This window comes from Anguilla anguilla, chromosome 11 (genome assembly GCF_013347855.1).
Source record: "Anguilla anguilla isolate fAngAng1 chromosome 11, fAngAng1.pri, whole genome shotgun sequence".
Taxonomy (NCBI): domain Eukaryota; kingdom Metazoa; phylum Chordata; class Actinopteri; order Anguilliformes; family Anguillidae; genus Anguilla; species Anguilla anguilla.
Genome location: NC_049211.1, coordinates 29,845,291 through 29,904,592, shown reverse-complemented (window position 1 = coordinate 29,904,592; position 59,302 = coordinate 29,845,291). Strand labels below are relative to the sequence as shown.

The following is a 59,302-nucleotide window of genomic DNA, read 5'->3' as shown; positions in this document are numbered from 1 at the left end:
CTTTATTAATCCCCAAAGGGATTGTGTATGTGCACTAGAAGATCCATTAACCTGTGGAATCGCCTTAGCCAAAAGGCATTAAATTCACAAAATTCATAAGTATTAATTATAAAAAGCAGTTTTAGTTTTGTGTTTAAGGGCGACAGTAACTATTGGCAAGGTACAAGTAGAAAACCATTTAGCATGTGTCAAACTTTCAAGGCCATCAGCTATCCGAGGGAGTAGATGTGCATTCTACCTCATTACATCATTCAATTATGTAGTTAATGCAAAAGAAAAAAAAAAATTGGAGATGAGTTCATAAGACACTGACAACAAAAGTGCAAATAAAAGCGTTAAGTGGGTGGTAACTACACCACCACCATTTTTTATTGCAAAGAAATTGAACAATTAAAATGTTTTTATTCATTTAACTTTAGCTAGTGAAGGCATGCATCAGCAAAATGAGACAACAAAATCTGTGTTGCGATTCGGTTCGGTAGGTTCTGGTCGTCTGGGAACCGGTGGCATAGTGACGCTGGGTTTTGGTACCCAACCCTACCCAAGACACACAATAACATGAGTACATGCTAATAGGCCTTGAGCAGCCAGATCAGGATAGGCTTTTGTGACCAGCCACCTCAAAGCATTGCCAAACTCAGGCTGTCTCCTTAGATGATGAAGCTGGCTCTAATCAAATCTTTACTTTCACTTGGCTCAAAATATGTCCCTTCAGTCTCCTTTAACTTAGGAGAGCTGTCTCTCTCACTGAGACTGTGCCCACCTTAAATGTCACAAGCTGTGCCGGAAAACATAAACTGTAACTTGAGGTTGTCATTCCAATTATTGACCTCAGCAGCCATTTAAAATTGTTCAGACGAGTCAGACCAATCTCACCCTGTGGCAGTAAAAGCCTAAGGCATAAAACAGGCCGTTGGAGTTGTTCATGGGAGCTTTGGGGTTGTTCATGGCCAGGGGTGGATCATCGGATTTGGTTGTGCAGAACCGGCGAACTCCATCATTTTAACTTTAAATATCCCTCTGCTGCCACCAGTCGAATAAGCCAAATCTTACTGGTAGGGGAATATTTATTGGGTGTACAAAGTAATGTGAGGCTGCCATCACCTTTAGCAAAAAGAAACAGAGTTTCCAGCTGTGCAGTCATACACGCACACCCACAAGAACCACTGTTTGGTAAGAAAACAATTTGGTCTTCATTCAATATATAGGTACAAATTTTTCTAGTACTCAAGATGGAGGAGGACAAACACTTGGACAAACGACATTGATTCATATATGTCAAAAGAATACAACTGTCCCACGTCTGGTGGCCGACAAGACCCTCTCATGTCGTTCCACTGAGTTGCTCACAATTCAGGCAAAACATGTGTGTCCCTTGCTGACACTTTTCCCGTCTGGGCAAATATCAACCATTCTAGCACATAATATTGCCCCTACAGTATCCCCTGCTTTACGTTTCATGCTGGTCTCTCACCACATGCTGTAGGGGGCCTCCAACTGTTGCCCCTTAACCTCACGTTACTATTATGGCGATGGGGAAGCTGGAAGAAAGGAAAATGGTGGAACCTTTGTTTACATAAAATTGTGACATCAGTGAAAACAACCCATTGGAAGATGTAGCTCAGCCTCTAGCCATTTGATTGAAGTTCATGGATACATGGGAGATTTTTTTTGTAACAGAATGCATTTTAATTTAACTGTGCCCATCCCTCAATAATTTAAAGTATTGCAAATCATTATTTGACCCAAGTCTGATTGACACCTGCTCAGGGCTGCCCAGCTCTGTTCCTGGAGATCTGCCATCCTGTAGGTTTTAATTTCAATCCTAATGTGACACACCTTATTCTACTAATTAGCTGCTCAATGAGATCTCTAGCTGTTGAATGAGATGTGGTTTGTTTGGGTTGGAGTGAAAACATGGATGCTAGACCTCCAGGGACACTAGTTAATTCGCTGTGATCAGCCGTTCGTACGTGTGCATCAGGGTATGTGTCATCTGCCTTGCAGAGATTTGAGCTTAGGCAGCAGGGCAGAGAGAGCGCGACTTTAATTTGGGAGCAGCTGTCTGGCCGGTGTCTCCAGGTGGTCATCTCCAGCTGTTTGCAGACAGCCTGGCCCGCCGGCGAGTGGGAAGGTGTTTGCTCAGGTGGCGAGGAATGTGTGTGTGTGTGTGGTTATGTGTGTGTGAGTGTGTGTGTGTGTGTGAGGCACAGAGTCCCCGCAAGCAAATTAAAAACTTTAGCCTCTTCTCGTTCCCTTCGGGCTCAATACCGGAACAGTTGGTGGCATGGTCTCCACGGCGACCGACACCCCGAGGGCCACGGCGGTGGCCCAGGAGCTGGTGAGTCTGTGGCATGCTGATCATGAATCAATGGGGTTTTTATTACAGCAAAGATCCTGCTGAACGATCGAGCGTGGAGGGGGTCGCGGACGGAGACGTTCAACAAAATGGATTTTGTTTCAAACTGAAAATACAAAGGGACTCCCAAATAAATACATCCACGAGCATAAATGAACCTGGTGGAGATGGTGGGCGGCTTTGCAGGGGGCACAGGGGTGCAAGTAATTCAGCGCACGCAAGCGCAGGCAGTTTCCAGGTGCAAGTGTCAAAAAAGGTAATCATGCAGTTTAAAAATAACCTGCACACTGTGGCAGCTCCCGATTCTTAAAAAAAATATATATTTATTCCGTAATACATTGTACATTTCGAGCCTACGCAGTCTCTTCCTTTTGTACATCTGACTAAGAGCACACGAGGACTCGAAACGTTTATGGATTAAATATATAAGAAAATAATGGGGAGCTACCACAGTGTGAAAATTATTTTGAAACGGCACGGAGGTATAAACCCTATGAAAAAGAGGTGAGCGACCTCTATTACGTATGACATACGCACGTGCAAATACATATTTCAACGAGGGGTTTGAATTACTGCTGAACCCTGCACAGATCCGCTGCCAGATAACTCTGGCCCGCACGTTCCACCTCGACGGGGGGGCGTTGGTTTCATTCAGCCCAGCACCGCCCTCCTCTCATTCAGGAATTGAAACACAAAACCTCTTGAACCGCGTCCCTCGGGGGACCCGGGCATTTGTTGGTACAATTCCGCTCGTGTTGAAGCAGTCGCGGCCGATGTGGATAAAACCCGCGGATACCGCTGAGCAGCTGACTGACTCCAGAGTCAATTATGCAGCGGATCACGTTACGCCAGGGACCGCAATGCCAGGCCGCATTCGCAAGACAGGGGCCGCCCCGAGACGCCGTGGCAATGACTTACAAGTGATGCTGGAAATGGTGACAAGTGCACTAAGCAGGGAGAGGTTGGCACCTATGAGAACCACTCCAAGAGAAGGGAGTCGTTATATCAATGCAAAGTAGCATTTTAAAAAATGAAACTATTCAAGGAAATATACAGCAGCAATTTTTGACACTTGCTCCTCGAGAGACATATTACCATAGAAAAGGTTTGTGCCTTTATCTTGTAGAAAATGATGGGTGCTTAGGCCAAAATTCTAATTGCAAAGGGAGACGTTTGTTACATAGCTTTGAAAATGAAGATTGAAGGGTGTCTAAAAAGCCATTAATCAAATATTTTTTTAAAACAAGCTTTCTACAGCACAGTGAATTGCCAGTTATCTTTCTTCTTAGCCACTTGAACTCTTAAATTTAACTAATATAACTAATGAGTCTCAATGAGTAGCAGGAAGCAAAATCAGCTAAGCTTCTGCCAGTTTATTTTTATTTTTTTAGTCAGTTGGGAATGAAGTCATGCCTGGCAACCTTTCTCTGTCCAGGAGGTTGCCGTCATACTCTATAGCCCTTCGATTCGACCGATCACTGACATCTTTCCCAGTTGACTGAGAATTTAAATTGAGTCAGATGACTGCTCGATGACTTCAGATCGCCTCTTCTAAAGGGAGGGGTGAAAATACCGATGCAGCCCAGCCACCGTGTTGACTCCACTCGACTGCAGGTCAGGTGCGGTTTCGCTGTGACGGGGGACAGCTCTTTGGGGGGCTCGGTTGCGGCTCCTGAGGCAGCGGCCCTCCCCCCTGACGGGTGATATCGACTCGCTCTGTGAAAGCTGTCGGGCCGAATGAGGCGGAGAATGGCTGAAGGTCACCCAGGCGTGGGAGTCCTCACACACAAGTGGAAAAACAACGGCTTCCTTCGCGGCTCGAGGAATGCGCCTCCTCTCATTCTGATTTCACCTGTAACTGGTGCGGAATGATAAACAATACACTCGTGTTGTTACGGTTACCACCCTGTTTTTTTGTTTTTTTGTGTGCAACTTTCAAACAATAGAGTTGGGTAAACAGACTTGAAGTAGCTCGATATGTCTGTTCTCAACGGGACACCAGTCCATTTCAGGGCCATTGTCCACAATCCATCTCTTTAATGCTATGTGCCAAGAAAAAAGGTCATATATCAATAGCAGTGAATGAGTCACAAAGAGGGAGAGAACTCACCCCTATCATCTAAAAAACTGCGTACTTTGTGCATGGCACATAAACAATTATTTTTTACATTTGAAAAACACAATTGATTATAAGTTTAAGCATATCCCATGTCTCTTTGCCTGGCTTGTATGTAATTAATGACCATGTGTACAAATAATGCAATATTACACACTCAGATCCCAAAAAAAAGGTTTTTAGGGAAGTAGTCAAAATGATTTCTCTTTTCTGTTTTTGTGTCCCTTATTGACTAACCTAGGTACAGCATAATAATCACCAAAGTCTAGAATGACTCAGCCAAGACATTCCAAGGCCACATTTGAGCAAAAAACAAATACAAATGAATACAAATATCTAAAACGGGAAATCTGTCTTTTGACAGGCCCTTTTATCTGTGCATTCTGCAAAACAGAGATTATTGGTGTGACATTAATCATGAGTCACAAGGCCTGGACTTGGAAGCTGTATCGATCAATAAAAATGTCATTTTTAATGTGTGCAGAACCTTTTCCGAAAGAATTTCATAAAAATAGCAGAAATATTTTTCAAGTGGACTAACAAACATGGTCAGTGGTATTTAGTTTAATCTTTGGCAAATCATTTCCTATGGTATTCCTGTCATATTCGTTCTCATCAACAGAAATGAAGAAAGAAGCCTGCCAATAACTCAGCCATAATGTACATTTGCACATGAAACATGTAGATTACAAAATGGAAATTGCAGGATTTTATCTATATAATTAGGCTATGCAGAATTTTATTTTTTTTAAGAGTTGCCTGTCCACCCTGCGTATGTATTTGTTTTTTAGCTTATTCAGACAGGATAACACCAGAACGGGTTTGAGTAAATGACACATCCGAGCCCCGATATTTAAAACGTGCAGCACACAACATAACACTGATTTAACTGAAAACCATGCGATTCATATTGAGATACAAGCAAAAAATTGTTCTGACAGAGCAATATGAAAGACGTATTTTGTCTGATCGTGTTATATGTTTGTATGAAAGGTTAAACACAGGAGACATCATAATGACCTCATTTCCTGTTTGCCCCCAGTCATATTACGAATGTTGAAAGCAGTGTAGGATTGCCCTCCTTCTGCTGCCAAAAACTCTCGCTGCTGTTGCTCACCAAAGGCCATGGAAGTAATTGCATCCACGCTCGATCTATACGGACAGGCATTCTGAATGCTGTGTTCTTCTTAATTATTGGTTTCAGCCTTCATTACGGCTCTATTTTGAGGAACCTAAACTCCATCGGCCATCTAATAACACAGCTGTGTGCTCACGCTTTGATGAGAGCCACAATGGAGGGCTTCACTCGCAGACAGCAGCCTGGCCGGCTCTTAATAAACATGCTACGCATTGCGTGAGGCATAGCTCCTGGTGTTTTGTCATTATCGGGCAGATGGAGTGGAAATGACCGATCTGGCAGCGAGGCACGATTGTGTTGGTGTCATTTCCGTCTCCATGCGGTGAGTTGGTCTGTCGCTGGAAACAGAGGAATGGGTTTTTTGTTTTGTTTTTAGGGATGGTTAGTTGTGCATTCTGGGGCTGTACAATGGCAGCGAAAGGAAACTCAGAGGATACAAGCACACCGCGTAGCATGAGAATTCCAAATACGACTTACCAAATGTAAAGGAGCAAATAACCTTACCGTTGACAAAAGTCCTAAAGCAATGTATGACCTAAAGATGTGAAACATTTCAAACCCTATGACCAGTCAGGTATTCTGAAAAAAACTTGCATGTTCTGCATATTGTAAAGAATACACAGAATTTCAGCAAAGGTGCAGAAGAGGGGGTAAGCAAATCTTGTTATAACAGGATTGAGAGAGCTAAATCACTGGATCTGTGGCCACTGGTGGGGAGGGGGGGGTGGGGTGGTGGTTTAAACACATTTAAATACAAAGAAACCTGAAAAAGGGAAAGAGGAGAGAAGAAACCGGGGAGAAGGTTGGGCTGGGAAGGGAACACTCGGGCACCGCAGCCTAGATTAGCTGGAAGGGGTCGTTCTGTTTTGATGTGAATGAGAAGCCAGCCAAGAGAGACACAGACACAAAGGTGCGGATGGGGAGAAAAACCTGGCTGGGACAGACGGAGAGCTGCCAGCGAGAGGCAGCCAGATTCTTCAGGCATTTGAAGGAGAAGAATCCTCAGGCGTGGATCCAGGTTCCCTGCATTCTAGTAGAAGGGTGGACATTTTGTGTAGGGTTTCTTGGTAGAAATTCCAGCTGGAACTTGAGTGATGGAATAAAGCATGAACCAGCTTCTGCATCAGCTCGATACCACCTGGAATTTGGTGATGGTCTTAATTGTCTGTACCAAACTTGCCCATCAGCTTACCGGCATGGTTGCTATCTCAACCATCTTGTTGCCAGCTTGACCCATTTCCAAACCAGCTGGACCAGTTTAAAACCAGGCTGGAACTAAGATAGAATTTCCACCAGGATTGTACAATGCTCTATTTCTGAGAAATCCTTTTTTTGGTACCATGGCCTCTCCCTACCTTCTCTCAGCAAACTAGTTTTGTCACCGTGATTTCTTTCCAGCTCACACAACCACGATTCTTGACGGCAGGATATAAACGTCTTAAATTTATTTCCAAAGGCTTTGTGCAAGGGCAATGGCTGAAAGACAGAGAAAGGGGAAATTAGAGAAATCAATCAACTGGTTGTTTATTTCAAAAGCCAGCAAGCATCTTGTCTGTGTAACCGTACAACTGAATCACATAAAACGGTTTCCCAGCAATTCAACCTGTGTCCATCTGCGGTTGGGTTCAGACGATGCAATAATTGAAGTACAGGAAAGGGCCACCCAACTGGTGCATTTGTTAGAAGACTGCAAGCAAAATATTTGCAATTTCCCTTGAATCTGAAAATGAAATGCAGCAGCGCCACTGCAAGTATTTTACTGTACCGTTGCGCAATATTGCCATAAGCATCCCATTCATCACATCCAAAGAGAAGCTCCCTGGACTGTTATGCCGCTTGCTGCTGGCTCCCTGGCTCAGAGGGAGGGCTTATATAAAGGCTCGTGCTCCGCGCGGCCTTTCCAACGTGCGGCTTCTCAACCAGGTGAGTCACGGCTTCCCTCTCAGCCATCCTCGCCTCGTTTAACCCAGCCTCGACTGAGCTGGGTATGCATCTCCACACACTTTTACACAGGCCTTCCACACACTTTTACACAGACCTTCCACACACTTTTACACAGGCCTTCCACACACTTTTACACAGGCCTTCCACACACTTTTACACAGGCGGTCCAAACGCTTTACACAGGCCTTCCACACACTTTTACACAGGCTTTCCACACACTTTACACAGGCCTTCCACACACTTTTACACAGGCTTTCCACACACTTTACACAGGCCTTCCACACACTTTTACACAGGCCTTCCACACACTTTTACACAGGTGGTCCAAACGCTTTACACACACTTTTACACAGGCTGTCCACATGCTTTACACAGGCTTTACACACACTTTTACTCAGGCTTTACACACACTTTTACACAGGCTGCCCACACGCTTTACACAGGCTTTACACACACTTTTACACAGGCTGTCCACACGCTTTACACAGGCTTTACACACACTTTTACTCAGGCTTTACACACACTTTTACTCAGGCTGCCCACACGCTTTACACAGACTTTACACACACTTTTACACAGGCTGTCCACACGCTTTACACAGGCTTTACACACACTTTTACTCAGGCTTTACACACACTTTTACTCAGGCTTTACACACACTTTTACACAGGCTGCCCACACGGTTTCCTGGCCTTTTGCTTCATCTTGGCAATGAAGCCAAATTAAGTGTGTCTTGTGCCTCTTTCAGATTCATCCGAGCATTTCATGGCCACATGCTCATTTGAAGGCAGCCACGTAACGTTGACCCTGAGCCCTCTGCTGGCTATGTTGTGAGTTGGTTTCATTGTGCGCTGGCGCCCTCCGGCCACCTGGCTCTCTCCAAGCTGTGTATTCGTGCGTCGATTTCGTGACAGGATAATAAAGTTTGGTGATGGCAGTGAAAGATTCTGTGGAAGTCTGTGGAGTTTCCTGCAGGGCGCAAAACAGTTGTTTCATATTCCATGTGCATAAAAGACAGCACTTGATAAATGCCACTGAAAAAATAACCCTAAACAGTTCCACTCCAGGGACAGGAAAAACACAAACATAAAAAATGCATTTTCTTAAGTTTTTTTTTCCCATTTAAAATGTTTTATTTATTGTTTTGGTGACAATGCCATTGCAAGCTATGCCTTGTGCTTGTACCTCAAATTGTAGGAATTTGCTAGGAATTTGCAAGTCTGAAATGATATTACGCATTAAGTAATTTAATTGAAAATGTGCCAATTATGTGTATAATTATTTAAGAAAAGAAATGAATTTTTATAGTTTTCATATTTCCTACTGGTTTTCTCATTGCCATATATGTCGGTATTTATAATGGATTTACTTATTTTTGAATATGAGCTTTCATTAGCGTTATAGTTTGGGGGCCATAACTCACAAAAGATAGAAATAGATACAAAACAACCCCATCATAAACCTATGGATATTCACTGTGAGTCACAGCAAGATCAGGATAGTACAGAAGGATAACTGAATATCAGAAACAGTCATTTATTTATGATCCAGTGGCAGGGGTTTTATTTTAAATAACACGTTCTGTCAGGCTTGGGTGCAGATCAGAACAAAAAAAGCACAATTGCTACTTGAGAGGCGTTATCATAGTTTCTTAATACTCTATTCATTGTGCTGGGGACTCAAGAGATTCTGGGCTATTCTTGACCTTCACAATACCGAGCATTTGATTAAAAAGAGCAGAAATCACTCAATACTCCATTTACCAGAAGTGGCTTCTTGAGTGTCCATTCCTTAAATTAGCCTCTTAAAAAATGAAGTAAAAAATCTCAAGCAACATTATCTTTTAGCATGACTACCTCTAAGACATTTACAGTTGCTCTGGTCCAGAGTGTCCAACCACCTCCTCAACAAAGTTGAATAAAGAAAGAAAGCATTCACGTATATTACCGTAGAATACGGAAGTGACAAACCTCCGTTTCATGGTATATATGTTGAACCATTGCCAATGATGGGAACAGAGACCATAATATATATCAGGCTTTCTTATATGGATATAAATAGATGTACAAGCACAACAAATGTATATACATTCTAAATCATATGCAGTGCATTTAAAATTTTAATGATTAAAAATCACTAGTATAGATGAGTAGCTGAGTAAGTGATTATATGTTTGATGTTGCTGAATCATCCACCTCCATATTTCACTATAGGTATGACACCCTTTTCAACATTAGCATTCTTCATCCAGTTCCAAACCAACCACTCGCGTGCATGTCCAAGAAGCTCAAATTTTGCCCCATCTGACCATAACACCCGGTTCCAACTCATGTTTACTGATAAAAATGTTTTAGACAATACATAAATATGTATTGCAAAATATATTGCAATTATTGTCCCTTGTATGTATCAGAATATGGGATATATATGATTATGACGAACGTTTTATAAAGCAAATATGATGTATGATGGTATGTATTGAAAATTTATGTAAAATGTCTGCATATATTCAAAATTATTTTTCAATTACGATATGTTTTTCAATATATGGCAATATAATTTGGTCTGTGTAAGGGGCAAGCTTTTAGTCTCCTATTTACCACCAGATGACATGGAGGCACCATGCTGAGCCAGGTGCATTTGTGGCCTTATACTTGAAATGAAGGCACAGAGGGGACCAGAAAGACAACTGCGTGAAAGAGGGAGGAGCCTCTGCCCAGTGATGTGTGCCCAGCTTTAACAGTGTTATACGGGGCAGCCTCGTAGCAAGATGCCCACGCTGGGTGGTTGGCAGAAAGGTTCTGTGTCTACTGGTGCCCGTTTCCAGATGGAGTAAAGAGCCAAGCGGTCAGACACAACACATCACCAAAATGTTCAACAGTGTCACAGGACAATATGGTTTGGTGGTGGAACTGGTGAAAAATTATGAATTTATGATTCTACAGTGCACTAACTCTACAGCACCTTTCTAGGAGCACGTTCTGTTTCATATCTATCAAACACAGTGAATAAGCTGTGTGCTTTCTCTAGAGATTTGTGTGGTGTCCGTTTGAAGGAGGAGCCCCACAACAGTGATAAATTAGCTCTAGCTGCAATACGCTGAGGCAACTTTCAACTTGCCGTCTGAGCGCAAGTGTGCTTAAGTGAGAGGACCTTCAATCACTCGCACTTCAATTCATGACAGACACATCAAAGCGGGCCTTAACTATAACAAAGCGGCTTGTTTCTTCCATTTTGTTTGCATGAAAACCATACATCTCATTCAAACTAATTTATCCGACAGTCCAACATTAAATTACCAGGAGAATAAAATCTTGGCACCGACTCATTTTGTCAGATATCTCTGGCCTTTGTATTGGGTACAGGCAATTAATGTGGTTCAGTTGGCAATAAATGTGTACATTAGAATGTGTAGGAGTCATATATTGTTTTTGGCAAAACTGTTGATTCAGATTTTTCCCCCTAAAAGGCATCTAAAATTACTGTCTAGACATGGGCTAGGCTCATGCTCATTAAGATGACAACACAAGGCAGTGTTGTCATCTTAAAAAAATAAAAATAAAATAAAATAACTTCTAAAGCGTTCAGGCTTGACTTCCCCCTACAAAACAAAATATCACCACAGTGTTATCTGCGGCCAAGAGCATATTTTCATGATTCGGTTGTCTCGGATAAGAATGTATTAGCCCGTATGCACTGAAGCATGAAGCAGGCACTTAAGGACAATTTCAAACCAATTTATACGCATATTTCTTCATCATTTTTACTTGTGTTATTTGTCAGTTCTGCAATATGCAGCCATCTTATCGGTTCCCTCCACAGTCTACTAGCTGCATGAGCTAGGCATTATGTGGGAGAAATACCCTTCTTGTGCACCTGGCACAAGTAGATGCCCAATTTCTGTGAGCAGTTGCAGGTTCGAAGTGAGAAGAGGACAACCCCCAAAGGCTCAGACCCTCCCTGTCCCAGCTCTGCAGCCAATTAGATTCTGCCCTAAGGTACAGCAAGTCACAATAAGCCTGGCATGGTCAGGATTCAATGCCATATCATTGGATACGTCAGTGCACATAAAATCCAGTGTCTTAGCAGGATGAGTCACCCAGCACCTCTTGTAGATAACCTAAGTTCTGTACCTATATTCCTGTTGCTCTTGTCACACCTGTGCTGCATCTGCCACTTAGAATATTCATATAATTACCTTTATTCAGTTAAGACAGTGGTTCTCAAACTCAGTCCTGGAGGCCCCTGGTTTTCGTTCCAACTACAATTGCAATCCCAGAATTTTAACAAGCTGTTAATTTTTCTTGATTAGGTGCTTTCATGTTTTAGAGCAGGGGTCGCTAATCTTATGCAGAAAGGGCCAGCGTGAGTGTCGGCTTTTGCTTCAACCATGCAGGAACACACCTGATTCTACTAATCAACCACTAGAGTCGTTGCTAAGCACCTTGATTAGTAGAAATTAATTTAATACAGGCCATGCCAAATTTCATGGACCCAAATGTTGTTCATTTAAAAAAAATGTTAATTTCAATCAGGGCACAATGATCAAGTGTGGTCCCAAGCATCGGCACCCAAAGCCTGAGAATGACTGACGAAACAGAGAATTAGAGTACGTTGCATATTACATGGAAATGCTGAAAAATGATTGGCTTGTGGCAGCCATGTTGTTTTACTTTAAGTTTTTTTACAAATATGTCATCCATTCCATAGATTGTGTCACCAAGTTTTAGCGCAAAGCAGGCACCTGGTATAGTAACAGGAGCAGGTAATTAAAGTAATTTACACATTTTTCAAATGTAACCATTGGGTCTCAGGGAGTGATGTTTAGTTCCCTCTACGAACATATTTTTTGTGAGTTTTTGAGAAACTGTATAGTTACTGGTTATTTTTCAACAATTTTATAAACATTGTAAAAGTCTGAATAATACCCAAGAGTTTTAGCACCCTTGCATCTAGGCAGCCAAACAAGGAGGCATAGTCAGTCCATCAGAATTCATTAGCCTATCTATATGTACTGGAATAGCATATGATTTGCACTATTTGGTCAGTGCTGGTAAACATCCTATCTGAAAATGGCAACGGGTCAAGAACATCCAAAATTAAAATTTCTTCTCTCAAGAACTGTTTCATTAACTTTGTCCAAATTCACATTTCAATATACTGTATTATCGACACGACACAAGTACTATCGCCGCTGAAAACATATTAACGGTGTTTGTGAATGCTTGCAGAACAACTACCTGTGTGAGAGGGAAACTGTGGGTTCCAAAACATCCCGAAGACAGCTGCAATTACACGGAGCCCAAGGTTTTGGTTGCGATGTTTGCGATTAGGTGCTCTGCAGTGAAAATGGTCAAGAGTTATGCTCTTCAAGGAAGTACCTTCCTGGGTTGATTTTCCCTACTCCCCGCTCTGTGATTTAGTTCCTTCATCCTTCTCACCAAGGTTATATGAGGAGTTTATTTATATTCCTGTCTACACTCTACTTTAACTGATATCAATTATTTACACAGACGGTGCTGAATTGTTAAAGGTTCGTCGGCCTACTCAGTGGATGTCAGCAATTCCATGCTCTCTGTGGATGTCTGATAACCCTGCCGTTCATCACCTATATTATAATTAACGAGTAACATTCTGTATTACAATCAATCTGCGTGTAGTTGGACCTGAAAACGATGATTAATTTTCATTAGTTTTCTAGAATTGGGGCTAAATTATTTCTGTTTTTGGAGGCTGCTCGTGATACATTTGTAATGTGGGTATTAGCTGTGAGACTCAGTGCGAATTTTGTATTTTGCCGTGGGTGGTGACAACACACAAAATTAAGATGAAGCACACAACATATTGTATTTTTCACAATATGTTAAGTGCTTGGACTATTAAAACATATCAGCACAAAAATATTAATAGACCTAGTTAAACACATGAAATACAGATGATACCACATGTTTGAACTTTGTGAATTTGTGAATGCATTTTTAAGCGTCATTAGAAAAGTGCGTATTACATGCATGTTATTCATACTTTTAAAAAACTGAATTCAATAAATGACAGCTGCTACCTTCAAGTGCAGCAGCAGCATTGGTTTTGCAGCATTAACTTCAGAATTCAGCAAAATGGGAAATATTACCTTACTTACATTATATTACTATTACTTACTTAATTTGTTTAGAACTACATACATATACTGCTTTATTGTGTTCTACTGTAGATCTAGAGAATTTCATTTTTCATGGATGTTTCGCTGGTGAAATCTAGTTTTATTTCTGTAGCACTGAGCATATTTGAATAAACTGGGATACTCCTAATTATGAGTGTAATTAGAGTTTAATATTTAGGAAGACTTACATTGTAATTATTCATGGACACCATGTCAGCGAAGTCTCAGTGATAACTGATTTGCATTCCGTTGCAAGTCAGTGTTAAGGGCAAATGTTGATTAAAGTCAGGCCTTTGTCATACCTCCAATTGTTCTTTTATTTCAACAAATGAGGACCTTTTATTTCCCAGCATTCCTCAAGGTGACACAGCGTACGGCAGAATTTTAAAGAGGGGAAATCCAATAGGACACTCTGTAATGAGGAGAAAAGGTCAGGAAAAAATAAATGTGGCTGGGTGGCCATCAATGAGCCTCCTTCTACATCAATGACAGGGAAAAACTCTGAAGAGGCTCATCAGTGCCGACAATCTGCCTGGTGTGAGGCTTTCGCTCTGAAGCAAGCCACACACTCTGCTGAGGAAGACTCTTTCAGCTCAGCCACAAAAATGACTGCAGATCCCAGAGCAAATCAAAAAAGCTCACATTAAATATTCTTTATAACTGGCAGGAATCCTACTGAGATGCAGCTTAAGTCAAATCTAAGAATAGCCAATGAGGGTGCAATATATGCACGCATGGGAGGATAACTGACACACATGCGCACATTCACGAATATTATACTCAAATAAAGATACGGGCATAATTATTTCCTTAGCAGGGACTCAAGCAGGAATAATATTTGTTTTCCGAAGGCCTTGGAAGGAAGCGGATGGTAATGGGGCCTGGGTAGGATCCAAACGTTAATGAGATGGTACGGAATTCTGACCACCCACCCAAAAGGCACGGAGGCACTGCCTGGACCGATTCACTGTGTAAACTCAACAGGCAGATTCAGATATGAGCAGCTCCCCTGTCCTTTTAATTAAAAAATTTTAAATAAATAAATCAGTAGGAGGCTAATCTCAAGACTTCTCGTGCCAACCACTGCTACTGTAACTGAAGCTCAGAGCCTTTTCTATGGCTGTTACTACAGTATTGCAATACACTGGCAACATTGCTTTGCTGGTTGGGAGGTGTTTTTTTTAATGAAATGGTATGCCAAAATTCTCTGTGGTTTTACAAATGATTGTATAGGTTGTGTTATAGGTTTAGTAGAGGCAATCTATTCGGACAAGCTACCCAACTGTAAATTCAGGTGCGTCATTACAAAAATGCATTTACGAAAAAAGCTTATTATTGCAAATACTGAAATCTTAAAAAACTGAATTGGACAAAGAATATAAGTTCTAGCTAGTACCATGATAGTGCTAGTCACTGGCTACCTGCTTATTTTTCTGCCCATGCTTAGCTAGTTGCATCCTAACTGCATGGTTCAAATGAATTACAAGCTACAGGTAAATGTAAATATAAAGGAAACGTGAGTAAGTGAGAGATGCAAAGTACATTTAAAGCACGTGCTTCCACACAGGTGTGGTCAGGGACACTGTAAGGGGGAAGGGGAAGTTAGGATGATTCCTAGGGCCATGACGGATAGGGGCTCTCAACAAATTTTAGAACATAGATTTTCTGGGGAGGCAGGAGGATCCAATGTGAAATCTTTTCAGGGGGCCCAAAATTCCTGATGGTGCACCTTGGGCATGGTTCCTGAATTAATTAAGCAATTAACATTCCATCATGCTTCTGGTTCTTTATAAAAATTCTAGGCAGGCCCAGTGCCCAGTATTCTGCCTACCATGGCAAGAAGAAGCCAGTGACTTTGAAAGGGTTGGTTGTTGGAGCACATTTGGCAGGAGCTTCAATGCTCAACTTGGAGATGTTGTACAAGGAACAGCGCTAAGGTGATGTGGACATGGGAGTCTTAAGGCTTCCACATGCTTCAAAGGTACTGGTTTGTATGACGCATTGTCAGACCATGTTTGACAATGCTGTTGTTCATACCTTTTCTGAAGTAGGTAAACTTGAAGGTGGGGGGAGAAGCTGTCTGTCATAGAGAGGGGTGGGAGTTTATACAAGAATTCAGGGTAGGTTTGTCGTCTGCAACACTTGGGGTCTGGGCCAATGATGATAGTACATTGCTGGAACTGTGAGAGTATAGGCCCTATAAGTCTGCTGTGCATATGGAGGCCAGCCGAAATCCGAGCTGCAGATGTTGCGATCGATTCTGGATCCGTGCCAGACACATTTCGCAATCTTCTCACTTTTTGTTCAGATCTTTTTTGCAGTAACATGGAGTTTTCAGGATTGTTCAAAGAGAAAATCTTTCAAATATCATTGGTCAACTTCGGGAAGAACAATACCTGCCAATACAACGTATTAGACTATGTCTGCATTTCTGAGTATAATAGTCGGATTCTGAGAGGTTAAGCTCCATTCCAAAGCACACTGAAACACAGCCATACTGCAATACAAGGATACATGCTTTGATATATGGGGAAATACATACGGAAAGTAAGCCTTAATGGGCATTTACATATATTGTGAACATTTTGTAAGGAACATTTAACATTTCACACTGCGGCAGAGAGAACAAACTGTTCATGCATTGATTGCATTTTCATTTTGCACAGAATAAGCCACAGGGGCAATGCTGGACAACTTGACCTTGTGATGTCAGACGAAGTGGACTGCAGTCATCTTTTTATGCGCTCAAGCTATGTTTGCACTTGCCAAATCCATGATCCATTCGAATTTGTCATCCTGGATAACCTGTCGCCCCTTTCCAAACGTTGACAAAGAGTCGTTTCTGAGTTGCCCTGGGGGACGCGGTCAATCAATATGGAGCTCCAGAGTTTGGAAAGAGCAGTATCCGCAGCTCCCACCAAGCCTGCCAGTAGGCTGTAGATCTGAACTGGGCCCCAACGCTTACATTAGTTTGATGATAAATGCATGTTTGAGAGCCCACATTTGGCTTAACGGAAAATGTATCTACAGAGACAGAACGGTCATGGTTTATGCATTTGACGAAACAAACAAACAAACAAACCTGCTCTACCGGGAAACAAGTAAAATGCACTCGATATCTGCGAAGTAGCACGACTCAAGGACTTTCAAAGTCTTTTGCCGTTCTTAAGCAAGGTTGTCTACACCGAAGGAAAGTAGGCTGTCCTACTCCCACGACTGAAGGCCTGAAGTTACAGTCAACCTGTCTTCGAATAAAATACGATATCAAACAATGGAGGTATGCTGGTAGGCTAAGCCTGTCAATTTAAACGCCTACGCCAAAATGTTACAGCTTTGTTTTTGTTTTTCTTCAGCTTATCCTCATGCACTAGGCTTACACGAATCAAAAAGAAAGTTAAGCGTACATTTGGGGTAATGCACATCTAAGGATAGTCCTTTTTTTTTTTTACCGCTCACAAATTGAATAGTTTACTGGTTTGAATGAATGGCTCTCCTGTAGTAGGCTAATCTCTATGGTGTAATTAATAGCCGAGCTGCTACTGGAAATCCCTAAATATATCTATAATCTGATTATTTATTCCACCGGTTAATCCAGTAAAATACATTCTGTAGCCTATATGTTAAATAATATCTAATAGACGTCATAATCTATGTCCATACTTCATCGGAATAATGCTAATTTTACATTGTTTACATATCCTGCACTTCCATTGAATCGAGAATAGATCAACAGAATTTTGGAAAAGTGGCGAATGTCGTAGTGTTTTAAATATTGTAGCTGTTTTTCATAGTTTGAACTGAAACTCGCACTCGCCTAATACTGTGTAATTATATTCCATCTTTTGGAAATTACAAAAAGACAGCGCCGGGGGGCGCTGCGAGTCTCTGGACAAGACTCTCTCCCCTTCCCGTCTATAATGGCGGATTTGAAAGGTGATCTGCCAATACCATGCGCAAAAACCAATTGGGTTTATACGACCTCAACCCTGTCACTCCGTTGTTTCAGCTGAGGTAATTAGATGGTCTCAAATATAGGTAGACTTTTAAGATGTAAGCTATCCGTTACTTTTTAAAAGAGTTAGGCCATTTTGGAATAAACGGTAAGCAAATAACGATCTAACATATGAAAGCTGACACACAACATTTTATGTTACTAGCTAGGTAATTATTTTCAGAACACATTACATTGAGTAATAAACACGTGTGTGCGCGAAAACAGTCACATTTGTCATGCAACAGTTTTGCGACATTGAAACTTGCTGAAACGTCACGCAGCAGGCTGTGCTTCACCCAATGAGGAGTCAGAGAGTGTTGATCTGGCCAAAACTGTTATGGGTTCATGGCAGAGTGAAAACAAGACGAGGAGAAAACTGTGTGCTACTTTTAGGTCAAAGTTTCTTTTCGGAAACTTCTGAATCTAGCTATACGTAAAATTTAACAGCCGAAGCAACCACTTTTTAAAAGAAGCGTTAAGATATTTACTTGGGTAAGTGAAAATCGGCTAGTGACTGTCTGGTTTTGCCTGTGGATGGTGGAGTGGATGGGCTGATTTTCGTCATCAAAGCTAAGGAGCAGGCGATGTTTTGCGTCGCGAGCAGTCGGCATGTCTTGTGCCCCGAGACAGAAACGTCGATGTGCTGCTTTGTGGCATTTCGGTTTGTTTATAACGTGTTTACGATTTGCGTTGTGTTTTGGTTGTCGTTGGCTTTGAAGGGCTGGATGTATTGAATGTCCCGCAACGTCAACACAATTACAAACCCTAGCTAACAAGCATGGACATATTTTACGTGTAACCATTTGTTAAACGTTGGTGAGGTTGGTAACGTGGTTGTTCTTAATTCCATTGTTACGTTTTGAAAACATATCAGGGGAATAGTAATGCTACCTTCAATAATCCGTTTTCAGAAAATTACCGGACTAATCTGTATTATTGGCTGTTGAAATTGCAACACGTCTCGTGAGATCCTTTCCTGTAGACTGTTTACACCCCCCATCTGTCAATTTGAAACTCATTAGTTTTCTTATCTTATTTAGCCATTAGTCAGAGTCATATTGTCATTCCCTACTGTTTCCTTACGTATTATTGTTAGTTGCTCTTATCACGTATCATGAGTCATAGTCGTTCTTCACAGACAAAAATAACCAGGCATATGCATAGGAATAAACAGTGGCTACATTAAATAGATTAAAATGGCTTTGTAGTTGGTGGAAATTTGGGGAATAGATGCACGTGCCCGAAAGTTAAATTATGCGTTCCTTTGCTGTGTTGGCCTATATTTGAAAGCCCCTTGACCACGGACAGCTGGAAGAAACCATAACTAATTCCACGCTTGGGGACCGGTTGCTTACTGTTGAATAGGCTACTCCTTTGGAGTGAGCTGTGAAGCTGCTTCAGAAGGAGTGCGATGGCTCAAGCGGTCCTTTGTTGTAAAACGTTGCCTTTTTATGGCAAAATCACACTTGGCTGCTGAAAATGGCGGTTGTGCTCATAGAGGGCACAAGGTCGGTTCTGGCTGGGGCAGGTTGTGTCTGCACTCTGCACGTGCCTGTTTTGTGTTTACAGAACCACCAGTCTCTGTTGCCGTATGGACAACAGGTTCAAAGCCTCAAACCAGTGCATGTTTGATTGAAAGCCTTAAAGCAGCCATGGACCAGGGGATCACTGACAGAGAGACTGACATGCCCATTTCACAGAAAGGGTCGGGCTCATTTTTTCACTTTTTTCGTTCTGTCAAATAGCCTAGTAGGCTATGTTCAACATTCCTGTAGTCTCTTAGCAGCGGTATCGTGCAGCTGCAATGTTACATGCCTTGTATGGTCCAGCAGCAAACGTTGTATACACAGTAATATAGTCTGGTCCAAGGGTTTTGTACAAACTAGTCTTTTTGTTTTAGATGAAACATGGTTATTATTTTCAACGTGTGTGTGTACCAGATTTCTCCAGCAGGGGTCAGCATCAGTTGCTCTGATGTACTGTACGCTGGTGGACGGAACGAAAAGGCTGTTTTTGATTTAGGTTATTCCGTTTATTCAGTCTTGCTGTCCAGATGTAACCTAGCCTAAATTCTTGCACTGCAGCCCCTCCTCCCCACACACACTTTCCCCCTTGACTAGGCTACTGTCTTGTCCCCAAATCTCTCTAAGGCTGAAACTGTGCCACTGGTGTAGATGTTATCCAGGCTAATCTGTTTCATGTTATTACATTAGTCTGCCTGTGGAAAGTGTTGTTGTATGTGATTCACTAGGTAGCTGAATCATTAAAATGCGCTTTCCTGCTCCAGGGTAAGAAATGTCCACATACTTTAATCTCTGATGGTTACCATTTGATTCAGTTTTTTTCATCTATGTCCTGGAATCAGAGGTTACGTTGTAGAGAATTTAAAAATGAGCTCCCAGAGCAGCAGGGGCTATTCATCCCTGTTATTAAGAAGCGGCTGCCTTTTGAAACTGGTTCAGGATGTGACTTGGCACATGATTAGTCTGCTGATGGTTATATCCAGTCTTTGAATGTTACATCTGCATACGCACACTTCAAGAATGAATCAGCAGTAATGTCATACCACCGGGAGGCATGTGCTATATTCTGGAAGAACTCTGCGTGTTTGTGTGTGTGTCTATGGGGGGGTGGGGAGTCATTCATTAAACAGTGGAATCCTCAGAGGTGTAGGCCTTCCTCTGTGTGTACTCGTTTTATTTTTTGAAAAAATGGAAAGCTGTTCATCCTTTTTGGGAGGAAAAAAGATGTCAACATTGCACCTTTCAGGTGTTACTGCTTTATGTAAAAAGTTCATGGTGTTTGAAGGGATGGGCACAGGACTTTCTGAGGATTGACATTTATAATTACCAAAGCCAAAGGCCAAATAAACTCCAATTAAAAACAAAGTATAGGCAGTATGTTGTGCTGTTGTCACAATGGCTAATTTGGTTTCCCGCTACGGCAGCAGTATCGACGCTTGCCCCTGGAGAGCCGCAGGGTGGAGAGTTTTTTTCCCCACTCTAATTCAGCACTTAATTGATCAATTAAAGCAGTCGATTGCAGTTAACTTATCTCACCTGGTTTTACGGGTCTGAACCGATTGCTGATTTTAAGGGGGAAAATAAAGATTAGCCACTCTGCAGCTCTCCAGGGACAGGAGCAAAAACCACCGATCTGCAGTGGCTTAAGTTCTTCAAGCTTCAACTGAACGGGGCCGCAGACGTGATGAAAATTTAACGAGCTGTTTGTTTAATTAATTTTTAACTTTAGCTCGGAAGTGGTGCCAGCAACAGAACCCGGTTTATCAATGCTGGGGTTTGAGTTCAGAGGTCAAGCCTCATGCGGTTCGGATCGTACAGTAGGCCCCTAAGTGGGCATGCCACCATTTTGGGTCATCTTCAGAATCCTTTGTCAGCATGAGCATTTACAGTTTAGCCATTTAGCGGATGCTTGTAGCTAAAGCCACTTACAAAAGTGCATTTCGCATGGTAAGCCAATAGCATAAGAGCTACAGGTGGGTCCAGTCATATTCATGTGCGTGTCACTGTCAAGGCACTTGGCTCAAGTCCTGAGTTTTTATGCATTTGTTTATTTTTTGATTGAAATACAATTGAACCTTTGACCCCTAAGTGGTGAACCAGCCAATACCTGTCTTATTAAACCTGAAATAGGCTATCTGTAATCCACATGAGTGAAAGGAAAAATTCAAAGAGCTAGCTCTTTTTAAAGCGGTTTTAAAATAGTAATTTACCGTTGATTTGCATAGTATACCATTTAATTTGCATTGAGAAGGCCAAAAAGAATTTGGACATTGACCCCAGGGAACGGGTAAAGCGCAGCCAACGTTTAGGAAGAAATGTTGAGGTGCATTTTGAGTTCAGAGACGTCTGCAGAAGACAGGCAGCGAGACCTTCCAGACTGACTGGGCGAGGTCGTTCCTCCGTCGGATGGTGTGGCGGTTCGATCATTGCCTGAAGATAGCAAGGGGCCGTTCCATTCACAACTTGGTATGCCAGTGTGAGAGATTCCAGCTGAACACGCGCTGCCACCAGAAGCCAGCGAAAGAGCGTGCGAAAGCGGCGTGACACGTGCAGGTTTTGGCAAGTTGAAGACCCGGGCTGGCAGCGGCATTCCGGACCAGGTGCATAGTGGCACAGGCTGGCAGGCTGGTAGGCCGGTTACAGTAGACATTACAGCAGCCCACTCAAGGGCACAGCCTGAGACTGCCCATCTCCCCAAGGGGTGAGAGAAGGATCGGGGGTCCACGCTGTTGAACGCGGCAGACGAAGTGGAAGAGGATGAGGACGGAGCCGGGTGACTGTGCTTTCGCTGAGTCAGGCTTGACTGTGGGGGAGAGCGGTTTCGGTACTCGAAACCCAGTTGGTTTGCCTTGAGGAAGTTAATCTCTTTGGTGATGGAGAGACATGGATACTTAGGACACGGACAGGCAAGGAGTCCGTAAACAGGGCAGCAACACGATGACGCTTCTGTGTTGTGTAATCGGCGCATCCGTCCCTGGGGCAAAAGTGCTGAAACTTTTCCTCCTCGTATTTAGGAGGGTTGTTCTCTCCTGGGGACTCGCACTTCCTAACTTTGGAGGATGAGCGCACACCTTGGCTCGGGCAGCTGTGGTGCCGTGACACGGAGGCAGCATGTGGCCTCCCCCCCCCCCCCCCCCGGTGGGGTGCATGTGTGGCATGCTTTCAAGTGGGCGGGGCCTGGGGGTCACGTGGTCTCCACACAGCCCTCTGTCTGAGCTCCCCTCCCAGTCTACACATACCGAACCAGCCGGCCCTCCCGCTTCATGCCAAGTTATTATTTTGTCTGCTATTCTCGGTCGGGGGTGGTAAACAGAAGCCTCATAATCACCCCGGTTGCTTAATACCCCCGCAGGTATTTAGGGAGGGGAGTAGGGTTTCCTCACGCTCTGTGCTCTCTAAAACTGCATCGGCTCATTTATGATTTCTGCTGTCAGGTTTGACTTTGTGGCTGTTTGTGTTTCTCTTTTGCTTCTAAGATTGGCTATTTTGCACGCAAAGTTCTTCATTTAAAAACGCAAGCACACAGTACAAATGCATTCAAGTGTTACGTCTCTGCAGTGAACAGGCAAATTCGCATATTCAGCTTGGGTCTAGCTGAATGTCAGGCTGCTGCATTGTAGGAAATTTGTAAGCAGCCGCAGACATTTTGCCCATTCATTCAATCACCAATACTTGTTAAAAATCGACATTTGAACCTCATAGGTTGGAGAATGATGATGAGGGATGAGTCTTTGCACCATTCCAGAAGGTTCTCTGTGGTACCCTTGAGCAAGGTGGAACAGAGTTCATGCAGAGGTGGCACAAAGCGTGACAGGTTATCACTATTTTTGCTTTACGCGGAGCTTTGAGTCACAGGGACGTTCGCGTGATTGTACATCAGTGGATATCGCTGGCATTAGCCCAGTCGTCCTCTGCGATGTGGAATTCAGGGCAGAGGCACTGCGGGGGCTGTGCAGATCTGTGGTATGACCTGGCCGGAGATCAGACCCATTAGCATTTGATGTGAGGTCACTTTCTCAAACCACTAGCGCTCTGATCCGGTTGAGCAAGTTACTCATTTGCCCTCTACATAAAAAGATACCAAAATCTGATTAGAAGGAATTTGTGAGAATGCAAGTTATTTTCCCTAATACAGTGTTTATATTATCCTGGATATGCAAGTTCCGAACATACTTCGAATAGCATCCGTGATTGGCAAAGCGGACTGTTATTTGACATTTTACTGGCTATTTTTTCTCGACAGTCCCTGAAGATTAGGGGTCAAGATTTAGCCTACCTCATGTAAAACTAGACGTTTGGTTGCATTAGGCCTATAAAGCAGGCAGCCACCCTAGGCTACTGCTAGCCTTTTCCCAGCTCAGCTTGTATCAGAAGCCTGAGAACAGGACAGGGAACTGCGATTATTGCCCTTATCGTACCCTATAACCTGAAGCCGTAAAGCGCGGTGTCCAGGGTGGTCCCCTTTCGGGTAGCCAGTAATACTGGCTTCCACCTTATAAAACGGTCTTAACGAGCTTGCGTGTGCGGCCCGGGCTCCGTTTGATCTCCGTTGAGCCGCGCCTTGTGAGATCCCGGGGCGGAATGCGCGCCAGGCCCCTCGGCGTCTCGCCGGTCTTCCCGTCCCTCGCAGCCGAGCGCTCCGGGCCTGTCCGTCCGTTACGAGATCCTGGATCCCCCTGAGATTTCGAGCGAAGGGGTCGAGCTGCGCGCGGGCTTGCCTAAAACCACCTGGAAATTTGGGATATTTTTAGCGGACCTGTTCTCGTCCCAGGCAAAGTTTGAAAAAGACCGTGCGACTAAACGAACGGTCGGGAAAATTAGGCAGTGCGAGCACGGCTGGTCTTCCTGTCTGATCCACATGCACAAGAGCAGCCGAGCTCAGTGGTGATCCCCTCCTCCTCCCGACACCTGTGAAACAGACACAGTTTTAACTGAAGCAAACGTATCTGCACTGCTTCAAACTGATAGTACTGCATTAAGAGGACATCCCTCTTGTAACACTCAGTGATGCACACTTGTGGTCCCCTGTGGCCTGGAGAGTTGAGGTCGCCGTGAGTGCTGGACTGATAGGTGATGCTGGAAGAAGGTCAAAGGTCAGCATTAAATGGAGCTTCCTCTGAGGCCGTGTTTGAGGGGAGCCATATTTTTAGAAGAGGAATGTGTCAAAGCTCTTTTGTTGAAGGCTACAGTCTGCAATCATATACTGCCAAAATAAACCCAAAATATTTGACTTGTTTTGGTCCCGACTTAATGTTGTGGTTATTGTTTTACGCTGACACTTTCTAAAAATGTTGCATTCTAGTTTCAGTCGCAACTTGCTTACTTTGTGCATGACCTCTTTTTTTATTCTAGGATAGTTTTTATTCTAGTGGGCCAAATTTTGATGAATAGGCTCGGTTGTTTGCTGGGAAATCTGTGTTTAGTCCTTACCTCTAATGACGAAAAGCAGTGCGTTGCACATGCTGGAGAAGTCATTTGGGATGGCTTATTCCTGTACGTGGGGGAGGGAGGAGGTGGTTGATGTAATCCTCACAGTGTGAGTTAGGAGGGCATGAGGTGTACAGCCGCCCCCACCCCCGCTCTCTGAAAATGGACACAGCCAGAGTATTTATAGCCTTGGAGCAGAGCACGGCTCACTTTCTTAAACACGTACCAGGAACTGCTCACAGTCACCACAGTTTGGCTCGCACCTTCTAGAACATACCGACTTTCTTCCGTCGCACTCTGTCTTTCTTTCTTCAGTTCCCAAAAGGGCTTTTTGCAGGTAATTATCAATCTTCATTTCTCAGCGTGTCTGAACTTTCTGGATGTGGAGTTTTCTGAGTTTCAGGGATTTGTCTTGAGTTAAAACTTATTGGTCTCTACTAATCCAAGTGTATAAATTTGTTAGTCTTTGTAGAATGTATGAGCGGTAGTAGTCCTTTGTACACCTTTATAGGTATGAAAATACTTTATTGGAGTACTGTAGACTGCCATGGCATACATTATTTTGGTTCTGCATGGTGTGCTTACAGCAGTGATACCATGAACTGAAACTTGTTTAAATGAGTTTGTTGTGGTGGTCCTGAAATGGTGTTTAGAGTATCTTCTTGGGAATGGATCTGCTTATTGGGTTTTATAGAAAATGTATTGTAAAAATGTATGTGGTTTGTGGTAATCATAATGATGACTTTTTGTCTCTGTGTAGATGGTCACAGCCGTTTGAGCCCCGAGAGAAAGAGAGAGCAAGAGCGCCGCCCCGATGGAGAAGCCCGCCATACAGACGCAGCCCTCCACGCTGCCTTTCTTCGACACCTCCCACGCCTTCAACCTCCTTCGCGGGATCCACGAGCTCCGCGCCGAGCGCAAGTTCTTCGACGTGACGCTGTGCGCCGAGGGCCGGGAGTTCCACTGCCACCGCACGGTCCTGGCGGCCGCCAGCACCTACTTCCGCGCCATGTTCGCGGGCACCCTGCGCGAGAGCGCCATGGACCGCGTGGTGCTCCACGAGGTGTCGGCCGAGCTGCTGGGCCTGCTGGTGGACTTCTGCTACACGGGCCGCGTGACCGTCACCCACGACAACGTGGACCTGCTGCTCAAGACGGCCGACCTCTTCCAGTTCCCCTCCGTCAAGGAGGCCTGCTGCGCCTTCCTGGAGCAGCGCCTGGACGTCTCCAACTGCCTGGAGATCCAGGACTTCGCCGAGGCCTACGCCTGCCGGGACCTGGCGGCCAGCGCCCGCCGCTTCGTGCTGAAGAACATCGTGGAGCTGGCCAAGGGCAAGGACTTTGAGCGGCTGCCCTGGAAGCGCCTGCTGGAGTTTGTGTCGGACGACGGGCTGGCGGTGGACAAGGAGGAGACGGCCTACCAGATCGCCGCGCGCTGGGTGAAGGCGGACCCGCAGCGGCGGCTGCACTACTGGCCCGAGCTGCTGCAGCAGGTGCGCCTGCCGTTCGTGCGCCGCTTCTTCCTGCTGGCGCACGTGGAGAGCGACCCGCTGGTCTACCTGTCGCCGGCCTGCCTGCGGCTGGTCAGCGAGGCCCGCGCCTTCCAGTCCTGCGAGTACGACCGCCACGACCGGCCCTGCCAGCGCATGAGGCCCCGCCCCTCCACCGGCCTGGCCGAGATCCTGGTGGTGGTGGGCGGGTGCGACCAGGACTGCGACGAGCTGGTGACCGTGGACTGCTACAACCCCCAGACGGGACAGTGGCGCTACCTGGCCGAGTTCCCCGACCACCTGGGTGGCGGGTACAGCATTGCAGCGCTAGGCAACGACATGTATGTCACAGGTAAGCACTGGGGGGGGGGACTTTTTATGCATCAGTATGGAAGGCCTTGCCAGACATGAAAGAACTATCAGCACAACAATGTCTGGACATTTTCAGGATTTCATACAGAGTTTTGCTCTTGATTGTTTAATTAGGCTTGTTATTTACTTGACCAACAAATGCAGATTGTGCAAGTATACTTGATGTAAACATGTTGCTGTTGTCTTATATAGGAGTCGACCAGCATTAATGCGTACAGCTGTTTAAGAAAATTAAGCTACAGTACCTTTAGTTAATGAAGTATACCCAATTAATAATTAGGAATGAAAATCAACATAGGCCTATATACCTACCATCCAGGTGTGGAGTCGTAACTCGTAAGTGAACTTGGAGGGGGTACATTTTTATCCATCAGTCCAGAAGTATTTTTAAGGCATTTAAATGGGATGTTTACCACACAGTTTCCTTAGTGCAATAAATGGTGTAGTTTTCAACCATTCATACCACCCCCTTAAGTGAAGGTGCAATAATAATTGGAGAATACTGGCTAATTGACAGACAGAGCGAATCATTTGTTTTCTCCATATTTCGGAAGTTACTGTCACACTGTTTATGACTTGGTTTAGTCTTGTTTTGTTTAGGCTTATTGAACTGCAGCCTCCAGTTAATCCTTTCAAACTGGAGGTTTTATCCATGCGTGACAGCATTGTTTGTGGTGGGGATTTATACATGGATGGATCATACTTAATGTCAGGACCTACATACCTCACCTCACCAGTCAACCTGTCATTATCTGTGCGGCGTATGCAGACAGTCATTGCTATCCACGCGCTTTTGAATTCTTGGGAAGGTACGCAATGTCTATGTGGACGTGGTGTGCAACCTTAGTATATGCCGCACAACACCGCTCCAGATATTTACGAGTACTTCGCGGATGTATGAAACAGCCCTAAGAAATGACTTTCATCGTCTTTAGTAGAAAGTCACCCAGTTAAACACTCAACGCAACTGTTATAGTCTACACGTCAGTGTCACAGCATGTTTCTTCGTGTGGCAGGGCCTCCTGTTTTCCCAGTTATGAAATAGCGCTTTTATTAAATTTCGCTGAGTGAGGTACAGGAAACCACCTCCGGGGGAGGGGGCACGTTGGGAGGGAAACATTTTGGAGCCGCCCTTATGACATGGAGCTTCCCAGGTGCACACAGAATGAAACCCCGTGGTGGTGTCAGTATAAATCTGGATGACTGGAATACCAGGTTCAGTAGTTATTCCAGGGATTGGGATTTTTTCCTGACTTTTTTCCTGCTTAATCGGGAAATACTGATTTCTCGCTGTAAATCTCTTGATGTGTGTGGTTATGGCATCCAGTTGCCGTGTGGTTGAGACATCCAGTTCAGCCTCTTCCGTGTTTGGACTCTGTTCTCAAGCAAAGGGATTATTTTTTTATTGCAGAGGAAGCCTGGGTCTCGAAAAGGGAAAACAAATAGTTGGCAGGCGCCGACAGCAGCACTATTGCTGGCTCGTTAAGAGCACACCGAGCTGGTGGTCTCCTGTTACAGAGGCTACACGGAGATGTTTGGGAAAAGGTTACCCGCTTACTGACAACCACTGGCCTAGCCAGACTTTTTAAATTATATGGCCAATTTGACCAGTAGATGGCCACAAATATGGGCGCTTAAATATAATTAGACTGGTTTTTCAATATCCTAACATTTATGTCCGTTTTGAACGGACATTTTGGCTGGCAATATGAAAAACTGACTGACTGGCCGCCTTGGCCAAAGCGTGCGTACGCGCAGTTGACAACAGCTTGATTTAGTACCTGGCTTAGTACAAAGCTCAGCTTTGTCAAGCTGTCCACCACAACTCCGGAGAATGCAAACAGAACAAAAAAAAGTATCTGAACACTTGGGCTGTCACGCTCACCATGTATGCCGTCTGAGTTTGTCTGTACCTTCTAAAATTTGCGCTCTCTTCCGCGTATGTCTCGCAACCTTCTTAATAAAAGCATACACTTTGAACTTAGCTGACTGGTCCAGCTGGTTGGAGAGAAGGGAAGGTATGGCAGTTCTGAACACGAGCCAACGTTTTTCTGAAAATAAAAGTGGTCTCTTAATCTTTTTTACGGTGGTACAATTACAGCTAATGTTGACTTAGAAGAGACAGGCCGTACAGATGCAGTGTACAGGACGTTTTCGGTTGTACAATTTCAAAACATTCGGATTCTTAAGTCAACTTGTTTAGATATTGTGGCGGCGAGATAACCATTTTTGCTTTCTCCTTTATTGGAAAAACAAGCGATGAAATATGTGCGCATTTGCGCACGACTCCTCTGTCAAAGCAGGTAGCCTATTTGGTACATAGACACCCCTGTATGGTATTCCCTGGGACCCGACGAAGTGCTTGTCTTCATTGCTGAACCTAATGGTGCACGCCTAACACGGTATAATAATAGGCTACTGCCTATCATAAAGTGTCTATTTTAGCTTAATGTTTATGCCTAGACCGATTAATATTTTTTTGTTTTATATTAATGGAATTAATTTATTTTACAACAGTTTAAGGCAGAGGGTTTCAATACAGGGCAGAAACTGTGGATGTATGTGCTTAAGTAGTAATCTAATGAATTGTAGCTAGAACACAGTATAGGAGCAGCACCACGTAGGCTACTCGTTCCATTTGTAATTGCATAGAAGACGATTACGAGAAACTGGTACGGATAGGCCACTGGTAATTGTGTAGTACTTGTTTTTGCACCCCCTGCTATAGCCCCCCCCCCCATAATTGTGATGACAGCCCTATTGAACACTGCCAACAATAGAGCAGACCAATGCCAAATCTACGGAATGGCAAACTGCCGGTATGAAGACTATCCTCGTCCTTGTGCCGTAACAAAATGACATCCAGATGTCACCCACGATGAAGTAGGGACAGCTGACCGGGATAGAAGCTCACGAACGCGCGTTTCGCTGCGGTCGTAATGCAGAAATGCACAAGGACATCTTCACAGGACACACGACCGTACACTGCTTCGCTTCATAACGAAAACTTGAGATTGGAAACACTTCATATTTCTCCTACGATTTTTTTGTTTTGTGTTTCTTGTAAGAGTTGTCGTATTTGCAACTAAATATTGCTGCGCGCACGCGTAGCTGATTCTTGGAACTTTACTCGAGCCGATTCACCGATGTTGCCTACCTCCTTTACGCCGGGCACCCACCGCACGCGTCGCGTATGCGTCGCGTAAACAGCAGGGCGAAGCAGCACGGCGCGACGCGTAGGGTGTCTCCACTGGTTCCGTTTGTGTCGCGCAAAGGCTTGCGTAAAAGCTATATATTCCTAGTAGCTCTCGCAGTCTGCAGTGGGCTTACATCGTGTATTTCACGTTTGTTCACGACTGTTGATTATGGGTTAAGTGAATACTTTGGTGAGAGACCTTTTTCAGTTTGTTAATTTGGTAATATTTCGTTAACTCGTAAATAGCCTACGTGAGAAAGTAAACGCTTTCAAGAAGTACCATAAACTTAAATCGCAACGTAGCCTGCATAACAATCAATCTCAAACTGGATTAATTTATTTGCTTGGTTAACAAGCGTGCCAATTTCATGAAGAATATGTAATGATCATAATAATAATAAATAATCCGTAATCAACCATTGGGAATTCCCGTGTTGTCTTGTCATTCACGTCAAAACATTTATAGGATCATATTTAGTAAAATCAGCTAATCATGAAAAAGACAGTAACAGTTTAATCTTGAAGAGATATGAACACCACAACGCCATGAACACCGGAAGCTTTGAAGTACAAGTGCGATAGGCTACGTCTTTCTGTGGTGTATTTTCAAATTTACCCCACACCCTCCGCAAAATAAGACAGCGAAACTAAGTTTGCCTTTTCCCCAGGTTCCAGTTATTTATTTATTTATTTTTACAAAACGAAAAGGCTTGTATTTTTTTTTTTTGGTGCTTATAAAATATCTGGGAGGTAACTAGGGACACACCCCCAGTAATATAAGGATGAAATATAAATCAGAGCATGTATACCTAGCATTTTAGAGCATATTTCTGTGTATAAACAGGCCATCGTGACGCGCGACAAGCCGAAAAAATAGAACTGAAGCGAAAAACTACGCTTCAGTTCGCTTGTGTCGCGCGAGCTTCGCAGCCGGTACGCGACGCGTTCGCATCTGGTGGAGACGACGTCGCCCGCTGCCGTTGTAATAACAGTACTTCAACTACGCTTCAGTTACGCGCGTAATACGCGCGTAGTGCGCTCGCGGCCGATACGCGTGCGGTGGGTGCCCGGCTTTACCCGTACCATAAAGCCAGTACGCGTATGCGTTTATCGCTCGCTACGGATGAGTTTGGGTGGCAAACAACACCGCAGGAGACTCCCATAACGCCCTCTGAAACAGCTAACGACGGCCGAAGACGTATTACAAGCGGACTTAAGGGCGAAAATAGGCGCAACCATTTAAGCACGTTTCATGTCTAAATATGAGGAAAATGCAAAGGCTAAATGTTCTGCATTGAACATTGTATAATACAGGGCACAGCTTTACTCGTTTGTTTCAAAGTTATTCTGGGCCAATGGGCCCATTTTCCTCGAAGTTTTAAAAATTCTATCAGCGGCGCCTCTATGTATGGGGAACGTCGAGTCTGTACTGTTTTGATGACTTATATTACATTGTCTTCACACCGCAGTTAAAAAAAAAAATCAGAATGCGTTTCTGTATAACCAAAGTTTGAAAATGGTTAGGGTCAGGTTGAAATAGAGCTCAAGTCCAATAATGCTCAGATACAGAAACAGGAAAGTGAAAAACCATGCATATTTTTACTGAACTTTATTTAACCAGGGAGTCTAATTGAGGTTAAAATTTAAGACATCAAATGTGCTTACTGTTCTGATCCTGAGATCCTGTGGTCATTGGGGAGATATTTGATCTCTCAGTATTGCAGAGCAGGGTCAAATGACTGTTTTCAGGGATGGACTGGTATTTTAGATAGCTTACATGTTTGGAATATGCATTTGTCTGTATGAACGTCCTACGCTATATGGGTTGGTTGCCTCTTTTGGTTTTATATGGTTTTTATACACTGTAGTGCATAATTATTTGGACAGTGACACAGTTTTTTTTTTTTGCTTTGTATGCCAGCACACTAGAATTTTTAAAATAAATAGGCCTAATAAAATGAAGCACTGAAAGGTTGCAGACTGTCAGCTTTAATTTGAGGGCATTTGCATTGCATTTTTTTTTTTTTAGCAAACTCTAACCTGGCTGTTCTGTTATTGAGGCTTATCAGTGGTTTGCATCTTGTGGTGAACCTTCTTAGGTTATGCTGGTGTAGTCTTCTTTATAATAGTCTTTTACACATCTATCTGAGAATATTAAGAAAATCTCTTGAAAAGCAAGTATAGACTTTATTGAAAAAGTTGGTAAAAGAGCTTATGGGAGGCAATGCGGAGTCAATTTCGGCGTGAACACAGTTTTATTTTGTGGGGATATCCAACCTTATGTCAGGTAGCCTATCTTGTCTCTGGAAAAAAAACTGCAAATTCATCACATTTGTCAGACGAAAGCGATTCTGTGTGTGTTTTAAGGAGAAGGATTTATTATTCTGTCAACTGTTGAGGATAAAAAGTGGGAAGTGTCTTTGTTTTTGGAGATAAGTCTGGAAAAATATGCTTGCCTGGCAGTTTTGATGCATTGATTGTAATTGAAGAGGTTCTTTTGAAATTGAAGTCAATTTGTAGTTTTGTTTTCTAACTTTAACGTTCTGCTCTTCGACACGTTCTTTTAAGAACTGCCATCTCCTCATTTTCCCAGCAGGACCTAGGCCTAGTTTATTCAGGTTTTTCAGCCTCACAATGCTCTGCTGTTCTGGGTTTGATACTTATTTGGTCCTCGTGATGAAAGACAACAGCAACAGACTCCAAATGCAAATTCCCCACCTAAAATAAACTATAGACCTTTTGTCAGCTTTTTTTGTGCATGAGCTTATAAAGCAAACACACACTGCTGGCCAAGAAACAAGTGAGCAGCCAATTGTCCAATTACATTTGCTCCCCTGAAATGTGGGGACTGTGTATAAAAAGGGCTGCAGTTCCTGCACGGATCGCCCAATATGGACGTGAATGCCCTCAAAAGCTGGCAGCCTGCACTTTAACCTCATAGTCATTATTTTATTTCAGATCCACTGTGCTGGAGTACAGATCCAGAGCAACAACAAAAAGAAAAGTCACTGTCCGAATACTTACGCACTGCACTGAATGTTAGGCTATACATTCTTAGGTGCATTTGTGCTCTTTCCTGACTTTACAAAACTGTGACACTGACAAAAAAACATCTGTAACCTTTATTTGGCCAAATTTGCTTCAAAAGTTTTGTAATTATGTTGAGGTTACGACCTGTTTTGTAAGAGAGATGTGTAAAATACATAAAATATCGCGTTTATAAATTCATTTACTGTTCAGAGAGAGAGAGAGAGTGAGAGAAAGAGAGAGGGAGTAAGGAACCCGCACAGCTCCTGATATGTTGCAGTCGTTAGTGTGAAATTTGCTCTCTCCGCGCGGTAGAGGAACAGCAGCCAGGAGGTCTAATTACTGCTCCAGAGCACTGCGACACTGAGGAAGTGAGGCGGCAGCAGCTGGTCGGGCGCCTGTTTCTCCCTCCCTCCCTCCCTCCCTCCCTCCTTCCCTCCCTCCGTCCCTCCGTCTCGGTGGCCTGCCGTCCCACCGCTGAAGGGTTCCCCCTCTCGGCCTCGTCTCGTCTCTTCTCTACACCGGGCAGCCTGGGCCCCCCGCTGGCGGAATGAGCTCACTGCAACAGTTGGGACAGCTGAGTCACAGTCCATCTTCTGCCACAGAAGGAAAACTCAACCTGCTCAAACTGCATCTTGTTCCACAAGCCCTAAACTTTCAGCATTTATTCTGCGATGAATTCTCTTACGTCTACATTTACTTAAACACCCTCACATCCATTTGCCACTCGAAGCACTCTATCCTCAGTCTCCTCCTCTTGTACTGGTTATGTAATGACTCCTACTGTCAGTTGTGTCACTGGTATACATCGGTATTGTCTCTGCTCTTTGTCTAAACATTTGTGGAGCTCTTTTGTAAGTGGCTGTGACTAGAAGTGTCTGCAAAATGCTAAACCCTTTAAAGAGTAGGTTTTTTTTGCGGGATGTCTTTCAAAATTCTAAGACAGTGTTCTAGAACATTCCTTTCAGTTACCAGTAGTGATTGTTACATCAGCATTAGAACGTTCAGTTATGAACATTCTAAAGACACATTTGTGATGTCACACCTTAAATGCTTAAATGTAGTGTAATGTGCTCGGCAGGCGGCTCGGACGGCTCGCGGCTCTACGACGGCGTGTGGCGCTACAACTCCAGCGTGAACGAGTGGACCGAGGTGTCGCCCATGCTGAAGGCGCGGGAGTACCACAGCACCTGCGTGCTGAAGGGCCAGCTCTACGTGGTGGCCACGGACAGCACCGAGCGCTACGACCACACCCTGGACTGCTGGGAGCCGCTGCCGCCCATGCTCCACCCCATGGACAACTGCTCCACCACCACCTGCCGGGGTTACCTGTACGCCATCGGCTCCCTGACCGGCGAGGACACCATGGTCATCCAGAGCTACGACCCCGGGGCCGGCCGCTGGGCCCTGGTCAACTGCGGCCAGCTGCCCCCCTGGTCCTTCGCCCCCAAGACCGTCACCCTCAATGGCCTCATTTACTTTGTCAGGTAAGGGAGAGCCTCATGGTGCCTGGCTTACACTTGTATGCTGCACCATTCTGCTGTGCCTCTCTGCTACTCCTCCCTGCTATAGTTCTGTGCTACACTGCTTTGCTACACCTCTCTCCTATACTTCCCTGCTACACCTCTCTGCTATAGTTCTCTGCTACACCGCTCAGCTATACCTCTGTACTATTTTGCTCTGCTACACATCTTTGCTATACTTCTCTGCTATACCACTCCGCCATACTTCTGGGCTATGGCTCTGTGCTGTACTGCTCTGCTATTCCGCTCTGCTACATCCCGCTGTTCTCTGCCATTCGTCTCTACTATAAGTCTGGCAAGAGCAGTGCAATTCAGGGCGAAAACGAGGTGGTGTGTGTGAAATGTATCACACTTCTGTGAACCATGCTGTGAGAATCTGAGCAGTGTCTAAACTGGCACGCCCCTGGCGTGGGCTATCTCCACCATATGACTTCACAGCTGTGGAGAGCCAACTGTCTAGGGTTCATGACCATGTAAGGATCAGTGCCTGAAAGGCTTTTCTCTGAGAAACGCCTTCAGTGATCGGGCACCGTTTTGTACCCCAAGACGCCGTTCCTTCAAAATGAATATTTTGCGAGAGGGCGCGGAGGGGAAGAAACACTTAAATCCGGTTCACTTCCAAAAGCCCTCAGCCAATGAGAGGGTTGTAGAATGTTTTCAGAAGAGATTCTCTTCAGTGTGGACTGCCTAGTTTAAGGACGCACCTGCTGCAGCAGTTGCTCTGGTCTCTGAGAGTTTGGGGGGCTGGTTGCCTATACATACACTGAAGCCCATGACTACTTTAGACCAGTCTGAAATAGTTTTATCAGAGATGCAGATCTTTTTGCAAAACTCTAGGTTTTCAATTATATTTAGACCATTTAGATTTCAGTTTTTTTTTTTTTTTTTTACTTGAGTGGCACATCGCCCTGCCCTAAGTTTGGGGGGACTTCAAAAGGCGGGGTACATTCCATGTGTTAGTAACTGCCCATGAGTTTTGTTTTTTTTGTCTTTTCAAACCTGGGTTCAAAATTCCATCCTGCCGTTCTAGAATTTGACACTATATAGCCACAAGTTTCTGCTTGCATTTACATAAGCCAGATCTGCGCAGATCAGCTGACTAGCTTAAACTGGTGTTCTTAAATCACTATACAGGGATTTTTTGTTCCTGTAATAAACTTTATCAGGAGTTGTGAGGATGTGCTGAGTTATACAGGTCTGCGCAGATCTTGCCAACATGAACACAACCGCCATCTCCACCTCCCTGCCCTCTTTGCCATTAAAGCAAGGGGACCACATCTTAAGTTTGACAGTGTTCAATATGTGTGGTCAACTTGAGTACACATATTGAAAACAAATAGCTTACGATGAACAAAATTTAGCCTTTGATACCAGTGTTATTTATTCTTACACATACATTTCCCCATGTAGTAGTTATAAGCCAGTCTGACAAAATCTAGCTTGCGTATCCCCGTATATCCTTGTAATGAATGGCGTTAGACGATTGGTTTTGCATTTTTGCAAGAGAGCTATAAAGGCCAGGGGGTGATATCTGGAGCTGCTCATTCTACTTGAATTTGCAGATACGATGAAGTCAGCTTGTTTGGCTATGAAACTCCTACAAATTTCCCCGTGTATTTAGTAGTTAGTATAAAACTAGGTTGTATAGCCCTTATTTCCCCACAATCCTTACCACAACAAAGTGTGGCCATTTTTTCTATACGTGCGATAGCACTCACCCTTTTTCAGCCTGCATGTGTCTGCATCTCTAATTTACGCTGCATCTCTAATTAACTGACACCAGAGTTAAAGACAGGAAGGACCTGCGACGCTGCAGTAACCGGAACATTCTCAGAACGACGCGCTGGTCTCGCGCTAGCCGCTCTGGCCGTTTTGATGCGAGCTGGGGCTCACAGTAAAACGGTCTGTGTTGCAGGGACGACTCAGCGGAGGTGGACGTCTTCAACCCCCTTAAAAACGAGTGGGACAAGATCAGCCCCATGAACCAGGTCAGTGGTCTGCCTTTCAAGAATTCCCCGGAAACCGAGATGGAGGATTGCAGGGTTTGAAATGCAAATAGTACTGTATGTCAAGCTTTAGAAATTTGAGGTCCCATATCACAGCATTGTTTTTTTATTGCATGCGTGTTCATTTTAACATGTTTTTATGAAAGTAATTTAAATTACAGGTGTTTAATCTGTTTATGGCAAAAAAAAGACCTGACAAAGAGTTTTTGAAAAAAGAAATCCAGAATCCTAGATGTAAAGTTATAATATTAAATATAAAGACATAATGACTGGTTTTAAGAAAGTGTTTTCCCTTCAATTTCATGTTCATGGGAGTGTTGACCGTGGATCAGTTTTCTCTCTTCATACCCTGACCATATCCATTATGCACTAAGTGTAAAAACTGACCCTGGATCAGTGCTTTCTCTGAGACAGCGTATGAGCAGAGCTCCTGTTTGTGGTCTCCCCCGGCAGGTGCACGTGGGCGGCAGCGTGGCCGCCCTGGGGGGCCGGCTCTTCGTGTCCGGCGGCTATGACAACACCTACGAGCTGTCGGACGTGGTGGAGGCGTACGACCCGGCCACGTGCCGCTGGACGCACGCCGGGCGCCTGCCCCAGCCCACCTTCTGGCACGGCAGCGTCAGCATCTTCCGCCAGTTCATGCCGCTGGTGCCCAGCGCCTTCGAGCCGGCCGACGCCCCCGAGACCAACGCCATCCACCTGCACCGGCACCACCGCAACCTGGCCCTGCACAACCACAACCACAACCACAACCAGAACCACAACCGCGAGCTCAACCGCGACCTCGACCCCGCCCACTGAGCTCGGGCGCAGGCCGGTCGCCGCCGCCGCCAGCGGTCGCGTTTGCCGCGACGACGCCGTGACGACGAGTACTCCGCACTTTACCAGTCAAAAACTCTAAAACATCTAAACTCCAAACCGGACACCAAATACAGCTAAAGCAGTTAGCTGAGCTTCACATTTTGATTCCTGCATCGATTGAGCGGGAAAGAGAGATAGTCCTGTGGGGGCTGAGAGGACATTTGGACGTTGATCAGCACCCGGTGCCGTACTGAGACAGTAGCGGGTGGGGAAACTGAACACAATGTTGTGCTGCTCGGGATTTGTGCAAACTCATTCATTACCTGTAAGCTGAACTACGGTATCCCTGTAGATCATAGTGACCTCTTGTATATCATTGAGATGTCTTGGAAAAGGGGCAGGAACAAATACCTAAACGCCATAAGTTTAGGTATTCATTAGACTGTATGGTATTTATTCAGTCTACTTCACAGTAGGTGTATTTAGTCACTTGTTTCTGAATAGCTGTAAGAAACATGCATTAATCAGAAAACAAATATTTGTAAGAATACATGTATTTGTAAGAATATGTGTGTAATCAATAGTCAACCCTTTACAATAGAGACATTCCAAAGGCCAAAACACATTGCCCCCATGCTGAAATCACAGATTGGGACACCCAAATGCGTCATCCAATCAAATAGGGATTTATTGAGTCCTAGCGCTGCGCTAGCCATCGAGCTGAATTCATGTGCACGTTTCTGTGCAGCGCAGTCTATGCGCGGTCTTTGAGTCGCGTCATTTGCAGAGATCCCCTGTGCTATCGCCCATATGGGCCAGATGGCGAGGCCGGTCATGTCCGGTCTCCCCAGCGTTCCAGCTCCTCGTTCTCCCCCGACACGTCGCGAGACCCCGCCTCTGGGTCTGGCTTTGCCACGCCCACATTGTCAGCCTGCATGCGAAATCCGTCGCATCTTCCCGAGTTCTGGTCACTGGACAGATGCGGTCGGTTATTTTTATAGTAAATTAAAGAAGTTATTTATGTACATGTATTTATCTGTGTCGTGTTAAAGTGAGGATGAAGTTGACTGAAGGATGTTGGGGGAGATTGTTGTTTTTAACCGCTGTATTTTAAAGCAGTTAAAAACGGGACCCTTCCCTGATATTAACATGAAGTAACGGTGAAACTGAGTCTCCCATTGAGGAAGACACAAGGATCACTGCATGGATAACTGGAAGCTGCGATGTATTCTCAGATTTAATTTTGTATACGACGGTGTGTTTTGCAGGTAATATTAGTGAAATGTACAGTAAGCTGTAGAGGTCTAACCTGCGTGAGACATTATCTTTGCATTACTAGTGATTTTCTTTTTTTGTTTTTGTTTCTTTTTTTCATAAAAAGTGTTTGTGATGTGGCCAAATCCATTTTTTTGCCGTGCAAACCATCTGTGTTTGGGGCAAATAAAAGTGATGTTCTTTCAGTGCGATCTCTGAATAAAGCTGCGGGCAGACCTTCAGTTCTCTTCTCCTGTTCTTATTACCTTACCTAGCCTTCGTCTCCCAAAGAGTCACAGTTGCATCCGCGACTGGCGTCCTGACAGTTTTTTTTTTATTACAATTGGCAATGTTCAGCATTAAAAAAAGACAGCATTTCATTTTTAAAAATTTACGAAAACATTTTTTTTTGCAAAGTGTTACTTGGTGATGAATTTCTTGATAAATCATGAAACTGATTTTCAGACCCTAAATGACTTCACGGCTGCCAGTATTTACAGTTGAACATTCTTCTCTGCTGTCAGAAGTCTGAGCACAAAAGCTCTTGTGCGTGTTGATAACACACTCAGGTCCTGCCTCTGGTTCAGACATTTGAGGTGTGAAAATCAGCATTTCCCGATGAATCATGACGAATGGCATTCCTGGCTACTTCACAAAGGGATGTGCAGCCGTGTGCTGTGGGTCGCGTCCTGCGTGTGGCCACGGCGTCGAACGCGGGAGCGAGGACAGGGAGCGACGTTCCTCAGGCCTTCTCCTCGGCTCCGCCCTCAGCCATCTCCTCGGTTACCACGGCAGCGTGGTCACTGGGGTAGGCCCCGGTGACCAGCAGAGTCTGTTCCATTACGTCTGCCACGGAGAACGCCGGCCCCTCCCCTTCCCCTTCCTCCTCCCCCTCCTGTTCCCCTTCCCGCTCTCCGTCTCCCTCTCCCTCCTCCTCAGCCTCCCCCTCCCCCTCGCCCTCCTCTCCCGCCTCACTGGGCCCCGCCCCCTGGGTGGACACCACCTCCTCCACCACGATGGCGCTGGGCTGGATCATGACGCTGATGATGTCGCCGACCGCCGGGCCCGCCCCCTCAACCGCCTTCTCGTCCTCCACCACCAGGTTGCGTAGGCGCCGTTGCCTCGGGTTGTAGTTCTCCACCCGGTTGTGGATCTGGGAGTGTCGACGCAGATGTGCCTAAAAGAGAGGGAGGGAGGGAGGGGGAAGAGGGAGAGAGTTTTGAGTTTTAAGAAGCCTTTATTTTGTCACAACCAAACTGTACATCTGTCAGAAACAACTTATGGTGTTGAGTCAAACCATGTCCCCCTAAGTACCATATTGCTTTTCCCATTTTCATTTAAATGGGTGAAATCATTATTTTATCACAAAGATGATCACCTTTGATTGGTTCACATTCTCTCCGTGACCTACCTGTCTGGTGAACTTGTACCCACACTCGACGCACTCGAACTTCCGCATGCCTTTATGCCGTCGGACGTGAACCCGCAGCTGCTCTATGGCTGGGGGGGAGGGGTAAAGCAGGGTGAGGACACTGCAGTGCTTGTGTGTGCAAAAAATTCAGGTGCCTGGGGTACAAAAGAGAAACCTGCACACTACTAAACTAACTAGTGCAAATAAACATATCAATCTGGAATATACAAAATTCTGTTGCTCAGTTTCTCCTGTATGAGAGTGTTTAATGCAATGCACATGTTGTTTTTCTTAAACATATTTTTTAAATTGGGGTCAACTTTTCTCCTAATTCTCATAATGGTATTTTATCAGTTTTCTGGTCTGCGGAATTTCTGTCTTAAACAAAGAACATCCAGAGCATATGGACCGTTACATCCAATAATTCATCCAGCTGTAATTAGGCATTTAGTGAAGGGAGAGATGTAAAACATCTGTTACTGTGAAAGAAACAATCATTTTTCCTCACTAGACCACAAAATGCTGAGCATAATCTTCCACGCATGGTTTGTTTCTGTCAGCAAGCAAATTAACAAATACATCATGGTCCAGTGCCTGCACTCCTGTAGACAGAATGAACAATGAATAAATCTAATATCACATGCATTTTGAACTCTCCTTTGCAAGAGCCAAACTGCAGACACCAAACTACAGATAGCAGTGGGTTGCTATATTATTGCTCTGCTCTTATGTTAGCATTTGGGCTCTTCTTAGTGGGATATGTTAGCGCTGTAGCCAATATCCTAGCACCAGGCTGATATGTTAGCACTGCAGCCCATATGCTAGCACTGGGCTGATAGGTTAGCACTGCAGCCCATATGCTAGCACTGGGCTGATAGGTTAGCACTGCAGCCCATATGCTAGCACTGGGCTGATAGGTTAGCGCTGTGGCCCATACGCTAGCACTGGGCTGATTTGTTAGCGCTGCGGCGGGCTCACCCTTGAAGGTCTTGCTGCAGATGTGGCAGTAGTGCGGCCGGCCCTCCTGGTGCTTGCTGGCCACGTGGCGCAGGAGCGGCCCCTTCTCCGTGAAGCGCTGGTCGCAGAACTCGCAGCGGAAGGGCCGCTCGCCCGTGTGCGTGCGGTGGTGCTTATCCAGGCTGGCTGTGGGAACAGGTGAAGGTGAACTGTGTGCGTACATGTGTGTGTGTGTGTGTGTGTGTGTGTGTGGGAGTGCCCATGCTGTTCCTGGTAGGTGTGAAATGGGGGAGAGGCAGAGGGTATCCTCAAGTCTGTCAAGCCCTCAGGCAGACATGTCGGTAACTCTGAGCCTGGAAAGTTCCAGAAGCTCGGGGTTGTGTGTCAGGAGTCTGGCGGGCAGTTACCTTGGGTCCTGAAGGTCTTCCCGCAGAGGTGGCACTGGAAGGGCTTCTCTCCAGTGTGTGTGCGTAAGTGCATGTTGAGGTTGGCCTTCTGGGTGAACGCGTGGTTGCAGAACTCGCACACGAATGGCCGCTCGTTCCTGGAGGGCACGAGAACACATTATGGCCAATCAGTCTCCAGACTCTCCTGTCAATTCACTGAATCAGTGCAGACTCTCTTAAGCCCTGACCCTTTCGTGCACTGAAAGCTAGCTTGGCTGTCTCTCGCTGTTCCTGAGACAGGCCGTCTCCTACATACAGACCAGTTTTGTTATATTCACCCATTAACACTCTGTGTTCAAAGTGCAGAAAAGTGTTATATTCATTCATTATCCCTATTGGTCCTCAGTACAGACTATAATGTTATATTAGCTCACGTTTAATGCCACGTTGTCCTAAGTACAGACCATAGTGTTGTTATATTCGCTCATTATCATTTTGTGTCCTAAGTACAGATCAGAGTGTTATATTTACTCATCACCCTTTTGTGTCCTAGGTACCGACCACAGTGTAATAGTTACTCGTTTTCCTTTTGTGTCCTAAGTATAGACCACAGTGTTTTACTTATTAATGCTGTTCTGTCCTAAATACAGACTATAGTGTTGTTATATTCACTCATTACCCCTCTGTCTCCTCAGTATACACGTCACTGTCCCTGTTCTGTCCCATGATCCCCCTGGGTCCCCGCCCCCAGCCCTACCTGTGGATGGCCTTGATGTGCATCTGCAGGCCGTTTCGGCTGGAGGCGCGGTGCCCGCACTCCTCACACACGAACAGCTTCTCCCCACGGTGCTTGGAGGCTTCGTGCAGACGCAGCTCCGTGCGGGACAGGAAGCACTTGGGACACAGGGAGCACTGTGGGAAATAGAGTCCCCACACTCCGGGATTGAGATTATTTTCCTGACAATTCTGAAAAAACTGGTTTCCAGACCCTAAACATCTTGGGGGGCCACCAGTATTTATTGTTGGATATTTTCAACTGAGCACTGAGCAATCCTGTTTCACGAAGCAGGATTACTGAGTCAGCTGGATAACTGCACTAAGTAAAACCTGAAACCCTCCCAAATCTGGAATATGGACTACATCTACAAAAAGAGCCATTCCGGTTTTTACTCAGAGTAGTTGTCCAGCTAACTCAGTAATCCTGCTTGGGGAAATACCACCCTTGTTCCCGGCTGTCAACGAGTGCAGACATTCTTAACGCATGTAAATACGTCAGACTCGTCCTCAGCCTCTTATTGAGATATTTAGGGTCCGAGTTTAAGACCATAAGCCGAGCGTGTAAAATTATTCCAGCTCACTGAAAGGAGACACAAACTCTGATATGTGACAGTCTGGAAGGGCTCACCGCATGTGGTTTGGGGGCTCCATGGACCTTGATTAGATGGATCTTCAGGTCCTTTTTCTGCATGAACTGCTCAGGGCAGGATGTACACTGACACAAAGACCGATGACAATGTAAAGTGAGCTGAATTCAGTACAACGTTATAGCACTTATAATAAACAGTTCATTTAAATGGTGGATTCCTTATAATGTGTACATGGTGTGACAGTTTTGTTTTTTTGGCTATATTTTGAGGCAAAGTAATCATTAAGTGAAACAGAAATGCACAAATTTCATGACGGAACAGATACTTGGTCACTTATCATGGAACATATTTCATTTATTTATTGGGGCCCAAAGATGGCTGTGGAGCGTTAGCTCGTCTGGTGTTAGCGCTGCTGTGGAAATGTGGCTGTAGAGGATGTGGGCCCAGAGATGCTCTGGAGGAGCGTTAGCTCTCCCAGGTTAGCGCTACTGTGGAAATGTGGCTGTAGAAGATGAGGGCCCAGAGATGCTGTGGAGCAGCGTTAGCGCTGCTGTGGAAATGTGGCTGTAGAAGATGAGGGCCCAGAGATGCTCTGGAGGAGCGTTAGGTCTCCCAGGTTAGCGCTACTGTGGAAATGTGGCTGTAGAAGATGAGGGCCCAGAGATGCTGTGGAGCAGCGTTAGGTCGCCCAGTGTTAGCGCTGCTGTGGAAATGTGGCTGTAGAGGATGAGGGCCCTGCAGGCCACGGGCGGCCTGGCTGGAGCTGCGGGACTCACCTTGTTGGGCATCTCCCCCGTGTGCGTGACCATGTGGAACCGCAGCTCCAGCCGCCTCTTGAACGTCATGGGACACATGGAGCACGAGAACACCTGCGCCGCACAAACACACACACACACACAGCACGGAGTAAACGGAGGCATCACACAACTCATCGTCTTAAACAGGAACTCAGAATTTGGTACTTCCTCTACAGTGTTTTAATCAAGGTGCCGTCTAATGTATTAAATTAGTTTTTTGTCTGAGGTTTGTGTGTAGTGGCTTAGGAATGCAACCCTGGGCACCATATCTGGAGAGAGGGAGCCGGCTGCTGATTTATGCGGCGGAGAGACTCACCACGCCTGCCCTGTTCAGACAGTTCCGCGCCTCGTGTTCCAGAAGGTTCTCCTTCCTGTAGTAGCACTTGCCGCACTTGGAGCACTCGAACGGCTTCTCCCCGGTGTGGCGCCTGCGGTGTGGAAAAAGCCCACGTGAGAAGCGGCGCTCCACGCCGAGACAACTTCGGCTGGGTCTGCTGCGACATTCTGCCGTGACATTTTCATCCTGCGGGCTGCTGGGATACCCTGCTCTGTGTAGACTGATGGTTTTGAACCCGCGAGGCCTGCGATCCGTGTGATGTTCATTAACTATTGCTCCAACACATAAATGTTTTTTTATGAGGTAATCACAATGGATGAATCTCCGTGTAAATAATAACTCAATACAGCATCCTACACACAAAATAAATATACTAACTCCTATTGCCCTGTCTTAGAAGAAAATACACTATTGTTTTTCAGCCTTAAAACATGGTTCATAACTGCGGTTAGGTGTGTGTGTGTCTCAGCCTAATACAGTGTCACTAATCTCTCCATTTACAGTGATAGATACAGCGAAGGAAAAAGGCTTTGGAAAAGAAGATGAATACTCTCAGCCAGACCAGACCAACTCACATTAAACTTATCGTTTGTGTTTGCCAGTGCTTACCGGTTGTGCACCTTGAGGTAGTATTTGCTGAGGAAGGTCTTGTGGCACGTGGGGCACTGGACAGAGCTCCTCTTGGGATCCCGAACCGCCCCCTCGCCGTTCTCCTTGTTGACAGCTTTCCCGCGGCCCTTACGTCTGGCCCTCTGGGGCCCCCCGGTGGCAGTGGGAAGGGAGCGGGGCAGGTACTCCTCGTCCGTGTCCTCCTGAAGCCCTTCCACCTCGCCAGCATCATCTTCCTCATTGTCGTTGGCCAGCTCTGAGTTCCCTCCCACCTGGGAACAGAAACCCACCCCGTGTTTCTTTGGTAAGTAAGTCACAAGAGCAAAAAACGTTGCTTTTGCTATCACAAATATGTCATTAGAACGTTCTTGCCAGACTATTGTAATGCTGATGTAACACTCACTACTGGAAAGCAATGGAGTTCCACAACACTGACTTAGAATTTAGAAAAAAACATTCCAAAAAACCTACCCTTCAAAGGGTTAAACAAACACACTGCAGCTCCAAACATTAACAATCACTTTTTCTGATGAACTGGATTTTAAGTTTCAAAACAACTTTTCCTATTTTTCAGACTGTTTAGTTGACCACATTAAACATATATATTTAATCACATAACAAAGAAACTTTTTTTTTTTAAAGAAAGCTTGCCTCGTGCCTCACAAGATATTTTCATAACATTTTCTTACATAACTACACCATCTTGGCTCTAGGCCTGATTTCTGCCATTTAAGTGGATTCACATCCTTATCCTGATGGAGATAAATCCAGGTACCTCAGGCTCACTGGCAGGCCGGTCTCTGCTCTGACCTCCTTCCTCTGCTCCTCCCTTTCCCCCCTCTAGGGTCCCGGGGTCGGCCTTCCTGGGCGCGCCTCCGCGCGGGGTGAGAGGTGGGGTGGGGCCGTCCCTTAGCAGGCGACTGGGTCCCTTGACCGTACGGCCAGAGCGTGTTGTAGTGGTGGGGGGCGGGATGGGGGCGGTCTGTTTGGGTGTGGTACTGGCGGCTTTAGGCCGGGTTTTGGGCGTCGGCCTGGGTTTCTGCTTTCCCTTCACTGGGGTCTCAGAGCTGGAGGTGTCCTGGGGAATAGAGGGAACGTTGGGCCCCCTGTAACCTTCATCCCCAGTCCCCAGCTCTTCGGTCTTGGGCCTCTGAGGCAATCTCTGCTGGCAGCTGAAGTTCTGGCAGAGGTTGACAGCGTCTGGTACTGACAGGCTGACAGCCGCCCTTCGCACTTTTTCCAAGTTGACAGAGTCCAATTTAAGCTCCCCGGTGTACACAAAGTCCAGGACCACCTCCAGTCCATCTGTAGGGCATTCCTCTGGTAGGCAGACCTCCATGCAGGCCGTGGTGGTTGTATAGGCCTCCTGGAAGAGCTCGCTGAAGCATGCTAACACGTTGCGATGTGCGAGGTACACCTGCCCGCTCCCCAAACTCAGCATTGCGTCGCAGAACCTGCCCAGCCCCCTCTGCTGGTTGAGGAAGGACAGCACGCGCTGGGCATGGGCATGAGGCACAGCCATCTCCTCCTTGAAACCTGCAACAACCAGATGGGGAGAGGAGGAAAGTGAACTCAAGACACTATATAAACGTTTGAGACCCAATCCAGACGATATGGCGATTTAGTAATGCTAATACACATAATATTCCTGAGTTATCATTGATAATTTGTTATGTGGTTGCTTTCCCTGGGGGACAGATTCATGTTTTTGTTCTACACGGGATTTCTAACGGCCAATGTTTGCTTCCAAGATAGCGATCTAGATCGCAATGCTTCCTTGCTAGCTACATAAAACGCTTATTTGGTCAAATACAATAGAAGAACTCCCATTATGGCTCAGAAAGTATATGTCTCGTGTATTTCAGGAAATGAACATTTAATAAATTACTTGGTATCCGCATAACTGTTATTGTTCATGGCAGTGGCGTTATTAGGTTTGTGGCTACTGTGTGCGCTGGATTTCCAAGCTTCTGTGACCCGTCGATTTTATCATTTTCCATCAAAAACTATTCGGCTACAATAATTTGAGGTAGCTAACAAGCCCTTACCTCAACGTTTGCAGTAAGATCGATGTTTTTACTGACGCTCCCTAAGCTTTAATTTCTGTTGCAGATAAAATAGTGTTCTGCGCCACTCACCTTAATATTTCGATGGAAAAGTCCTTCCTGTTTCAGTCGACGAAATTATAGAATCTCTGAAATTATATTCTTTGATTAATGCTTAAACAGAAATCTTGAAGACATGAATTACTTTTTTTATTACAACATAGGAGGCCATATTGGTGCAGACACAGGATGTGACGACATTGGTGGAGAGCCCAGTAGGGAAATGTGAGGTAACGTGAGAAGCTATAGTATAAGTTGACTCTACTGGTGTCTGCTGTGCATACTAGCTTAAAGAAATCGATGATGTTTTACCGATCAATAGAATAAAGATTACATGTCTTCATTAGCATTAATTCAATATTCCATATTTAGCTTACTGGTTATATTAAACGTTTGAGTTCAACGCTGCTGATTAATTTACATCGCGAACCTTTGTTTTGAACCTCTTATTTTGTTTGTCACGTTACTTCACCCCACCACAGTGACTTTATCTGTTAATGTATTAAGGGGTACTTTAAATTAAGTGTAACTAGCCACCCAATGTGTACATAATCGAAAAATTATTCATTTTGTAGCAACCGCTAAGTATTTTTTATGTGTAATCAAACTCCAAAAAGCATTCGTTCTGTTCATAGGTTCTGTTGTAGGTTTCCTGCAGGCATTACACTTTAGCTTTTACAACACTAGGGGGCCCTCTTGCGGACAAGAGATTGGAAACAAAAACTTAGGGGAGGGTATTCACTGTCCAGCATTTTGTACAGTGCGCAGGGAGTGCACCGGGCACCGAGGCGACATTTCTCAAAAAATACAAATTTGAATGACTTCGACCTGCCACTGGAAGGTGTAGATGGACGAGTTGCATGTTTAACTCTGTTTGGGTCTTTCGTTTACACGGTGTTTAATAAAAACCGGCCACATTAATTGATACTTGGTGTGAAAAACGAGGTTGGCTAGTTAGCTAACTTGTGCGGTGCTGCCAGAAGAATGATGGTTGGCCAAACAAGTCATCATGCTGTGGCGGCGGGGTCTACACATGGACCGAGAGCTAACGTTACACAAATAAGGGGCCGTTAAATGTGCGAGATAAACACTTAGCTGGTGGTCGTACGGATCAAGAGAGGTAAGGTGAGGTTTGTTTTTTGACTGTTTTTTTGGAGGTAGACCGTACTATAGAAAATTTGCTAACCAGGTTATTGTGTCTAACGTTATATAGCTAGCTATCGTTTCATAGCCAAATGGAGAGTGGTGCGTGCTTGCTTATGTTCAGCTAGCAAAATTTGTAACTACAGTACAGAATTCACCTTGGTGAATCGATTATGTATTTCATGCGAGTGGCAGTGACGATGAATTTAACCTATAGTTCTGTTAAGCATTACAGAACCAGTCCAGCAAGCATAAAACACGATTTGTCTTGTAATGGCGACTTGTAGTTAGCTAAGGTGGCTAACGTTAGCTAGGTACATCAACTAAGACGTTAAAACGATTTTAAGAGGCAATCGGTATTCTCTTTCCCGCAACTTAACAAACGCTAGTTAATCTAGATGAGCAAATTGTGCAATATATTATATTGTATAATAACTTGGAATATAATATTATAGTTTCTAGTAGTTATCACTGCATCAGTACGAATATATATATATTTAAATATTATGGGATGTTATAGCTAACCAATAAAAAGCTGGCTAGTTTACGAAACCGGTGTGCAAGAAACGCCAGCATGATATTCTGCGTCAGTGTCGGTTTGTAGTTTGAAATGAATACTCTAGTTTTAAGTAAACAATTTTAAGATATTCAGATACAAGGTTAAAGTAGTAGACGACACACTTTAGCTCTTTTAATGTAATTTTTAATAATTAGTGCTAATCAGTTGGCCTTTGTGCCTTGTAAGAACTCAGGAGCTTTTGGTCTTGAAAGTGGACATTCTGACTACCAGACCACTGGAATGGTCACGTACTGTGTATTGATTAGGCTACTACCGAATGGTGAGGTCCATCATCTCGTTTTCCACGCGATTCTCATATTTTAGGCTAGACTTAAATTAACAGAATTGTCTCGCGTCTTCTCGTCTGTCTTGTTATTCTCCAATTTCACGTTTACTGTGTGACCTGCCAAATTAATTGTCACATTTATCTACAGGTGCCCTGTTCAGAAGTTTAAAGTAGCAGCGGTTAGGCAGGAGAACATGAAAGTGGCAAACGGTGGCCCTAAGGCCAAAGGGAGGAGTTCTGTGGAAATGAAGAAGGCCAAGAAGAAGAGGAGGCAGTTCCACACCCAGAAATCCAGCATGGTGAACTCAGACTCCCCAAGCACCAGCCCAGACACTGCCATGGCCAAAAAGTACTACCAATTGTCCAGCAGGGGGCAGCACAGCGTAAAGAGACTGAAGAGTGGTGCTCGGCCGGTCAACTCTGGGCAGAGCCAGGGGCAGGGACCTCCTCCGAAGACCAAAGGGAAGGCTAAGCCTGGCTCATCGGACCCTCACGCCCACACCAACGGGGGCGCTGGGCCGCACCTTCTGACGGAGTCCAGCTCGGAGGACTCGGAGTACTGGACCGCCTTCGCCCTGTCAGTCCTGCAGAATGGTGTGGAAGGGGAACGCCCAGTGGGGGCGGACCCCGACGGAAAAGGGGAGGAGCCATACCACGCCGAGCGAGACCCCATCCACAACTGGACCGTACTGCTCATGCGGCAGGGACAGGTAGGTGGGGACAGTGGCGCTCACCTTTCAGAACGCAGCATTGCATGCTGGGATAGCAGCGTCTCGCTGCATGCGTCTTTCAGTCTCCAGTATGAGTGGTGGAATGCAAAATGTACTCATTTCTACTGCATGGTTGCATTCACAACTGCATTGCTGACTGTTCTGTGTTTTCATACGCAAACTCAATTTCTCTGTTTTCAATGTTAGTTCATAGAAATGTTTTGTATGGGAAAATTTATAGTTGCTAGGTATTCCCTGCTATAATGTGTGCATTTTTATGCAGTTCAGCAGCTAGCTAAAAAAACTGAACATGCTCACGAAAACTGCTTATTTTACTACACCAAGTGGACCATTCTAGTGCAGTGCCGGATGTGTATATTATGCACTTATTGTACGTCGCTTTTAATAAAAGCGTCAAAATAAATATAATGCAATATAATGCCAATTCTAGCTTTTGTTGGTGGGCCTATATTTTTCTGTAAACATTTTTAGATTGTGTTTTTCCTTTTGAGAAAAATTATTGCTGCAAATGTGGTGTGCAGATATAGTTTACCCACAGTTACTTTAGTTGAAACAGTACCACACAAAGCTTGGCCACTCATGTCGCTGGAAGTGAAACCTGATTTCTTTGCATCCTGGGTAATTGAGTCTCCTCCTTCTCTGCCCAGCGGTTGCATTTCCGGGGGAAGGCCCTGCTCACCTGCCTGTACGGGAGAGTGGAGGTGCTGGGGTTCACCATCGAAGAGGGCCAGCAGCCGTACCCCGTCTTTTCCCCACCCACGCACTTCCCCCTGTCCATCACCGCCATGGGAAACTCCTCCCTCATCTGCAAGACCATTAAAGAGCGCCGCCTGGAGGCCAAAAGCATCATCCGCAAATACCTGTCCATAGGTAATGCCCCAGGGAGGGGTCACTGGGCTAGGCTCTGGGCTCTGAGGGGGAGGTGGATTGTGGGAAGGGGAAGCGCATGGGCAGGCAGGCACATGCGCCCACACACACAGACGCGCACACACACACACATACACATGCAAACACACATGCGTTATGAGCACCAAGGAAAAATGGGTCAGTTTTTGCTCGGTAGGTTGGTAAATGGTGACCTCAGTGGAGCAACGGACTCTGTAAGAACACCTCTTAGTTATGCACTGAAGTTTCATCAACCGGAGCATTTTATGCAGTGTGAAAAGAACAGAAAGAAAAAAAGTAAAAAATAAATATCTGTGCCAGTGGTCAAATGACACATTGTCCCGATGGGAATCGTGAGCTGTAGTGTGGCATTGCGGTTTGGGTTTGGACGCTCCTCAAGCCTATTACCCACATGTTATCTTTCCTAACCACGACTCCAAACTCGCCCCGCCCCACGGGATTATTTCCCCGTTAATGCTACATTATTTCTGAAATAGCGGCGAAGACTGAACGTTCCGTACTTTCATTCCAGAAATTTTAATTCGGTCAGTTCAACTTGTAATGCTTTCACTAAGTGTGCTATATTGCGAATGATTTCTGAAATGGGGAAGATTAAATTTTTAATCAGTCACAATTAAATTGAATTAGGCTCATAATTATGAAATCATTAGGATCATAATTGCTGAAAGAGTATCTACCTGGTCACTGAAACTAAATCATTTGAGCTAAATGCAAGCTCAAAACCCAAAGCAAATGACAGTGAGTCGAACCTGTAAGTTCAAGGGGACGTATTTTCAACAACTTTAAATTACCCAGGGATTGGCTACAACTGAATGCAGTGTTTGGGGGGTGGGGGGTGGGAATCATGACTGAGTTAGAGAACCCCTTGTGTGAGGTAGTGTGACCCTGGCGGGTTCTGACCCGGCCTGTTGCCGTGGCGGTTCTGCAGCGGATCCGCGGAAGAGGCTCCTGGGTGCGGTGGATCCGGACTGCTGCCTGGTTCTGCTGGAGCCGCTGGACACCCCTCTGACCCGCTTCCTCTCCAGCCTGCCGGAACACCGGGACCTGTTCAGCCTCAGCGCGGTGAGCCTGCAGCCGCCCGCCGGGCTAGCACACCCGCTCTGTCTGCTGTCTGTTATTACTGTTATTAGTATTATTCTCGGCCTGTTACTTAAGAGAAATGTCTAAATATTATTTTTCGTCACTATTTCTTCATTAATTTTGGAAAATGATGACGATATTTTTATAGGATAAATGTATTGTTGACATTATAACTGATAAAACCACAATAGAAAAAAAGAAAAACTCGGAGGACCACGGACTGACAGTGTTTTGCGCTTTGATTGGTTGACAGAGGGAGCTGGACCAATCGTCGGTCCCGGAATGCCCCCTGTCAGCAGTGGGCCTCATCCCCCTGCGCAGCAGCGGCGGCGAGAGCCTTGTGATGTCACAGAGCTACCGGAACGCCCTCTCCAGCCTGCTGCACGCCTGCCAAGGTAGCCCCCACCGCGGCCCCCAAAGTTCATCCGCAGGTGTACACTCCGCCAGGCAGCCGGCCGAGTCTCGAGCCGTACGCTGTTCCTCCCGCGTGGACGGGGGTTCGATTCCCCCACCGTGGCACTTTCTCAGCTGTGGTCCCTTCTCTGTCAGTTACTCCGGCTGCTTTGGCGCTGTTTGAGTAAAGCACAAGTGTATGAAAGGAGGGCAGAATGTCCTGCTCTTCTTTAAAAAAAAAACTAACACAAAAAGAAACTCCTGCCCCAGGGTTCTTTGTTAAATACGCTCCTATCATTAAACCCTTTTAATGAACCCTTGATTTCCTTTGCTGCAATCGTGTCGCTTGTCTCCAGGGATGTGTCACTGTGTCATGTTTTAATTATCAAATTAACATCAATCCTCTGTCCCCCCCCCCCCGCACAGAGGAGTCTGATGGCTGTCCGGTCATCCTGGTGTGCGGGGCCAAGAACACCGGGAAGTCCTCCTTCACCCGGCACCTCATCAACACCCTGCTCAACCAGTGAGTGCTGCCCCCACCCGCCAGGTCGTCACGGCGACGTGCGCGATCGGAAAGGGTCACGGCATGTTCAGATAAAGCAGCTGCACTATGAGCGCTGCTCTGTGTAAGAGTGGAAGCTTCTGTCTACTCAAGTGTTAACGGATGTAACGCTTACACTCTTTACTGTGTGTCTGTGTGTGTGCGCGCGCGTGTGTCTGTGCATGTGTCTGTGCGCGTCTGTGTGTGTGTGCGCGTCTGTGTGTGTCTGTGCGTGTGTCTGTGCATGTGTCTGTGTGTGCGTGTACGTGTCTGTCTCCGTACAGCACCGCCAGTGTGGACTACCTGGAGTGCGATCTCGGCCAGACGGAGTTCACCCCTCCCGGCTGCCTGTCCTTGCTCACCGTCACCGAGCCGCTGCTGGGTACGTACCTCTCACCGAACCCGAGCGGCCACGCCTGGCTGGTGGGGGCGGGGCACATAGCTGACTCTTCCTGGCCTGAACCCTCAGCTTGAACTCCTCTGTTATATGCCTCTGCAATGCACTCAGTAGAGGGCATTATTTGCTTTTGTTTTCTTGTCTTATTGTCTGTCATTATTGTAAAACTGAATTACAGTTGTATTGAGCTGAATTAAATATGTTAACAGCAGTGTCCTTCTTCAGTCCAGCACTTCGCACGGTACCCCACGCAGTGTCTGTAGGGTACTGTGGAAATTTTTAAAAATGTCTTTGATATTTATAAATGGGGTTTTTTTTAATAACTTGGTTTCACATTTTTTGGGTAATTTGTTCTGTTAAAGTGTACCTACTATAGTCCTCAACTTAGTTAGGCTGTATACGTTTGCACAGGGTTCACTGGTGGCATGGGGGGAGCTAAGGAAATGCCTCTTTGTGGCCTGCTTTGTGACGTCAGTGCGAAACCACCCCTTGTGATGATGATGTCACAGAGCAGTCTCGGTTCAGTTGTGGCTCTCTCTCTCTCTTGCTCTCTCCTCAGGCGCCCCGTTCACCCACCAGTGCACCCCGGAGCACATGGTGTTTTTCGGGGAGACGTCCTGCGAGAGGGACCTGGACCGCTACCTGGAGTCGCTCAAGTTCCTGTGGCGCTCCTACAGCCGCGAGACGCCCGTCATCGTCAACACCATGGGCTGGGTCAAAGGTCAGTCCCAGCGCTTCCTGCTGATGATGGGAGAGCAGGGCTCCATGAACCTTTACTAGCTGAGCTCCAATGAGCTCCATAGCAGAATGTGATGATTAGTTGAATCGATAATATATAAAGGGTCAACTGATGCTTTGTTTCGTTAATGTCACTCTTTCATGACATCTGACTAAATTTGGGGTCAATTCCATTTCATTTCCGTTGATTCAGTAAGTTAATTGAAGCTCACCTTGTGAATTGGACGCCCTGTTACATTCTATTAGAATTTAACCCTAGAATGTTACAAATAGGGAACGTTTTATGAAAAATTCGGTCAGTCAGTGTTCTAAAACCCCATTGCTTTCAATTACCTGCAGTGATATATCAGTATTAGAATGTTCAGTTAAGAACATTCTAATCATATATTTGTGATCTCACGTATTAATGGGTCAATTAAGTCCCCTGAATTGAATTTTCTTGAATTGAAATTAAGTTGGTTAAATTGAATTAAATTTCCTGAATTGAAACCTGCTACCACTGGAAGTCAGGTTCAGCTGGTGCCCTGTCTCCTCCCCCCCACTGATGGTCATCTCCTCTGCTGTAGGTTTTGGCTTCCAGCTGCTGGTGGACTTAATTCGACTGTTCTCCGTCACCCACGTGGTGCAGCTGAGCTACGGCTCCACCACCCAGTGCCCAGACCTCACCCCCGCCTTCATGAGCTCCGCCCCCGGCTGGCAGACCCGCCCCCCGGCTCCGCCCACGGAAGAGCAAGCCGCGCCCCAGCCCCACGTGCTGCTCAGCGTCCAGTCGGAATTCGAGGGAGCGGGGACCGTGAGCAACATGTGAGGAAATTTCAGCGTTTGGTTCGCTCCGCTCAGTCAGTCGACTCTTTCTTTACGGTTATTGCGGTAGTAGTCTACCCCAAATACAGCTCGATTTGTTTTCATGCGTTATAAATCAAACCCTGTGCTTGGCCTAACAGGTCTTCCAATTAAGCATAGTACTGCAATTCCCATGAAGCATTTCACCATCATCTCATTGACATCATAGATGATGACTTAAGAATTATGGGAGCTTGGGGCGAGGGAAGTGTGAACAGCTGTACTGATGCTAGTTTGGTTTTTAATGGACACATTACAAGGGCCTGCACCTGTGTAAATGTTTGATTTAGCAATGCAAAAGATAACAGTAACTTTTTTTGTAAGTCAAAAAATTTAAGGGCACACTTAAGCATCCCACTTTGTAGTGCTCCTAAATTATATTTTTAGTTAGCGCACATCAATTCTCTGGAGCAAACGCTCCTAAAATGAGAGCGCTGTGGAGCCCTGAATCCACCACCCACTTTTGGGGACGCAACGTGTAGTCGTTGAAAACCCATCTTGTGGGCTTGCTGAAAGCCGGTCGGGCGGGCGGTTCAAGCGTAAGCTTTGAGATGCAGGCCTGTGGTTTATTAGTCACATTCCTTGAACCGCCCGCTGAGAATGTGACCCGTGTCTTAGCTGGCATATCGCTGGCTTGGCCCGTCTCCACTATAGTAAGTGCCTTCCCCAGATGATAGGGTGAATGTGTTTAAAGTGTGTAAGGCTTGTGGGGCCCTGACCTGGGTCTGGGTGCTGGAGTCACGTGTGGTCTGTGTGCTGCAGGCGGTTAGAGTCACTGCTGTGTTTCTCTGCTGTCGCAGGAGGTACCACCGCTCTAACATTCTGCGCGACCTGGCCCTGCTGGCCTACTTCAGCCAGCTGCAGGCCCCCGAGTCGGGCCCCGTGAGGCCCCTGCACTGCTTCATCCCGTACCAGGTAAGCCCCTCCTGCAGTGTGAGTGAGAGAGAGTGTGAGTGAGAGAGAGAGTCTCTGGGCTCTGGCCTGCTCTCTTTGTGCCCTTATCTGAGGTTCTCTGTGGTACACCTATAATGTGTTCTCTCTCTCTCCCCCTCTCCTCCCTCCCTCCCTCTCTCCCCCCCCTCTCTCTTTCTCTGTATCCCTCCCCCCTCCTCCCGCCCCTCTCTCCCCCTCCCCCCCCCCCCCCCGCAGGTCCCCATGTCGGCCGTGGCGGTGCGGGTGACTCACTCTGAGGTGGCCCCCCTGCACACGCTCTACGCTGCTAACGGCAGCCTGGTGGGGCTCTGCTGCCTGGGGGAGAAGGTGGGGGGCTCCGGGGGGCCCGTCCTGCTCTCGCACACCCCCATCTGCCCCTGCGTGGGCTTCGGTGAGTACCCCGACCCCTCCCTCTCTCTCTCCCCCTCTGTCCCTTTGTCTCTCGCTACAGCTCTCCATCTCATTTTTCATGGTATGTTTTAGGGATGTTGTAAGTTCCTGGCGCTGTGGACAGTCATGAACATTACTGTTAGCCGTATGATGAATTGTCGTGTTCAGCTTTGTCAGAAGGGGTGTGATATTAGTCTAACTAGAACACCACAGTTGAGTCTGTACCAGGGGTTGGTCACCACTGATCTAGGACGTTCTCCACCCCTTGTTCAGCTGCATCAGTTGTTCAGATGTAAGTAGATGTGTTTGAGTGATAAGGTGCTGACGTTGAGGTTGCGTTGGGCAGGTGTACTGCGGGGCGCGGACACGGCGCGGGGGCTCTACTTCCTGGTGACCCCCGTGGCCCCCTCCGTCCTGCGGCGAGTCAACTGCCTGCTGATGGGCGGAGTCACGCTGCCCCACACCCTCCTGAGAGCGCAGGTGAGCGGGCGTGTCTGAGTGTCTGTCTGTCTGTCTGTCCGTCTGTCTGAGTGTCTGTCTGTCTGTCTGTCTGTCTGTCCGTCTGTCTGAGTGTCTGTCTGTCTGTCTGTCTGTCTGAGTGTAGGTGTGTTTCATGTGTCCCTTCTGACCCTCTGGCTGTCTGATCCTGGCACGGCTGTGTGTTTGACTGCATGTTCATCTGCAGGCTTGCTGCCTGTCAGTGCCTAATTTATCAGTGTACGTGTGAGTGTGTGCGTGTACCTGTGTACATGCGTGCGTGTGAGCATGTGTGTGTGTGTGTGTGTCTGTGTGTGTGTGTGTGTGTGTGTGTGTGTGTGTGTGTGTGTGTGTGCACCACTCTTATGGTCTTTCTGTATTTGTGAGTCTCAACGTGTCTCTCATTCCCACCTTTCTCCACCCTCTGTCCCCCTCTTTTCTCTCTCTCTCTCTCCCCCCTCTCTTCCCTTCTCTTTCTCCTGCAGCGGGGGATTGAAGGGGAGAAGCCCTACGTAACCATGGAGTACAGCTTCGAGCTGACGGGGGCGGGGAAGATGAAGGTCTTCAAAGGGCTCCTGAGGAGAGAGCACATGGGTGGGAGTGGCCACTAGAGGCCCCGCCCCCACGTCTCTGTGTCTCTGACCACCAGTGTCCATACCCCTCTATCCTCCAATGAGGAGCCTCTGCCTGACCGACAGAATCAAACGGAACACTGGTGAACGGGGAGGTGAAGAGTTCACAGCATGGGAGGACCTTTTCCTTTGTATTGTTATTGCTTTTTTTCCACGTACGCTCAAAGGTGACTGTGGTATACACAGCGCGGAACGCTTGCCCCAGGCTGTTGGGCCCATCAGCCCCCTGACGAAGCCTCCAGGTCACATCTGTCAGAAAACATGGCAGCCGTCAGCGAGCTCTCTTTTCCACCACAGCAGGGCTGTCGGGCTCCAGTCCTGGAGGGGCACAGTACCCCTTTAACTCCAATGCTGAAGGGACACAGTACCCCTTTAACTCCAATGCTGAAGGGACACAGTACCCCTGCAGGTTTAACTCCAGTTCTGTAGGGCCACAGCAGGTTTAACTAGATCCTGGAGGATTCCGATTTTTCATGCGTCTCAAGTCCCTGATTGGCAAAATAAGTCTCTCACCTCCAAGACCTAAATTGGCTGCTGAAAGTAAACGACAAAAACCTGCAGATGCTGTGGCCCGCTAGACTGAAGTTAAACTTACAGACAGTTTTACCCCCCAGGACTGGAGTTAAACCTGCAGGCACTGCGGCCCTCCAGGACTGGAGTTAAACCTGCTATGGCCCTATAGGACTGGAGTTTGGCACTAGGACATTTAAAAAGATTTGTGCCATTCACATATGTTCAGAAAAGCTTCATTTCAAGTCCCTGGATTTCTGCAATGGAATTGCTTCATCTAATTTCACATGCAAGTTGGCGATTTGTTTTCGTTTTTGGCGGAAAGGGGGCACGATGACATTGAAACCTGCCAGAAACTATTAGATCTATGATCTAGAACTCTGCAGTCAAAGGAACGTCCCATTTTTTCAGTCACTTGGGCAAAACTGGATTTTGTCCAAACAAAAAAAAAGAAGAAAAAAACTATCATTTTTATTGTGAGACATGATTAAGCTCTGGAAACACATGTAACATGTCTCTTTTCCATTTAAGGCAACATGTATTTTAGCGAGTAAAAGCACAATTACTGTACTGAATAATTCTGTAGTCAATCTTTACACTGTAGAGCCTGTATATCTGCCTGTCGCTCACAGAACCCTCTTTGTTCTGGGCGGCCGCGTTAGAGTCTGTTTTAGTCTTACTGGTCGAGGTTTTAGTCTGGCCTTTGCAAACGGACGCTGTGTCCAGCAATGGAGTTGCGCCATTTTTTCTGCTAGGACAGTTTAAATCATCGCTGTACAGACATGCCAGCTTGAGGCCGTTTCACTCTTTAGTCTGCGAGAGTGGTAACGGTCATCTCCTCCAAGACTATACTGCGCTTGAACCGGGCAGGCTGGTTGTGCTCTTACTGCGTTTCGTTCCCTACACCCTCTTGCAAGTGTGCACTTGGTGGGACACCTGCCCTTGCTCAGGGGAAGAGCGAGTGAGCGACTTTGGAGCATTGTACTCTTCTCACACGCCTGTGGGAATTCTGTAGAAAGACCCGGAAGAAAACTGGTGGTGGTGTTGACCTCAATACCCACCCGTGCAACAGCGCCATGAGCAACCGGAAACTGTCCAAATGTTGAAAGTTGGGACCGTGAGGAGGCTGGAACTTGTGGTTCCTTTCCTGGGTGGACTTTTGGGAACGGGGGTGAGGGTCTATCCAGTGTGGCCTCGTTCTGTTCTTTTGACTACCCTGAAAGGCCTCCTTTCTCTATTGGTTAGTTTTGTGGAGTTTTCGGCAGTGCTTGTCATAAAATGCCTGTGAGAATGGACTTCTTTGAAGGAGGGGGAGGAGCTGGAGAGTAGAGGCGACGTCCTGGGTCATTGTGGGAGGGGCCAATGCCAGTTATTGTCGTACAGTTGACGCAACCCCTGACGCTCAACTGGTTACTAATAATTTTTTTTATGTGCTATCGAAATACGGGAAGCGTGGAGGGATACTGTTATCATAATAAAATATTGCTCTTGTGTAAATACTGGGTGTCATGTTGCTCTTTGGCTTGACTAGGACTTGTTATATCGCTGGTGTACAGGTGAGTTAAATAAGTAAAGTTTCAGTACTTTGTGGACTATTATAATAAGCTCATATTTGTTTAAACCTTTGCATTGTTGCCATGATTATTTGTTTCAAGCTGACTTGTTTTTTTTTTACCACTAGATGGCAGTAGAGATTTTCCTCCAATATAAGTCACTACATGAATTGCTCTCAATTTCACTGTTCCAGTCTGGTGTAGGGGTGACTCACTTGGCTGCTAGAGGCTCTGCTTGTATGATTCTCTCTGAAATCATTTTTGTGATTGGCTATGAAATAAAGTGATTTAATTAGCAGTTGGCTTCAAGTCGAGCCTCACCGCACACGGCTCCCTCAGAATAGTAGTCACTCCGGTTTTCATAGCAAGGCAGTGCAGCACATAAGCTCATTTAAATTTGTACGGTTGGGCTGTCATGCGCTGCAGTGGGAGATGACTGTACCCCAGTGTGCCGGTTATGGCTAAAGCCTCCCAATTCCTTTATTTTGTCCATAGCTTACGTGTGGCAGTGGCTTCCAGAAGGCGGGCATCTGATTTCTCCTGATTAAAATAATCATATAAACCCTTAAGGTGTGAGGTCCATTTTAATTGCATTTCTTGTGCGTGCCTGAAAGAAAACGCTCTTTCAGGCATGCGCCTGCGATGCAAGATAACCCAAATATATGCCACTGCCATCTGTGACTCCTGCAGGTCGTTAATGAGTGTCAGCACGCCCTGCTCTCTGCCCGCAACACGAGGGACAAACTTTTCCATATTTTTTTTGTGTAATTTCATTTGTGACTAATGTCGTGATAGCGCTGTTGTCACTTTTGTCACCTTGGATGCATTAGACCGCTTGGCTGCAGTGAGAGCAGCGTACAGCCCGGCCTACAACAAAAGACAATGAAAGGAT

The 59,302-nt window shown here is 45.8% G+C and overlaps 3 protein-coding genes across 7 annotated transcripts; 2 read left to right on the top strand and 1 right to left on the bottom strand.

Annotated features, from left to right (window-relative positions):
* Positions 1-17,878: 17,878 nt before the first annotated feature.
* klhl21 (kelch-like family member 21) lies at positions 17,879-38,571 on the top strand. 2 transcript variants are annotated; one of them, XM_035382850.1, is made up of 5 exons: positions 17,879-18,203; positions 25,422-26,502; positions 33,827-34,232; positions 36,184-36,256; positions 36,728-38,571. In XM_035382850.1, the coding sequence occupies exons 2-5, from the start codon at positions 25,476-25,478 to the stop codon at positions 37,073-37,075; spliced, it is 1,854 nt and encodes a 617-aa protein (XP_035238741.1). In that variant the 5' UTR covers positions 17,879-18,203; positions 25,422-25,475; the 3' UTR covers positions 37,076-38,571. The 2 variants fall into 2 exon arrangements, with proteins under 2 accessions (XP_035238741.1, XP_035238742.1); XM_035382851.1 differs by lacking the exon at positions 17,879-18,203 and adding an exon at positions 22,366-24,998.
* Positions 38,572-39,071: 500 nt separating this feature from the next.
* On the bottom strand, positions 39,072-46,468 carry zbtb48 (zinc finger and BTB domain containing 48). The gene is made up of 12 exons (XM_035382241.1): positions 46,332-46,468; positions 44,969-45,729; positions 44,194-44,465; positions 43,564-43,675; positions 43,227-43,319; positions 42,489-42,575; positions 41,841-41,995; positions 41,105-41,241; positions 40,719-40,883; positions 39,741-39,829; positions 39,270-39,506; positions 39,072-39,161 (listed from the first exon to the last, which is right to left on the bottom strand). Exons 2-12 carry the CDS (start codon positions 45,713-45,715, stop codon positions 39,072-39,074), a joined length of 2,184 nt encoding a protein of 727 aa, XP_035238132.1. The 5' UTR covers positions 45,716-45,729; positions 46,332-46,468.
* nol9 (nucleolar protein 9) lies at positions 46,401-58,354 on the top strand. Of its 4 annotated transcripts, none has more exons than XM_035382531.1 (13): positions 46,401-46,528; positions 48,435-48,996; positions 49,665-49,887; positions 50,852-50,985; positions 51,257-51,398; positions 51,823-51,919; positions 52,222-52,319; positions 52,894-53,055; positions 53,639-53,876; positions 54,716-54,830; positions 55,065-55,239; positions 55,585-55,718; positions 56,201-58,354. In XM_035382531.1, the coding sequence occupies exons 2-13, from the start codon at positions 48,481-48,483 to the stop codon at positions 56,324-56,326; spliced, it is 2,160 nt and encodes a 719-aa protein (XP_035238422.1). In that variant the 5' UTR covers positions 46,401-46,528; positions 48,435-48,480; the 3' UTR covers positions 56,327-58,354. The 4 variants fall into 4 exon arrangements, with proteins under 4 accessions (XP_035238422.1, XP_035238419.1, XP_035238421.1 ...); XM_035382528.1 differs by lacking the exon at positions 46,401-46,528 and adding an exon at positions 46,550-47,418; XM_035382530.1 differs by lacking the exon at positions 46,401-46,528 and adding an exon at positions 46,550-47,423.
* The last annotated feature ends 948 nt before the right edge of the window (positions 58,355-59,302 follow it).

Bases quoted from the DNA above. Each gene is read 5' to 3' on its own strand.
- klhl21 (XM_035382850.1), top strand. From the start codon at position 25,476: ATGGAGAAGCCCGCCATACAGACGCAGCCCTCCACGCTGCCTTTCTTC. The intron at 34,233-36,183 runs GTAAGGGAGAGC...TCTGTGTTGCAG, and splicing joins GGCCTCATTTACTTTGTCAG to GGACGACTCAGCGGAGGTGG. The intron at 36,257-36,727 runs GTCAGTGGTCTG...CTCCCCCGGCAG, and splicing joins AGATCAGCCCCATGAACCAG to GTGCACGTGGGCGGCAGCGT.
- zbtb48 (XM_035382241.1), bottom strand. From the start codon at position 45,715: ATGGCTGTGCCTCATGCCCATGCCCAGCGCGTGCTGTCCTTCCTCAAC. The intron at 41,242-41,840 runs GTAGGGCTGGGG...CGTGCCCTCCAG, and splicing joins CACATCAAGGCCATCCACAG to GAACGAGCGGCCATTCGTGT. The intron at 39,830-40,718 runs GTGAGCCCGCCG...CCTCCCCCCCAG, and splicing joins CTGCAGCAAGACCTTCAAGG to CCATAGAGCAGCTGCGGGTT.
- nol9 (XM_035382531.1), top strand. From the start codon at position 48,481: ATGAAAGTGGCAAACGGTGGCCCTAAGGCCAAAGGGAGGAGTTCTGTG. The intron at 53,056-53,638 runs GTCAGTCCCAGC...CCTCTGCTGTAG, and splicing joins CACCATGGGCTGGGTCAAAG to GTTTTGGCTTCCAGCTGCTG. The intron at 53,877-54,715 runs GTGAGGAAATTT...CTGCTGTCGCAG, and splicing joins GCGGGGACCGTGAGCAACAT to GAGGTACCACCGCTCTAACA.